We start from the raw sequence: 53,519 nt of genomic DNA on the forward strand, positions 1-53,519 counted from the left end.
ACACACACACACACACACACACACACACACACACACACACACACACATATACATAACTATGTGAGGGCTTGTGTCCTAAACTTCTACATTTTTCAGGGGTCAACTGTAGTATAGACATAGATGTGTATGTGTTATGTTAGTGTGTGTGTGTGTGTGTGTGTGTATGTGTGTGTGTGTAAGGAGGGATTGAGATGGAGGAAGAGAAGCAGAGAGAGCAAGGAATTAGCATATGTGATTGTAGAAGCTGGCTAGGCAAATGAAAAAATTTACATGGTCATACTAAATGACACAGAAAAATCATTTGACAAAATGTAGCATATATGTATGTTACAAATGCTTGGCAAATTGGGAATAGTAGAGAACTTCATCAACTTAAGAGATTTTCTACAAAGTCAACAGGTAACATACTTCATAAGTAAGGTTAGGAATAATGAAATGAGTCTGTTCTTACTGTCTTTTAAAAATATTTATTATTTTATGTGTATGTATGTATTATGTATATCTTAGTGTATGTATGGGTACCACATACATTAGGGAGCCTGCAGAGGTCAGAAGAGGGCATCAGATCCCTTAGAATTATGATTAAAAATCTTCTGCAAAAGTAGTAAGTTCTCTTAACTGCTCAGATACCTCTTCAGCCTCTATTCTTAAGACTCTTATAAACATATTACTAAAAGTTGTAGTCAATGTACGAGAGGCTTTAAGGCAAACTTTTAGGAAAAGAAAAAGTAATAATCTCTCCATTTCTAAATAGTATAATTCGTGATGTAGAAAATCCCAAGTCATCTACTGAAAATTGTTATAATTAATAAATAAGGCCAGTGGTATCACAGGATATAAGATAATCGTCAAAATAAAAAATCATGTTTCTATACACTAAAAATGAACACATGGAAACATTAAGTTAAAAGTACAATATCACAAGTGCCCAAGACAAAATAAAATACTTAAAATATAAACAGAGAACTGTGCAGTGCATAGAACTGAGGACTGGAGAGCTGGCTCAGAGGTTGCGAGCACTGGCTGCTCTTCCAAAGGTCCTAATTCAATTCCCAGCAACCACATGATGGCTCACAACCATCTATAACAAAATTGCAAACTGCTAAGAAAAAAATTAAAGACCTGAATACATGGTGAATTAAAATATTAAACATAGTGTACAAAGACAGAGTTCCCTTTATTAACAAATGCCTATCAAAACTCTACTTGTGTTTTGTGATTGTAAACAAGCTGATTCTAATATTTACAAAGAAAGTCCCATGGCCTCAAATAGCAAACTAGACAAAAACTGAAGAACAAAATCCTTATAAAGACATGTCATTGTCAAGCTGCATACAACGAAAAGTGAAAAGAACTGTTGAACAAAATAACAGACTTCTCATCTTAAACCCTGTGAGTAGAAGAGTGTAGAGCTATTTTTTCAAATGGTTTAGAGGAAAGTCTGCAAACCTGGAATCCTGTTTCTAAAAAGTATTGTCTTTCCAAAGTGAAGCAGGAATAAAGACTTTCCTATGGGGCTAAATAGGTTAAGAACACTGACTACTCTTCATAGAGGTCCCAGGTTCAATTCCCAGCTCCCATATGTGGTTCACAACTGTCTGTAATTCATGCATGTGGTGCACAGACATGCGCAGAAAAGCACCAATACACATAAAAAAACAAACAATAACAACAAAAACAGCCAGGCTGTGATGGCACATGTCTTTGATCCCAGCTCTGGGGAGGCAGAGACAGAATGATTTCTGAGTTTGATGCCAGCCTGCTCTACAGAGTGAGTCCAAGACAGCCAAGGCTACACAGAGAAATCCTGTCTCAAAAAAACAAAAAAACAAAACAAAAAAAAAAAAACACCAAACAAACAAAATATTTTCCTGCACACATAAAATCTAGGATAATCCATTGCTAGAAATTTTGTCTTGTAAGATCAGGAAAAAAAAAATATCAGACAGATCAGGAAAATTCAATTCAGGAAGGGCAGGAGGGCATTGGTGGATAAAGATAAAGTACATCACCATGAGAGAAAATAATATACAACCTTAGAGTAAGTCCAAGTAAAACCATATAAATCTTGGCTGGAGAGGTAGTTAAGAGTGCATACTACTTTTGCAGAGGACCTGAGTTCAGTTCCCAGCACCCATGTTGAGTGGCACACAACTTCCTATATTCCAGTTCCAAGAGATCTTCTGTCTTCATCAGGCACCTGTACTCATGTGCGCATGCCCACACACAGACATGCAGGCATACAAATAATTTTAAATATATATTTAAAACAATAAATAAAGGGAGGATGGGAGGAAAAGGTTAAATGCAATCAAATGGAAACAATGACAAAGGTTGTTTGTATTCAACTATATATTTTTGTATTCAACTATGTATATATATGAATACATGAATACATGTATTCATGTTTTTATTTTACAGGTTTTTTTTAGCCTCAAAGTATACGCAGATTTTGTTGTTGTTGTTGTTTTGCAGTTTTTATGTTTGTTTATTTGTTTGTTTGGATTTTTGACACAGGGATTCTCTGTGTAACGGCCTTGGCTGCCCTGAATGTGCTTTGTAGACCAGGCTGGCCTCAAACCCACAGAGATTCACCTGCTTCTGCCTCCCAAGTGCTGAGATTTAAGGTGTGTGCCACAGCACCTGGCTGCAATTTTTTTAAAAATTAAAATACAATCACATCATTTCCCTCCTCCCTCCAACTCCTCACATGTCTTCTTGTCTTATTCATGTCCTCTTTTTTATTGTTTTAGATATATAAGCACATAAACATATAATTTAATGAGTTTCAGACAGGCTATTTACATACATCCCTGACAGATTTCTCAAGTTCCTGTCAGGTTTTTTTGTTTGTTTGTTTGTTTGTTTTGGTTTTTTTTTGGTTCAGCCTCAAAAATGGTTGGAGGTGTCAGCGTTAGTTTCAGCTATCAACTTGAGACAAACTTAGAATCACCTGGAGAAAGGAACCTCAAAGGAAAAATTACCCATATCAGATTGGCCTGTAGCCATATCCTTGAGGCATTTTTTTTCTTTTACTATTATTACATTATGTGTGTGGGTATGCGCGTGCAAGTGTGTTTGTGTGAGTATGTCTGAGTGTGTGGATAGTGTGGTGTGGATGTATGTGTGTGTATACTGTGGTGTGCCTGTAGTGTGGGGTGTGTGTGTGTGTGTGTGTGTGTGTGTGTATAAGTGTGCATGGGTGTGTGTGAGTATATTTGAGTGTAAGTGTGAGTGTGTGTGTGTGTGTGTGTGTGTGTGTGTCTGCCTGTGGAGATCAGAGGGATTCAATTCTTTTTCCACCACTGTGGATCTCAGGCACCCAACAAAGACCCTTCCCCACTGAGCTACCCCACTAGCCCTGTGATGCATTTCCTTAATTGCTGATTGATGTAGGAGGACTCAGCCCATTGTGGGCAGTAGGGCCTGGGCTGTATCTAGAAAGGTAGCTGATCAAGGCAAGGGAGAATGGCCACCAAGCAACATTCTTCTATGATCTCTGTTTCAGTCACTCCCTGCAGGTTCCTGCCCTGGATTCTGTTGATGAAAGACTGTAGCTTGTAAGCCAAATTAAACCTTGGACTCTCCAAGTCAATTTTGGTCAGTGTGCTGGTTAGACTTGTGTCAACTTGACATGCAAACTAGAGGTTCCTGAAAGGAAGGAACCTCAATTGAGAAAATGCCTCCAGAAGATCCAGCTGTAACCCTCCTACGTTGCTGGTGGGAATGTAAACTGGTACAACCACTTTGGAAATCTATCTGGCGCTTTCTCAATTAGGAATAGTGCTTCCTCAAGACCCAGCTATACCACTCCTAGGCATATACCCAAAATTTGCTCAAGTACACAACAAGGACATTTGCTCAACCATGTTTGTAGCACCTTTATTCGTAATAGCCAGAACCTGGAAACAACCCAGATGTTCACCAACAGAAATTGTTGTACTTTTACACAATGGAATACTACTCAGCAATCAAAAATGAGGAAATCATGAAATTAGCAGGCAAATGGTGGGATCTAAAAAAGATCATTCTGAGTGAGGTATTCCAGAAGGAGAAAGACACACATGGTATATACTTACTTATATAGACCTATAAGATATGATAAACATAATATAATCTATACACCTAAAGAAGATAAACAAGAAAGAGGACCTGTGGTAAGATGATCAGTCCTCACTTAGAAAGACAAATGGGATGTGCATTGGACTAGGAGAAAACAAGTAACAGGACAGGAGCCTACCACAGAGGGCCTCTGAAAGACTCTACCTAGCAGTGTATCAAAGCAGATACTGAGACTCATAACCAAGCCTTCGGCAGAGTGCAGGAAACCATATGAAAGAAGGGGGAGTTAGTATGACATGGAAAGGATAGGAGCTCCACAAGGACCAAATATATCTGGGCACAGGGGTCTTTCATGAGACTGTTTCTCCAACCAACGACCATGTATAGATATAACCTAGAACCTCTGCTTGAATTCAGAGATCTGCCTGCCTCTGCCTCCTAAGTGCTGAGTGCATGCTCCACAACACCTTGACTAAATAGTAGTCTAAATCAACATAATAAAATTAACACTGATGGATCACAAAGTCCAAAAACAGCAAAATATGAGTGCATTAGAAAGCACAAAGAGAACATTGACTAAGATGTGTCCTAGGTGGGCTATAAAACAGATCTTCATAAAATCTGAGAAAACAACAAAAGTTATGTGAAATCTATGTTCATACTCCAACAATATAATCTAAATTATAAACAGAAAGTCGGTAATTTGGAAGCATTTAGAAACTTTACACTATAGTTTTAAATAACCTATGGGTCACAGTTAAAATGCTTTAACTAATTGAAACTAAAAGTACGGCACATCAGTTATGTGCGATAGCTAAATTTTGGAGCAATAATTATAGGATTAAATGTCTACAAAACAAAAGAAGATTTGAAGGGAACAAATTAAGGATTTACTAGAACAACCTGGAGTGGATAAGGAAATTAAACTTAAAGCCAGCAGCAGAAAGAAAACACTGAAAATTAAAATTTAAGAAATCACTGAAACTGAAACCGATACAAAACACACTGACAGAAGACTTTGATCCTTGTGCTTGCAGCCACCATCATCGAAGTCTTTGTCTCTACTGCCAGAAGCCACCCAGACCCAGTGTACTTGCTATGACTGTGATTAACCAGTCAGTCCCAAAACAGCTGCTGTGGTAGTGCTACCCCAAGGATACAATACATCTCAGAAACCTCAGGTGCTTGCTCAATCCCTGTTCCATCTCCCTCCCCAAATCCACCTGCGCTATTCCTGACATCATTTTGTTGCCACAGGATCGATCTTATCCCATTGGCCCCTTCTCTGGGCGCTTAATCTATTAACTCTCATCCCTACGGCAATCCTAGCTGCTACCTCCTCCATGGGTGCTCCGGTCCAGAGATCCAGGGCAACCCTGCACCTGTGCCTCCTCCTCGTGGTAAGAAGGCCCCAAGTCTGATGTTCCATGCAACCAAAGCTAACTTTGCAGGCAGATGACTGACACACACTACTACTGGCCCACACAGCTGCACAAAGGTGTATACCTCCAACTCAACCCCATAGCTGCCCACATCCATGTAGTAAACCAGCAGGACAGTGGTGGCACATGCCTTTAATCCCAGCACTACAAAGTGAGTTCCACGACAGCCAGGACTACGCAAAGGAACCCTATTTTGAAAAATAACACACACACACACACACACACACAAAAAAAAAAAAAAAAAACCTCAGAAAAGCGCAGACAAGATGGCTCAGTGGGCAAAGGTGCTTGCTGCTAAGCCTTATTATCTAAATTCAACCCCCAGGAAGGAGAGACCAACTCCTACAAATCATTCTCCGATATTCACAAGCACCCTGTGGCTGTTGTGCGTGAGTGCGTGTAACCAGCTGTGTGTAATCGGGGCTGCTTGCATTATACATACATAAATGTATATATATATATTTAAAAACAGGAAAGAGATCTTCTGCGTCATTATTCAACAGGGAAATGAAACTCAAAAGAAGGATGAAATGCCACAGCATCCATATAATAAGGATGAGATACAGGATGACTGTAACATGAAGAAGTAAGACAAACAGTAGCAACTGTTGATGATGAGATGGGAACACTGGAATCATGGACACAGCTGGTGGAAAGGTAAAATGATGCAGTCATTGTAGAAAAGATCGGTTGCTTCATAGAGAGGAAATCGTGGGTTTCCCACGAGACCTGGCAAATCTATTCCTCTGTGTAAATCCTAAAAAAAACTTGAGAATACATGTTCGTAAGTGCTTGTATGCAATACTAAAGGCAGCATTATTCCCAGTAGTTGTATTGTTCCTATTCTTATGCATAATAGACAAAAGTAAGTGTAACCTAATAGCTACCAATTGATGAAGGCAAACAAAATATGATTTATTCATGAGCGTAACTTTATTCAGGATTCAAAGAACAAAGTGCTAGCAAATTTTTGTGTCTCAAAAAAATTGTGTCACACAAAACAAACAAGCCCAGCATAAATACTGCATGCTGTTTCATTCTATTTCTATGAAATGTTCAAGATACACAAATTCACTGAAACACAGTGTAGGTTACTGTTTGCTAGTGGCTGGAAGGACGGGTGGACTGGGAATGGGCATTAATGGGGCCTTAATCATGTTCCGGTATTAAATAGTGTGATGGTTTCAAACATTTGTGACTATATCTAACTATTAAATTGATGCTTTAAAATAAAATACATATTATATATTTTTAAAAACCAGTCACTGATTTCTATTTCAGGGAATTAATATACAAACAAACAACATAATTTTTAGTCAGACATGGTTGTGCATGGCTCCAATCCCAGCATTCAGAATATAGAGGCAGGTGGATCTCTGAGTTCAAGAAGAAAGTGGTTTACATAGTGAGCTCCAGGCCAGCCAGGGCTACATAGTGAGATCATGTTACATTAATCATATTCACCATATTACTATCTGTATTGCCACTGAACCTCCCTTTTATGTCTTTGTGTGCATGTACGAGTGAGTGTGTGTGTGTGTGTGTGTGTGTGTGTGTGTGTGTGTGTGTGTGTGTAACCCACAGTGTTTAATTGGGGCTGCTTGCATGAATATGGGTGGGACTTATTTATTTAAGCAAGGAAAACTTGCCTCTCTTCCTCACTGGGATTTCTATTTGTTTGTTTGTTTGTTTGGTTTTGGTTTTTTGAGATAGGGTTTCTCTGTGTAGCCTTGGCTGTCCTGGACTCACTTTGTAGACCAGGCAGGCATCAAACTCACAAAGATCTGCCTGCCTCTGCCTCCCAGAGTGCTGGGATTAAAGGCATGAGCTGCCGTGCCGGGCTCCTCACTGGGATTTCTAATTGCTTCATCTATCCCACGATTGGAGATGAAGAAGCCAGAACCAGAGCAATACTAGTTGGGACAGACAGAAACTTACCCCCAGCTCAGTTCTCTCTAGCCAAAAAGACTAGAAAAGGAATAGCATAGCTAACTGGAAAACATTTAGATGGTTGATGACCTGTATAGTAAGTATTAACAGCACGGAAAAGAACTCCAGTTCCACCTTCATCTTCACAGCAAGGCCAAGTTTGTTGCTTTGACATCTATACTTTTGAAGTGACAAAACAACAACAAAAATCATGAAAAAGAAGGCCAAACAGGACAGCCAGGACTTCTCCACTCAGCAACTGCAAGGCATTTCTATCTTCAGGATTAGTGCAAATGACATAAGAAGCCCACGTTCTTACCTCATCCAGCAGGTCTTAGTACCCCTATTTGAGCGTCAATAAAGTCAAGGGGAAAAGTGGACTTTCACCTCTAACAGGGAGTCATGCAATGATGCGGCAGTTTTGCTTTGCCCAAGGGAGCAGAGCCAGCAGACATCAGTCAAAAGAGAAAGCTCAGAGTGTCCTGGCTCCCATGAGGTAATATGAGGACACTCAAATTTACTTGAAAACAACTGATTAAACTGGGTATAGTGCTACAGGACTTGAATCTCAACATTCAGGAGGCAGAGGCAGGTGGGTCTCTGTGAGTTCGAGACCAGCCTGGTCTGCAGAATGAGTTCCAGGACAACCACAGCTACACAAAGAAACCATGTCTCAAGAAAAGGGTAAGAGAAGGAGAAGGCTTAAATTAGAAAGACAAATAAATCCACACAAAACTACCTAATAATTAAATTTTCAAATATTAACAGCAAAGAAAAATCTTTAACGCATCCAGCAAATAAAATATCATTGACAACTCAAAAAAATAAGAGATTGTTCTTTAATTAAAACACCCGGGCATATGAAACAAGTGGCATAACCTTTTTCAAATGCTGAAACTATTGTCCAAAATTAAGCACCTACTAAAAAGACATTTCAGGAATGAAAGTAAGATCAATATTTGGTCAAATCAAGAAAAGTAAGGTAAGTTATTGCCAAGGAGCCTGATGAACAAGCACAGGAGTTGTGGAAGGAGTGGCGCAGTGTTTGAGCACTTATCTCAGTGTGTGCAAGGTCCTGGCTTCCATCCCCAGCATGGTTAAGGAAAAAAAAAACAAAAAACAAAAAAAAACAAAGACACAAAAGAGAACATAAAGCAAAAGCTAAATATGAAAGACAAAAAAAAAGTCAAATACCTTACAATATCATTAACAAAGAAGGAACAGTAAGCAAAAATATTAATAAATACCTGTCATATTTATAAATGGTGGTGGCAATTGAGTTGTTTTAAATAAATCATTTTAAAGTCAGAGAAGCTATGGTCAAAAAGGCACAGAATAACTCATCAGAATATCAACTGATAGAACCGCTCTGGAAAAATACTTCAACTGATTATTTATTTATTTATGTCTTTATTTATTTATTTTTGGATTCTTGAGACAGGGCTTCTGTGTGTAGCCTTGGCTATCCTGGAACTCACTTTGCAGATCAGGCTGGCCTCGAACTCACAGACACCCACTTGCCTCTGCTTCCCTGAGGGCTGGAATTAAAGGCATTTTCAACAGCTTTATTAAGTTCAATTAAAGGCTTTTCAACAGCTTTATTAAGTTCAACACAATCTTTAGTTAAAAGTATCTTTTTGTTTATCATTAACTGTGTGTGCACGTGTGCAGGCGTCTGCCGAGGCTAGAGGCATCTAATCTGCTGGAGTTGAAATTATAGGATATGCACTGCCCAAATAATCGGTGTTGGGAACCAAATTCAGATCTTACAAAAGAGCAATATGTGCTCTTAACCTGTGAGCCATCTCTCCAGTCCCAAAGTTCACCAGTCTTAAGTATATGGCCCAGAATTCCATTTATACATATCTATGCAAGAAAGAATTAAAACATGTTTTACAGAGACATGAATGTCCATAGTGGTATTTTCACAATATACAAAAGATGAAAGGAATCCAAATATCATCACCAGGTAAATGGATAATCAAAATGTAATATACTGCAACAATGAAATACTATCTGTCTATTAAAAGGAATGAAGTCTTTTTAAAAATAATTTATTTAATGTTTTATGTGCATAAGTGTGAAGGTGTCAGATCTCTTGGAATTGGGGTTACAGATAGTTGTGAGCTGCCATGTGGGTGCTGGGAATTAAACCTATGTCCTTTGGAAAAACAGACAGTGCTCTTAACCACTGAGCCATCTCTCCAGCCCTACAAATGAAGTCTTAATAAATGACACAATATGATAAACCTCATAGACACACTAAACAAAAGGTGTCAGCGCCAACATATTTTATAATAGAATTTACTTGAAAAGCTCTGCTAAAGAAGAACTAGCTCACAACACAGATTGATAGTTGCATAGGATTGGAGATGAGAACTGAGGGCAGAGAATATTAAAAACGAGGCAACAGAAATATTCTAGAATTAGTTTGTGGTGATGACTGCACAATTCTGTAAATTGACTAACCATTCAATTGCATACTTTAACAAATAAAGAAAGCTATCTTTTAAAACAGTGAAACCCTCTCAGACCATTAAACCTGAGATTCTGTGCCTCAGGCCTCCATCTATTAGCTGAGAGAATTAACCTCATGACCTCCTTTGCACATTAGGTAAACAAAACCTTCTACCACCTGCTTTCCTCTCTATCCACTCCTCAATTTGCTAGCCTGAAAGCTAACTTATCTTTTAAAAACCATTATGCTTCATGTGTTCACCGGCAGTCGATACACAAAATGTGTTTTTCTCTGCTTTCCCAATCTAAAATTCCTCCTGTTGTTCAGCAGAACTGATTACCTTTGTAAACACATATGTTTTTTAGCACAGAGTACATGCAGGAAAACAGATGAGCTGATCTGACTGTACTGGCACACTTGGTCAAGTGAGGCAGTCCTCTAAACTATTTGGTCCTTTTGACTTCTGACTAGATGTCAGTGGCCTCTTTCCAATTTGTTTAGTTTGTTTTGTTTTGTTTTGTTTTGTTTTGTTTTGTTTGAGATAGTGTCTCAGTGTCCCAGCATGAGCTCATATTTACAAGGATGACCTTGAATTTCTGATCCTCCTGCCTCCAGCTCCCTACTTCCAGGACTACAAATGTGTACCACCATTCCAAGTTTGTTCCGTGCTGGAAATTAGAACTTGGGTTTTCCTTCATGACATGCAAGCATTCTACCAACTCAACTACATCTCTGCACTCTTCGCTTTGCAACTCATGGTAGCATTTGCCCCACCCTTCTTTCCTTTCTTCTTTTCCATCTCCCCAACACACTATTGCCTACTTTTTCAATGGTTCCAATGTCTTATTGAATTCATCACAAAATCCAACTCTTGCTCCTTTCCGTTTCTGTCAAATATTCCTTCCTATACTAACTTTGAGTGATAAAAGGCAGAAGCTAACACTGGAGCAGCAATCAGCAAAATACTACTGTTCCCTCTAGATATTGACTTATTGGCCTCTTTCTTTATACATAAGATGTTTGGGAAATATTTAATCTCCTCTGTGATTTTGTTTTGCTTTTTAAGGAGAATGGGAGCAGAATATTGAATTTGATCTGAGGTCTAGGGTCATTCACTCTTATTGTTGATATAACACGTTTAATAATAGCACCAGGAAAAGCAATGATTACTATGAAATATATTAAGATTCTATCTTTTATCCTAATCTCTGGCTAAAGCAAAGCTCTTTATACAACAAAAGTTACATTTGTTCCTTATAGATAACGTTACAGTTTACTTTTCAATTCCAAAATACCCAAGCTATTGAATATACTAGAAAAATATTAAGAAGACCAATTTCTTGATATTTGAACAATCTGTCTACTAGAACAGATTTCTCACCTCCTCACAGATGTAAATATTTTGCTTATTACCAGTATGCTGCTAGTGCAAGGCTCATTGTAAATTCCAGGTTCTGTCTGTTTTTCCAATCACACTGTTTAATCAAAATGAAAGCTCTAGTGCAGCGGAAGGCAAAGGGAAACTGGTTCTGATATAGAGGATCACCATATTCATTCTATTCCAGAGCATCTGCACAACCTTATAGTCTTAATTGCACAAAGTCTGTGCTGCTGCCAGATATGAACCAGTTTGGTACCTTACCTAGAAACTCAAAATAGGTGATCTCTGTATTTTAGTGTTTTACAGATGAGGTAGAATGTTTGAAATAAGAAAAAAATGGAGAAAAAGTCATTACAGACCTGAATTTAAATTTTCTGACACTTAGCTTCTCATTTTAAAAATGATTTTCTTTTTTTTCCTTTATGTACATCGCTGTTATGCCTACATGTATAACTGTGTGATGGTGTCAGATCCCTGGAACTAAATCAAAAGACAGTTGTGGGTGCTGGAAACCAAACCAGAGCTCATTGGAAGATCAGCCAGTGCTCTTAACTGTTGAACCATCTCTTCAGCCCATCAGTTCTTCAGCTATAAAAGACATATAAAGATGCCTACCTCACAAGACTGAATTAACTGAGCTATGGTATTTGAAAGACTATAGCTTGGTGTGTCTAAATTGGCATGCTTTCTCTACATACTCTCCAGCTCTGCTCCTCAAAACCCCAACTTCTCTCTCTCTCTCTTCATATATCTCCATAAATATATATATATATATATTCCCAGTCCCCCCCAGATATGGCTTCTGTGTGGCCTTAGGTGTCCTAGAACTAGCTCTGTAGACTAGGCTAGCCTTCCTCAACGATTTTCCTGCCTCTGCCTCCCAAGTGCTGGAGTTAGAGGCATGTGCCACTATGTCCGGCTTCAAAACCTCAATACCAAACCTGCAGATTCTTATTCATAAGAACTAACCAAAATGAACCACTCCACCCAGCCTTTCCAAGCAACTTTAGGCACTGTAGCTGTTTGGCTAACAGTACAGGGCTTTGGGAGTCAGAAGAGACTCCGAATTTAAAAGCTCATATATCATTTACTAGCTCTATGACCTTGGACAACTTTGTATTCTAGATTCTCTTTGTATCTATATTCCCCTTGTGTGATAAGAGAATCCATATGGTACACCCCTCATAGGGTTGTGGAGATTTAATGATACATGTAACAGAGCACTTAGCACAGTCTGTGATACTTAGCAAGTCCCCAAAGTAACGTTCAGCATAAGAAATTGCGAGTTTCTTCTTTTGTAAAATGTTAATAAAAATGTTTACCCTTTTCTCAGGATTTAACAGCCTCTATACAGGGGATTGACATATGTGTACCTTTAGATATTTTGGACAAAGTCCTAAACTCGCTTTTATAGAATTTGCTATCCCTGCCTGCATAGAGGTAAATATATCCCGCATTAATTAACAGACACTAAAACGAGAATGTATGTCCCCTGTGTACAAGAGACTGTTGTCCAAAACGCAGTATGAAAATCAGCCCCCGCAGACCGGACCTCGGGAACTCCCTGAAGTTCACCTCCACCGGCCCGCTCCCCTTGGAGGCGCGCAAGCGTACACTGAATTTACTCCCTGGGCCCCCACGCCCCCACCTCCAACCCCCGCGCTGTCTGCCCAACACGCAGGCGCGTCTCCTCAAGTGCTTTCCCTAACCCCTCCTCTTTCTCTTCAGTCTGTTCCCCCTCCTCTCCCAGCAGCTCCACAGGTTCAAACTCTTCTCCCGGAGAGTGGCGGTGATCGCGAGGTCACGTGATGAGCATCCTGCTGCCCAACATGGCGGAGTTCGACACCATCTCGGAACTGGAGGAGGAGGAAGAAGAGGCAGCAACATCGTCGTCGTCGTCGTCCTCGTCGTCTTCGTCCGTATCTGGGCCCGATGAGGACGAGGAAGACGAGGAGGAGGAAGAAGAGGAGGAAGAGGAGGAGGAGGAAGAAGAAGAAGAAGAGGAGGAGGAGGAGGTGACGCCCCCGCCTCGGGTAGTGAGCGAGGAGCATCTGCGGAGATATGCCCCAGACCCTGTGTTGGTGCGCGGCGCTGGCCACATCACTGTGTAAGTGATTGGGACCGGGGGCTTGCAGGAGCTGAGATTTGGTGACAGACGAATGAGAAGGGCATTGAGGGGCCTGCGGAGTGGGGGAGGGTTGACTGAGACGTACTGTTAGCAAAGGACACCTGGTCTAAATGATGAAACCGCAGGTTGAATAGGTGTCGTATAAAACAAGTGGGGAGATTGCTGTATCGACCCCGAGGAAAGAGTGTAGGACATGTCGTTGCGGGGTGGAGAGCCAGAAACAGTGGAGTAGGGGTGATCCGCTTGTTCGCGTGCTGGCAGTGAATAGTCTAAACTGCAGGATGCACTAGGCTTCTCTGCTGCCAAGACTGATGGATGGTGGAAAACGGTGACTGCTGTGACGTGAAAAGATCTACGTTTGGATTCTTCAAAACAAAAATGTGATGCATTCTGTGAATAATATAAATATTCGTCCACCCACATATTTATCCATCCATTCCTCCTACCTAATGCTTATGAATGAATATCGTCATCCTTTCTCTGTTGAACACACTACTCTGACGTCCCTTTAGTATCAGATCCTGAGAGGTTCAGGTTGATAGGAATCTATGCAAAGTAGAAAGAGCAATGGATACTGAGTGAGAGGTCTTGGTTGCTATTCTCAGTTTCTCTTCCCACTGGCCTATGACCTTGGTCAGTTGATTCTTACTTCCAGGCCTTGGGTTTCCCATCTCCAAAATGAAGGGTTTGGACTGTGTGGTTTCTAAACCCCTTTGGCTCTGAAATAATTTAAGATGTCTACAGGGTATCTTCTGTGTCCAAACACTAAATATACAAACATTAAATATGTAGAGAAATTAACCCTTGATGAATTGAAGATGATTTCTTTAAAATTCATCCAGGATGGATTCTTTTAAATTGAAACCCTCTATCATCTTTGAAAAATAAAGTGTGCAAAGACTTCATTATCATCTTGGTTGTACAGCAAAAGAAGACAAAATTATCTCTGGGCTTTGAAGAGTGTTTCCTCATTTTGATTTGCTTAAATTGTAAATACTTGAAATTATGAATATGCTGTTGTGCTCATGTTCTCAACGAGGTGTCTTTCACTTTGTTTTCAAACCACATTTCTTCCTTCTCATCATGTCAGACTATCTTTAATTTTGATCTTGGCCCACATAGTTCCTTTGACTCAATTGAGTGCTTGCATGAAATCACACATTATGTACCAAATCCTCAATCATGTTATCTTTTAATTATTAGCATGTTAACTATTTTAACTGTAATACACTTTTTAGATCATCAAATTGATGTATTAACAAATATTTTTCAGTTGTGGAAACCTTGGGGAGAATTGTAGGCCTTGTTTTTTATTAGATAATTTTAAAATAGGTTTTCTCCATCTATGATTTTTTTCAGATAACCTGCAATGTTTAGGTGCACTGCACTGTTTTACCTCCATTCCTTTTGTCACTAGGTAGACCATTATTCAAACTAATTATGATTCTGGTGCCCAGAGTTCCTTTTATGCAGCTTATTTTACATGACCAAACAGAGAAAAAGATATGCTATATGCTGATCCATAATTTTATGTTCCAAATTCCCCATTATTTTTTCTGAAATTCAAACAATGAGTACATAGCAAGAAAGCATAATTTAAGTTCTCTAAAACTTCCTTGTGGCTCCATTCTGTTCTCCACACAACCAATTTCCTTTCTTCATTTAAAATGGAACACTGAGATTTGTTGTGTCTAGTCCCTTATAGGTGTAATTCCCTGGGCCACCCCTCAGCCTCAGTTAAAAACTTCTGGAGTTAAGTGTAAATAGATAGCACTGGTAGTGTCTTGGTATTTATTGTTTGAAGGAAAGTCTGAAAAGCATAAACCAATACTTAAATAACTAGAGATGAACATAGTTTGGAAAATTATTTCATTTTATTCTATACATATTCTCATTTAGGAAGAACATTTGATGCTAAATATCTAACAGTTTAAGTAAAAGATTAACTGCTTTGAAGGTGTGCTAAAAACCAGGCATGGTGGTTCATGCCTGTGATGCCATCATTTGAGAGACTAAGACAGGGAGAGTGCTATGAGTTCAAGGCCAACCTGGGTCACATAATGGTTTCCAGGCCAACTTGGATTACAGAGTGGGGCCCTGTTGTTAATAAAAATGTTTGGTTGGGATCTGAGACATGAACTATAATAACAGAACCTTCCATATGTCAAATGAATTAATTTTTTAAGAAATAATCTTAATTTGATACATCTAAAGTATCCAATTGTTTCTCTTTTTTCTGACATGTCTAGAAAAAAATTACATTTCATGGCATATCTTCACTGCTCTAAACTACATGTTGGATTGGTTTTCTTGGGTTTTGTGGTGATGAAACTCAAACTGTAGCATTGTGCCTTCAGGCGAGTGCTGTATCATTGAGCTACACCCCTGGCCTTATACCTACTTATGGGAGTGAACTATTTCTTGTTCTCTTATATGCTGACTGTTTTCTGTTCTCTGCGCAGTCTTCACCTATAGAAGATTTTACTTCTATTCAAAGTTTAAATTTTAGAGCTGTTACCATCAACTGGATTTTTTAAGAGGAAGAAGTATGTTGTAGCTTTTCACCGTGAGTAAGATATAAATATTTAAGGCAATAGATATGCTTAACCTGATTCTAACTCAGTATATCTTAAACTCAGCATTTTTCCTCTCTTGGGTTGTATTTCCAGTTGCCACATTTGTAGTAGTGACACCAAAATTCTACTCTCCCAGGGTAATATTTGAAATCTTTGAGTCGTTTTGACTCTTCTCCTTGAATTGCCCTATGTCCGATTTTCCCAGAATTATGTCATCATAGATTTGGAAATTTGCTTAGATATTTCATTTTCTCAATTTCTACTTGGCACTACTGTTGTTTGAGTTGCCATCATCTCCTTCTTGAATTATAGGCACAGTCTGCTGCCTCTCCCAATTTCATCGTGCATGCTTGTGCCAAACTAATTTTCTTAAAATTCCAGTTAATCGTGTCATTGTACTGCTGCAAACCTGCATTGGATTATAATTAGATCCAAGTTCTCCCAACCTCAGAATTCAAGGAGTCCCGCTCCTTATCTAAAACTCTTCTCTTCTGCCTTCCACACCCTTCTTTTCTAGCCTCCTCTCAAGGTTTTGTACCATAACCAATAGCGCCTCTCTTTGATTGCCTCTAGAATCTAGATTGTTCTGTAATTATATTCAATCCTTCTAAGACAAAAATCTTCTGATACCCACATCCCCATTAGCTGCTATCTAATCTCTCTTCCTTTTCCAAATTTCTTAAAAGTACATGCAGATGCCATATTTACTTCCTCTGATCTGGATTCTGCCACCTTAACTGTGAAGAATCTGGTCTCAGTGAGATTACCATGGTCAGAGACTGAGAGTATACATAGTTTTATAATAGTTTATTTGCCTGACATGTATTTTTCATTCAGCCTGTTGCTTGATTAAAACACCAGAAGCACAAATCTAATTGAACTGCTCTCCTTCTTAAGATTAGCCTGGTTTCTGCTTCATTATCAGGGTAGAGTCCAAGCTCTGGAACGTAGCATACAGAACTAGACTTAACCTATCTCCATTGTCTCCTTCCATGTCCTTTGCTGCTTGTATGCTACTCATCATAACATGTTATTTCTTGTCTTATATGTCTGTTCAAGCTAGTGCCTCCATTCTAAATGCCAATACACAGCTTCTTTCATCGTAACTATCCCAGTGTTACCATTTGCAATCACTTCTTTGCCCTTGCTAAATTGTAAGCTACAACAAGAACCATCTTTCATTCCCTTTGAATCTTCAGTGCCTACCATAACACCTGTTTAAGTAAGTTCAATGAATGTTGGTTCATTTTAGTGATAGTCTATGCCCATTGTTATGCAAACTATATTATAGGCCCTCAACAAATGCTAGGTTGTTGAATCATGCTGTAAAGAGAATTTACATAGCTGTGATATTATCATAATCCCAGTGCTGGATTATGATAATCTCCAGCTGATGGAATCAACATTCCTCTATGAAGCTCTGTTAAGTTAACCCCTGTGTACCAGGGTTCTCCATTCACTTTTATCATCTTAGTATTTTGGACTTCTGGTGATTTTAACAAAATATTAATGTTAATATGAAATGAATTGTAATAGCACAAGAAGCAGAGTGAAGCCAGGCGTGGTGGTGCACAGCTTTAATTCAGCACTGGGAGGCAAAGGCAAGTGTATCTCTGTGAGTTAGAAGCCAGCCTAGTCTACATATTGAAACCCTATTTAAAAAAAAAAAAATTCCTAAATTAACTCCCACAGATTTGAGACTATTAGAAACAACATAATGAATGTCACTTGCAAGTATGAAGTATTTCAGAAATACTGTATGTATGAGTTATACTTTTTTTTAGGATAAATATTGGGGCATGGTGTATTGAAATACAGAAAACAGCTGTGATGAGATTTTTTTTTCTTTGTGTTTATAAATATGACCATACTCTTATTACTTAAAATGTGGATATCGGCCCTTGCTAGAGTTCCTATATGGAAGTTAGTTGAGATAATTGCTGGATTACCAGTTTTCAGGGAGTCTCATTAGATATAGAATCAAAACAGTTAAATTTATAAACAGTACTTTTCTAAACAAATTTAGAGACACTTCACAGACAAAGAATGGCATACCATTCTCTTACCTGTCATTGAGAAATTACAGTGACTCATTGTTAATCTGACTTTATGGAAGGTGAATATTTGGGTTCAAAGAAAGGGTTTGCCTAGAAGGAGCAAGGCCCAGGTTCAATCCCCAACATTGAAAACAATCAGGTAACTATTTTGCAAAGCTTTAAGCCATTGTGTAATCTGGTAAGAAAGATTAAGGAGATCTAAGTAGAATCTTCAAAAAAAAAAAAAAAAAAAGCTTCTGTATTTTATGGCATCATTTTCCATTGCCTTAGTACAATAGAGTTGACTACCTGTACTTTAGCATCAGTATTATTAAGTACATAGCTTTGTAGCAAACGGAGAATTTGACTGAACCGATACTTAACCTGACCACATGAGCTTTCATTTATGCAAGGTCTTACATGGTTGAAAACAGTCATTTTTACAAGAATGAAAAGCAAGTGTATAGGGAGGAAGGGAAAAATAAAGAAACGGATCCATCCTTTTTTTGCCTCCATTTCCTATAATCCAAAGAATTGTTCCAAGAAAATAAAATGTAGGGGCATTGAAAACACTTAAAGAAAATGAAATCATTGACAACCACCAGCTTGGTCAACTTCAAACACATAATAGACACTATATTTAATAAAGTCAATAAAATGACTTTATGAGGAGTTCCCAAGTGCCTCTTTGTCTAATGCAAAAGAGTGCCACATCTTGGCTAATGCCTATCACTGATGAGTAATGAATAGATGCATTTGTGTAACCTTGGTAGAGACACTTCCTTAAGTTCATGGTTTGCTTATGAAACAGAGAAAATGTATTTATTAAGCCACAGTTATTTCAGTATTTTATTTGTAGCTACTCAGTGAAACCCCCAGAATTAAGGTAATTTGAATTAAGCACTGTTTTTATGTCCTCAGTGTTAAACAAAGAAAACAAAATTAAGAAAGAAATCCCTGTTAAGGGAGAACGGGATGGCTATTCCTTGTTAGCCAAAATTATGAGAGTAGTGGATCTGGTTTGCTTTTCCCTAGGCTTTGGTGTTTGGTTTTTGAGATGGATCCTCAATATATTGTCCAGGTTAACCTTGAACTCACTCTTGTAGCCCAGGTTGGTCTTGAACTCCCTGTCCTACGTCATCCTGGAACTATAGGTATATACCACTATGCCAGCTTCTGTATATTTTATGGTATAGATAAATAGTTTACCCTCCATACTCATAGGTTTTGTACAGATCCAACTATTTGCAGTTCAAAAATATCTTGAAAAAAATTTACCATCTACATTGAGCGTATATGGACATTTTCTTTTTGTTACTTTTTAAGCAATATAATATAACAATGATTTGCATAGCAATTGCATTAGCTATTACTAGAATGCTGTAAAGAATACGGAAGGAGGTACATGGGTTACATGCAAATACTATATGCCATTTTGATATAAGGAACTTGGGGCTGCAGAGATGGCTCAGCAGTTAAGAGCACTTGCTGTTCTTACAAACAACTTTGCCTTAGTACTGTAATGTAGAGTTCACTACATGTATTATTTCAGAATGTAGTGATTCAGAATGGAGTTCAGATTCCGCTCCCAGTACTCACATGGATGCTCATAACCACCAGTAACTCTAACTCCAGGAGATTCGACGCCCTTTTCTGACCTTCAAGGGTACCAGGCATGCACATGGTGCACAGGCACACATGTGGGCAAAATATATGCATAATAAAATCAAATAAATATTACAGTTTAATAAAAATTAGTGTAAGGGACTTAAGTCTCCAAGGATTTTATTTTATCCAATGTGGCACTCAGAACCAAGCTCCCACAGATACCAAGAGATAGCTATATGTTGCTCATAAAGGAGGGGTTTTTTTGTTGTTGTTGTTTTTTTATACAACATTCTGCCTGCACACCAGATCTTACTATAGATGGTTATGAGCCACCATGAAGTTGCTGGGAATTGAACTCAGGACCTTTGGAAGAACAGTGAGTGCTCTTAACCTCTGAACCATCTCTCCAGCCCCCATAAAGGAGGTTTTTAAGGAATAAAACTAAGGCCAGGCAGTGGTGGCACACGCCTTTACTCTCAGCACTTTTATCCATGTGTATATATGGAGATAGATAGATGGATAGATAGATAGACAGACAGACAGACAGACAGACAGACAGACAGACAGACAGACAGATAGATAGATAGATAGATAGATAGATAGATAGATAATGGATATATATGTATATATATCCACCTATAATATTTCCTTAAAAAATATCCTCTTCCCATTAATGAAGACTTTGGAACTCTACTTTGATAAGTTGTGACCAGTTACTCTTCAGACAATTAAAAGATCTTTTTAACTGGGTGTGGTGACCCACAGCTTTAATCCCAGCACTCAGGAGGCAGAATTGGGCTGATCTCTGTGAGTTTGAGGCCAGCCTGGTCTACAGAGTGAGTTCTAGGACAGCCAGGGCTACAGGAGAAACCCTGTCTCGAAATAACAATAACAAAGATCTTTTTAAATGCCTTTTATTTGCCCAACCAGTTTGAGAAAAGAGATGCCCCACCTCTAAGATTTTTTTCTTTCAGGATGTTCAGTATAATATGTAATAAAATCAAGAGGAATTTTATAGGCCTTTCTTCATCTACTTGTTGAATTGACTAGGGATGACTTAAGTCACTTTCTGAATGTCAGACAATCCCATATCAGAATAACTTAGAGTTTTATGTCAGTGGCTGTAGGCAAACAAAAAAGAAAGTAAGCTAACATTGAGGACTCCATGAAAGGAAGGCGATAGGCACAGACATCAAGGACTAGCTTCCCAGGCTACATGATATGTTAAGTGCGTTACTTCAAACTGTTGAAGGCCTCCAAGAAACGTACTGTCATCCCCATTTTTTTTTTTTTTTTTTGGACAAGGACACTGATATTCCTGCTGGCACATGCTTTTAATCCTAGCACCCAAAAACATTTTAAAATTCATGTAATCCTTTTGCCTAAAGTCGAATTCACATCTAGTTAAGAAGTAGTGAGAACTAAAAAGTAATAATAGTTACTATTCTTTAATATAAAGAAAAATGAATCCTCTTCTAAAATATAAAAACTATATTAAAAAAGGTAAAAGAAGTATATTTTTACTTCTTTCCCATTTTTTTGTTTGTTTTTATTTTTTTGAGACAGGAGTTTCTCTGTGTAGCCCTGGCTTATCCTGAAACTCACTTTGTAGATGAGGCTGGCCTCGAACTCATAGAGATGTGCCTGCCTCTGCTGGGAATAAAGACATGTGTCACCACTGCTCAGCTTTTTGTTTTGATTTTTTCAAGACAGAGTGTCTTTGTGTAGCCCTGACCATCCTAGAACTCATTCTGTAGACCAGACTGGCCTCGAACTCAGAGATCTGCCTGTAAAGTTTTATTCAGAACATAATCCGTTTGATTTAGTGTTATTTTTTTAGGATTTATGTATGGATTTTTTAAATCCATTAAGTTTGGTTTTAACTAGCACATACATCATAAAGTTGTGCATATTTGAGACACATTTTAAACCTGAAGATCAAAAGAAAACTGCGTGCTTTATAACTTACTGTGAGCAAGGGTTAAACATGCTAAATAGAATAGATTTTGTTCTGTCTTTGTTTTTAAGGTTTGGATTGAGCAACAAGTTTGATACAGAATTTCCGTCAGTTCTGACAGGGAAGGTAAGTGGGTTTGCTTCGAATTTGCCAGTTCTAATGCAGTGCGTTATGGTTTATTCAATGTTATGACAAATGCTTTGACTCACTGGTAATTCTCACGGGTAATGAAGCCAAATAACAGGAGGCCTCCCTGCATGGAAGCTGTGCTCATAGTGACTAAATGGTGTTTCCATGACTACCAGCCTCCGGCCAGCTAGTGTGTCTGTTCTCCCTTAATGTCAGCCACTGTTTGTTTACCTGTTCAGTTTGTCCAGTGTTGCCTTTTTTACCTAGCATTGGTAGCTGTAATTGTTATTTAGATCTATAATTTCCAATCTTTATTGCCAAAGTTATCTTTTTAACTGAGTCACTATTATTTTTTAAATGTTAATATGGTATGCATCATTTATTACAATCAAAAGCCATCATATTTTTGGTTAAATGTTATTCTTTTCCTTTCAGATTGAGTTTCTAAAATTATACTCACAGCAATAAGTAACTACTTTTCTATGTCCTGTTGCGTAGACAAGCATTCATGGTCACAATTCAGGCTTTGCAGGATTCAAATGTATAAGTCTAGATTAATGTACTGCATGATGATTATCAATAATACTGTGTTATGTACTGAAAATTTACCCAATGAACAGATTTCAGGTTCTCTAAAGAAAATGATAAATAACGATGTAAGGAGCAATGTTAACTTGCTTGACTGTTGTAATTATTTCACTATGTATATATATTTATTAAAAATATCTTGAACTGTTGTGATGGCCTAGGTCTGTAAACAGCACTGGCATTCAAGAGGATCATGAGTTCCAAGCTAGCATGGTTTACTTAGAACTTGTCTCAAAAACGGAAGGAGGGAAGGAAGGAAGGAAGGAAGGAAGGAAGGAAGGAAGGAAGGAAGGAAGGAAGGAAGGAAGGAAGGAAGAAACAGGAGTGTGTTGTACGTTACCTTTTTTTTTTTTCATTGTACACATTTATTGGTCACAGTGTGACATTTTGACACATACAGACATTATAATCAAATCTTCCACACCCACCACCTCAAATATGTATTATGCTTCTGAGGTACAAACAATTAAAATCTTTTCTTTGAGGAGTCTTGAAAGGTACACTGTTCTTGACTGCAGCCACCTTGCTCTTCAGCACAACAAAACATGCTCCTCGTCGTGCCTGTGACCCTGAGCTGTAAAGAGCACGATCAACGCCTCCACATCCATGGGGAATAAGAGGGCCAAAGTAGGGCTCCACCAATGTTCATTACTCATTCTACAGGATGGATTAGAATCTTTGCTCTTCAGAAAACTAGTTACCTTTTTTTAAAGTACTGTATTTGGAACAATTCTCCTACAGAAATGCTATCAGGTTGGAAAGATGGCTCAGTGGGCAAAAAGTGATTACTATACGAGCATGAGAACCTGAGTTCAGATCCCCAGCACCCAGTACTGGATAGTGAAGACAGACAGATCCTACGGGATACATTCTAGCCAATTAGTCTAGCAGAGATGATGAGTTTCAGGTTCATTGACAGGCCCCGTCTCAAAAAAAAAAAAAAATAGAGAGTGATAGAGCTTTGAAGATACCTGAAGTCAAACTCTGGCCTCCACACCTACACACAGGTGAGTACATACTCAAGCGCGTGCTCACACAGAGAGAGAGAGAGACAGTGACAGAGACATAGAGAGAAAGAGAGACAATATTTCTTTGGTGTAAATGTTTGGCTTCGGTTTCTAGTATGCTCTACCTTCCTCTCCTAATCTTTCAGAATTCTTCACAAAGGGCAGCAGTAGCTTAAACTTAGATGTATTGGACTGAAGAAATGGCTCAGCAGTTAAGAGCACTGGCTGTTCTTCCAGAGATCCTGAGTTCAATTCCCAGCACCTACAAGGCAGCTCACTACTGTCTATAGCTGTACTCCCATGAGATCCCATGCCTTCTTCTGGTGTGCAAATGGCAGGTTTACATGCAAACAAAACACCTATATACAGACACCAATAAATCTTTTTTAAAGGCTTACATATATTTTATAAAATTTTTCTTTAAGTGTATAAAATTAAACATGGAAATATCTCCTCAGTAATAACATATTAGTAAGATCATGGTAGCTTTAATATTAAAATTAAAAAACAATGTAAAACAAAACATCAAAGCTGGGGAGAGTGGGGGTGAGATGTCAGGAGGCCTGTAGAGAAAAGAGAAACTGAAGGTGGGGTTATCTCTGTGACAAGCTGGAGACCTAGGTCAGTGTAGGCTCCTGGGATGAGTGACTCTTAAGTAGCAGAAACCATAGAGACTGAAGAGAACATGCTCTAACTAGACTAGTCTCCTAGTAGAGGGTGGGGAACACCAACACACTCAAAAAAACTTTGACTCAAAATTTACCCTGCCTACAAGATGTGCAGGGATAAAGATAGAGAAGAGATTGAGGGAATGCCCAACAGATTTCTGGCCCAACCTGAGACCCACCCTATAGGAGAGAGCCAGCCCCGACACTATGAAGGATACTCTGCTAAGCTTGCAGACAGGAGCCTGACAGAGTCGTCCTCTGAGAGGCTCCATCCAGCAGTTCCTCAAAACAGATGCTGAGATGCAGAACCAAACATTGTGCGATGTGTAAGGTAGTATTGCAGAAAAGGGGGAGGAAGGATAGAAGGACCTGGAGGTGCCAGGAGCTCCACAAGAAGACCAACAGAGCCAATTAAGCAGGGCCCAGAGAGGCTTGCAGAGACTGAAGCATCAACCAAGGACCACGCAGGAACTGGACCTAGGCCCCCTACAAAGAGGTAGCAGATGGCAGCTTAGGCCTCATGTAGGTACTCTAGTAAGGAAATTGGGGACAATGTCGGACATGGACTCACTTGCCAGCTTTTTGATCAGTTGCCCCTGGCGGGACTGCCTTAACAGGCCACAGGTGAAGAGGATATGCTTAGTCCTGATGCAACTTGATGAGCTAGGGTGGATAAGAGAGGGAGCTCCCCTCTTCTGAGGAATAGGCCAGAGGGAGGGGGAAGGGACTGAAGGTAGGGCTGGAAGGGGTGGAGGGATGGGGCTACAACCAGGATGTAAAGTGAATAAAAAATAAATTAATTAAAAAAATAAAACAAAACATCTCCAATAGAAAATTTATTTATATTTCCCTTAATGCTACTGCATGTGTTGTCTGGGAAATTACATCCAGCTTTAATACTAGTTTATTTTTTTTTACATGTTTAAAATTATAATTCTAGAAAATGAATACCTTCAAAACTGTCAGTAAATAATAGCTCCCAAGCATAAGTATTATACATTTTTAAAAACTGGCCATTTTTGTGCTGAAGTAGTCTTTTAAATATCTTTTCAGACCTCTTCATTCCTTTCCAAATTTTCTGGAACTAAAAATTCCATTGACCCAGAAGATTCTAGGAGGTTTTTAAATCAGAGTTCTAAGAATGATAAGCTGCTTTTGGTATTCATTCATACAACCTAGATGATCTGGATGGGAGTTGTTCTTGAAAACATGTATTTTTTTTTTTAATCTGTTTGTCATTCTTTTTTAGTAACAAAGTTTTGTTATATATCCCAAGCTGGCCTGGAATTCATTACATAACCCAAGCTGGTCTCAAACTTGTGGCAATCCTCCTGCCTCAGCTCTCTCTAATTCTTATGACTACAAACATGAGTCACCATGCCTGGCTAAAACATCTATTCTTTTCAGGTGATTATTTTTATAGTATACATCATACATGATATACAGCTGTATGTTCAAATCTGTGTTATTTGTATTGTATGCATGTTCTCCTGTATTGGGGAATGCAGAAAGGATAGTACAATGTTTTCTTAATGTGTGTTTAACAATGAGAAAAGCACTAAAAATAATTCTGAAAGTCTGACGTATGTTTGCTTGTTTGTTTGTTTTTGTTTGTTTTGTTGCTGTGGACCAAGTCCAGTGCCTTGCTCACACTGAGCCTATGCTCCGCCACTGAGCTTCATCTCTAGTTCCGGATGGTCTGATTTGTAAAGTTACATGTTTACAATATAAACACAAGTTTTCTTTCCTTAATGAGTATCTTTGTGTCCAATCTTTGTATACCAATATTTCATTAATATAGATTATTGTGGCTTATTAAACCATTTATGTAATAAGGCTGGGTCTTCTATAAATATGAAAATCTAATTTAAAAGGTCCTCGTTCCCAAGTTAATACTCCTTCTGTAAATTGTCTTAAAATGGGTAAGTGTAATCCCTACCCGAAAAGAATTGCCCTTTGTAAATATCAGTCTTTCGGCATGAGTGAGATTATCTAAGTAGCTGGCTTGAAGGAAACAAGATTACAGCAAATTAGGAAAATCGAAAAGGCCATTTTGGAACCTCCAGAACTCAGTATTACCGTTTTGCTTCTTTTGTGTTAATTCTTGTAAGTGCAGAAGAGATTGATTGCCCTCTTTCCCTTAAGGTAAGTTCTCCCGTTGTGATAGGACAAGTTCGGTAGGTGTGCGTGTATAATACACAGATTCTGGTGACCGGCAAGTGAAAGAGCACATAGGTTTTAAAAAAGGAATGAAAGTGTCTGGCCCTGAGCTCGAAAGAAGGGAAGGGTGTTACGGGGAGAGGAGTGTGTAGTGTTGAGAATGGTAAGCCATAAAAATTGACCTCCTCTATTGTGATCCAATATGACAAGTGATTGATAGGCCTGTGTCCCTCACAATGAGGGAAGCAAATCAGTCCTGCTGGGCTTTGCTTCAAGTCTGTTTGCAGAGTGTCCTGCATCCTGTTATAAAATATTATGACCCTTTCCCCCACCTCAATGATGTTGTTTTCTTTTTTCTTTCCAAGAGAGTCAAAAGGAATGACATGTTTCTTTACAACCTACTGTCCAGCTAGCAAGTCAGAGGCTCCCAGCCGACATTCAACACTAGAAACAGTTGTATACAAGCAAATGAGTCCAGCAGGACTAACGGGGAATCTACAGTTAACCCAACATTTCTCTCCGTATTTAAAGTTGGCAGTTGATTCTCACTCTCTATCTCTCTTACACCTTTATACTCAAATGCAAGGTTCCCCCCCCCAAAAAAAAAAAAGCCAGTCCTGGCATCTTTTTAAAGTAGTGTGTTGTTTGAGAGTCTAGTGAAAGCTTTTCTTCTCAATATATTTGTCTTGTGAGCCAACATTTGATTTCTCATTTTTAGTATCTTGAACATTTGAGTTTTCATTTGTCCGTAGTAAGAGAGTATCTGTTAAAAGTAGAGTCCTGGAAGAGGCAAATTGCCCAACTTGAGGAGTGCTGGCTGGTGTTGTCATTTTCTGAAACATGTAATGAAAGACAGTTCCCTAATAAACTACGTATACCATGGCATATAATTGATTTCATTCACATGTTTCAGATTGGAAGCCTGCTTTCCCTTCCCTCAGTTTTCCAATACTGTTATTCTCTGCCAAAAAGAAACGTTTTCAGAATCCTTATACACTGTTTTGTTCTTTTGGACAGATTCATTTCTATCTCTGGTGTAACTGTTTACTTTAAATTTTCTCATCTATATTTGCATACTAGTTTTTTTTGCATACTAGTTTTTAAATAAAAGTTTAAATCAAGAGCCTACATAATGTGGGACACTGACATTTGTTTGTTTGTTTCTTTCTTTCTTTCTTTCTTCTGGTTTGGTTTGGTTTGGCTTGGTTTGGTTTTTGGTTTTTCAAGACAGAGCTTCTCTTTGTAGCTTTGGCTGTCCTAGACTGGCTTTATAGACTAGGCTGGCCTCAAACTCACAGATATCCACCTGCCTCTGCCTCCCAGAGTGCTGGGATTAAAGGCATGCACACCCGAAAATTACAAACTTTTAAAAAGGTAGTTTCAAAGCTGGCAAGGTGGCTCCGTGGGTAAAAGGTGCTTGCTTGCCAACAAGTCATACAACGGACAACCACAGTTAAATCCCAAGAGCCACATGGTAGACACAACCAACTCCTGCAGGTTGCCTTATATAGCCACATACACAAATAAATGTAACATTTTCTAACAACGCAGATCTTAAAAAGACAACACTGTAGAACATCCCTAGCTCTTACTGTTAGGGACCATTTTGCATACTACTAGAAGTCAGTTTTAGAAAATGGCGAGGACACCAGAAATGCAGTTATCCAGGCCACTTGGATGTGTTTCTATGCTACTAGCATGGTCCAGGCGATTCAGCCAGGTCAAGAAGGGTCTCTAGCTGGTGTGGAAGTGACCTTAAGGTGGCAAACTGAGTGAGCCTCACTGAATAACCATTCTGAAGCAAAATTACCTTCATCTGAGATAGAAAAGATGATATTTTTAATATGTTGTCATAGTATAAAAGTATTTTTTGTTTGTTTTTTGAGACAGGGTTTCTTTGTGTAGCCTTGGCAGTCCTGAACTCACTTTGTAGACCAGGCTGGTCTCAAAATCACAGAGACTTGTGTCGACCTCCCCAGTGCTAGGATTAAAAGTGTACACCATCACGCTCAGCTATAAAAGTAATTTTGTTCTTCACAACGACAAAAACAAAGCAAAATTACCTGCATCATAGAATAACTACAGTTATATCCAGTCAGATTTTCTTTTTTGAGAGAAGGAGGAATAAAAGATAAGATAGTAGAAAAAAGCTGTTCTCTAAACATTCCTAGGCAGTGAGATAAAGGCTCATATTTAAAAATATATATATATTTATATATGTATATATACATACACATTGCAAGGCCAATAGTATTTAAGTGCTTAAAGAGCACAAATTAAGACTTTTATTTTGCCTGTATTCTCCCCATTAAATATAGACAATAGCTACATTTGCTGAGGGCCCAGTGTACACTAGGAATTATGCTAAGTAGCTTTATAGTTGTTACCTCATTTACTCTCAATATTTTTCTCACAGAAGGAAAAAAAATCACAGCTTATATATAGGAGAAACCAGTGTTACATAGTTATGAGAGAGTAAGAGTTAGTGCCTAAGGGAAGAACTCTGGTCCCTCACAGAATTCTGTGTGTCCCTTAGCTCAAGTAGAAGGTGGCAATGAAAAATCCTCTGAGATGGAAAATATATTTTTTTTTAACTGTTACTGGGTTATTGGGTGATTACCTGTGATGAAAAAGAAATTAAATACTGCTGTTTGGGACAGATAAATCTTTTCATAGTAACTTGGCACTTTGTTTTTAAAAAGAACATCAAAGGAATGCAGGTAGATTGAGTGGTATACTATCTGCTTAGTGTGGGCTAACCTCTGAGTTCCATCCCTGGTTTTGAGAGGAAAGGAGAGGAAAGAAGCAGAGAAGAGGACTATGTCTGAAAAACTCAAGAACTACAGAGCATTGAAGTTTCCTTCAAAGCGTGGCAGATTATCCTTTTTATTTACAATCTATGTGTAACAAAACTGTGAGACTTTCTGTGCCCATCTGATCAATCCCTTTGCCTTTAAAGAAGTTGGGCAGCAGCTTTTCATTCTCCACATCTGAGACGTAATTTGTAGACTTTTTTTTTTTTTTAAGTATTCCAGCCAAGAAAATCTTTGTAAGTTGGAACTTCCATTTCCAGTGACTGAATTGGGGTTAGAGATCAGTGGTTAAGAATACTGGCTAACCAGACATAGTGGCACATGCTTGTAATTCTAGCACTTGGAAAGAAGAAGCAGAAAGATCTCTGTGAGTTTAAGACCAGCCTGGTCCACAAAGCAAGTCCAGGATAACCAAGGCTACACAGAGAAACCCTGTCTCAAAAAAAAGAACACTGGCTGCTCTTCCAGAGGTCCTGAATTCAATTCCCAGAAACCACATGGTAGCTCACAACCGTCTATAATGGGATTTGATGCCTTCTGGCCTGCAAGCACACATACATAAAATACATACATAAATAAAAAATTTTTAAAAAGCAAAGACTATACCATTTTACCTTATTATGAGAAACTGTAATTAAGAAAAATTAAATGAGCCAGGCAGTGGTGGCACATGCCTTTAATCCCAGCACTTGGGAGACAGAGGCAGGTGGATATCTGTGAGTTCAAGGCTAGCCTGGGCTATACAGAGAAACCCTGTCTGGAAAAACAAAATAAAATAATTTTTTTATTTAAAAAATTTTTAATATTTGTAAAAGATTAAATGATTTTACCTGCATTTTTTTTTTCGCAAACATGGCAAGAACTAGAAGTAAGTTTTGGCTCATTAACATTTTCTGATTTCAATTACAGAGGACTATTCTGTCAATTTATTTTCATATTTATCCCCAAAAATGTAAATTCATTGGAATTCTTGGTGCACAGTGCCTGCCGCATTGTCATATTGTTAACAGGGTAGATAGAGAATGAAATCCATTTTTTCTCATGTAAACTGAGCTTTAAAATCTACAGCTTCAAAACTGGTCATTGTTAACAAGAATAGCCAGCTCAGGGACTTATGGGTGACACAAACCATTCTAATAAAGCTTTTTTAATCGCTAAAGTGAATCTTTATTAATGTGTGTGTATTCTTGTTTTTTTTTTTGTTGTTTGTTTGTTTGTTTTGTTTTTCAAGACAGGGTTTCTCTGTGTAGCCCTGACTGTCCTGGACTCAGTTTGTAGACCAGGCTGGCCTTGAACTCACAGAGGTCCCCCTGACTCTGTCTTCCTGAGTACTGGGATTACAGGCATGAACCATGATGCTGATCGTAACATTGAATTTTTAATTGTTTAGACACAAGGTTTTACTTTGTTGTCCAGAAGGGCTGGTGGGCCACCGAGCTTCCTGAGTATCTGAAATGAGGGAATGTGTCTGGCTCAAGTGCTTTTTTTCTAGATTTTAATTTTTTTAATTTTTTTTTATTTACATTTGTTCCACATGTGTGAGGTTTCGCTTGCATTTGTGTCATGCACCATGAGTGTACCTGGTGCCTGAAGAGGTTGGAAGAAGGCATTGTATTCCCTGGAACTGGAGTTAGCTGTGGTTATGAACCACTGTATGGGTGCTGGGAATTGAACCCCAGGTCCTCGATAAGAACAAGTGATTTTTTTTTAATTTTATTTTATTTTGAGACAAGGTTTCTCTATAGCCTTGGCTCTCCTGGGCTCACCTCATAGACCGGGCTGGCCAAGAACTTAAAGAGATCCATCTGCCTCTGCCTCCCCACACGCTGGGATTACACATAGGAGCCACCATGGAGAGCCTAACTTTCATATTCTATTTGTAAAGAAACAAGATTTTACTTTGTTGTCCAGGTGGGCTGCTGGGCTCCTAGACTCAAGAAATTCTTTGGCGTCAGCTTCCCCAGTAGCTGGGACTAGGGAGGCATACTAGTGCCCTTTGTGTCTGGCTCAAGTACTTAATTCTCTGCAAACAACAGCAAGTTTAACTATTATATTGCAGATTTGCCAGAAAGGGTTTATCTCATAGTAATTCAGAACTATCAGCAGTGCCTCATTTTAATACCATTTCCTCTGATTAGTCATTTGGGTTTTTGTTCTTGTCTTATGCTTCATAGGTTTCCTTTACTGTGAGTCATGTTGCTTTCGGTTTATTGTTGGTCATTTCAAAACATTGTAAATATTATCTGCCGTTTCTTCAGGCATGAAATTCTATTGCTTTACTCGCTAATATCATCCAAGAGTGTATGATACAGACTTAGGAAGAGAATGTACTGAGACGTTGAAGTATTTGTAATAAGACATTCGCCTTAGGATTAGAGGTAGTGCGGAGCTGTCCACCAACTCTTAAATATAGTCCCCCTGTTTTAGGTGGCTCCAGAAGAATTTAAGACCAGCATTGGCCGTGTGAACTCGTGTTTGAAAAAGGCTCTCCCAGTCAATGTGAAATGGCTGCTGTGTGGATGTCTCTGCTGCTGCTGCACCCTGGGGTGCAGCCTGTGGCCTGTTATTTGTCTCAACAAAAGAGTGAGTATTATCAGCCTATTGTATAACAATAAAAAGAGCTGACATTTATTGGACACTTACTTTGTGTTCCAACTGTTTCCATGATTTATTTAATTCCCGGAACAATGCTGTCCTTATTTTAAAGCTAAAGAAACTCTGGGAAGAGAGAGTAAGGCACTGTTCAGCCTTTTTCAATACTTTATCACTTGATATGAGCTTCCACCATTTGAAATAAATGCAATGTAATTGATGTACTCAGGTAAATATATAAGGATTGCTTTAAAAAGAAAACCCAAAGGGATGACTTAAAGGAGTTCTGAGCCACAGGTGTACTAGGAGAGCATCTTTGGCTCTGAAGCCAAGCAGAAGGACCAGCAATCTTCAAAGGTGAAGAAAGCCCTTAGCTTTGATATGTCACAATAACATTCTTTTCTAGTTGTGTCATGAATTTAGTGTATTGCCTTAATTTTGTCTGCTTTAAATTTTTATCTTTATTTTAGGACTGTTTTCCTTCAGTGGGAAGACATCTTTGAAAAAGTCTGATTAGGGCTGGAGAGATGGCTCAGAGGTTAAGAGCACTAGCTGTTCTTCCAAAGATCTGGAGTTCAATCCCCAGCAACCACGTGGTGGCTCATAATCATTTATAATGAGATCTGGTGCCCTCTTCTGGCGTGCAGGTGTACATGCAGGCACACCACTGTATAAATAATAAATAAATCTTTTTTACAAAACAAAGATTGAAAAAAGAAGAAAAGTCTGATTAATGGTCTGGAAATATAGATCTGTGCTACAGTGTTTGCCCAGCCCATGTGAGGCAATAAAAAAAAAAGGGGGGTGGCTGGAGAGATGGCTCAGAGGTTGAGAGCACTGGCTGTTCTTCTAAAGGTCCTGAGTTCAATTCTCGGCAACCACATGGTGGCTCACAGCCATCTATAATGAGGTCTAGTGCCCTCCTGTGGTGTACAGATGTCTGTGCAGACAGCATTTGTATACATAATACATAAAAATATGTATATATTTAAAAAAAAAAAAAAGAAAAGCAAAAAAAAAAAATTGAGAGTAAAGGGCCTGGAAAGATCGGTTAACTGCACTTTCTGTGCAAGTGTGAGGATCTGAGCTTAAACCCCAGCACCTATATCAAAAGCCAGGCATGGGTGGAGACAGAGGGTCACACATGCTTGCTGGCCATCAGCAAGAGACTCTGTCTTAAGGAAATGGGTTGGAATCTGGGTGCAGTGTTACACGCCTCTAACCCCAGCACTCAAGAAGCAGAGGCAGGCAGATTGCTGTGAATTCAAAGCCAGCCTGGTCTACAAAGCAAGTCCGGGACAGCCAAGGCTACCCAGAGAAAGCCTGTCTCAAAAAAACAAATAACAACAACAACAAAAAAAAGGAAATGGGATGGAGCTAGAGTGGTACACAAGCACACACGTGAACATACGTGTGCATATACAGCACATACATGTAGACACACCATGTGCATGTGTGTGCACACACAAAAATTATGATTAAATACAGTGAGGATAAACACCCATTCTACCTGAAGTTCTTTCCATAGTACATACTAATGCTTTGTTTAAACTTGTTAACAATTGGTCCACTAGATCAGATACGGTATTATAAACTGAAAATATTCAGCCAGACAGGGATGGCACACGCCTTTAATCCCAACACTTGAGAAGCAGAAGCAGGTGGATCTCTGAGTGTGAGGCCAGCCTGGTCTACAGGATGAGTTTCAGGACAGCCAGAGTTAAAAACAGAGAAACCCTGTCTCGAAGAAAATGTTCTCAAGAAATAATCATTTTATCTTGCATTTTCTCTTAAGCTCTCTCATGGCTACTTCAAAAGGATAGATAATAAAGTGACTTTTTTTTTTTAAAGCTCGAGCATTGTATATGCTAGTCAGGTGCTCTACCACTGAGTTATAGCCCCAACCCTTGTTTGTATTTTGAGACAGGATCACATTAAATTACCCGGGCTGATTTGTATGTGTGTGTGTTATTTTTTCTTTCTTTTTCTCTTCTTTTTTCTTTTTCTTTTTTTTTTTCAAAACAGGGTTTCTCTGTGTACTCCTAGCTATCCCAGACTCTTCTCCGACTTGGAGATCCACCTGCCTCTGCCTCCCCAGTGCTGGAATTAAAGGCATGTGCCACCACTGCCAAGCAGCAGATTTTTTTTTTTTCTCAGACAAGGTCTTATTATGTAGTCCTGTCTAGCCTGGAACTCATTATGTGGTCTCGAGCTCACAGAGATTTGTATGCATCTGCCTCTGCCTCCTCGGTGTTGAGGTTAAAAGCTAGCACTACGACACACCTGGCCCAGCTGATTCCTCTGTAGCGCCAGGTAGGCCTTGAGCTTGTGGTCTTTCTCCCTCAGTCTCCTAAGCAATCGAGATCATAGGGGTGCATTCACCAGGCCCAGCTCCCCTATGACATTTTTGAAGAAAAAGTTAAACACTACTGATTCCTTTAATAACCACCAGTAGGTCAGAGCTTTGTTTGAAATACAGTTGAATTTGTCAATGCAAGCATAGTATTTTCAACTGACTTTCTATACCTTTAAAAAAAACTGACAGCATAAATTTTATAGTTGTATTTTTTTTAGAAGTTAGAATCAATAACTTTCACCATATTATTTTAAAGCCTCAGTGTGAATTAATCATGATTTGGATTTCCTAGTCTTAATTACTTAGAAACAAGGTTTTGGGTTTTGATGTTACAAAGGATATTGTTCTTCTGTGACTCATTTATGCTTTGTCCTTCTCAGTAACTACACCCGAGGGCCTGAAACAGGAACATTTTTTTTTCCAATCATGTGTTGGTGCTAGGAGTATTTCTAACAGAATATCCAATGAAAACTGAAATGATGCTGATTCTGTGATATCCTTCTTTCTGTCGTTGCTTTAGTTAAGTAAGAGTTCATACTAGAGCCAGCAGGATGGCTCAGCTAGCAAAGGTGCCGAGCCTGAGAAATCTGAGTTCCGTCTCCAGACCCACATGGAGTCTTCTGACCCCCGTGTGCATGCACATAACTCGTGCACCAGAACATACGTGTGGGTCCTCGAACGTGTGTACATAGCCATACGTGCATCTTACTAATCTTACAATTGAAAAATAATCATTTGTGGGGCTTGACAGGGGCTTCCAGGTTTAAAAGAATTTCCTACTCTTCTAGATGACGCAAGTTCAAATGTCAGACAGACTTCAGGTGACTTGGAGCCACCTGTAATTCCAGCTCCAAGAGCTCTGAAGTTTCATTGTGGCCTCCGTCAGCACCATCAGACACGTGCTACACAAACATACACACATACACATTTTGTTCGGTTGGTTTTAAGCCAGGGTTTCTCTGCGTAGCCCTGGCTGTCCTAGACTCACTTTGTAGGCCAGATTGGCCTCAAACTCACAGAGATCCGCCTGCCTCTGGAGTGCTGGGATTACAGGCGTGGGCGTCACCGCACCTCACTAAACATGCACATTTTTTTTTTTAACAACAGCAACAGAAAGAAACACTTCAGAATGATAATTCAGACTAGGAATAAGAATCGACTGGTAGAATGCTTACTCTGCATGCACAAAACCCTAACTGCAGTCTCCAGCACCAGGTAGAGCACACATGATAGCACAAGTCTGTAATCCCAGCACTGGAGGCAAAAGCAGTGGAAGCAAGAGTTCAAGGCTGCCGATGACTACCTAGTGGGTTTCTGGCCAGCCTGGGCTATAATAAGATTCTGTCTAAAATGATCCTTCAGTGTAGATTTGTAAACCATTAATTACCCCAAGAGCCAAACCGTTTCTCTGCATTCTTGAATGTTTAAAAGAACTATCTGATCCCAGCACTTGGAAGGCAGAGGCAGGCGCATCATTGTGAGTTCCAGGCCAACCATGTCTACAAAGCTATTTCAGCACAACCAAGGATACATAGAGAAACCCTGCTTTGAAAAAAACTACAACAAATTTTTTTTTAAATATTTTAATTTTTTTAAAGGATTTATTTATTATGTATACAGTGCCTGCAACCCAGAAAAGGGCATCAGATCTCATTATAGACGGTTGTGAGCCACCATGTGGTTGCTGGGAATTGAACTCAGGACCTCAGAAAGCGCAGACAGTGCTCCTAACCTCTGAGCCATCTCTCCAGCCCCCCCCCCCAAAAAAAAAAAATTAAATACAGTAACTATCTGCATTTTAAAAATTAGAATACTGAAACCACAGATCAGTGAGACAGCATTTGCCTAGTGTCTGTGAAGTCCTAGATTCTGCCCCTGGGACTTCATTAATGAATGAAATCATGTTTAAAAGAAGATTTGTACTATCTAGCCAGCTTCTCATAAAAGCTAAAGATCTGAGAAGGCTGGGCTTTAATGAGAGTTTACTGTAGCTACCGTTAGGTAGGTTTTGACTTACTGCTCTTACATGTGCCATGGAAGTGGTTTCATATTCAGCTCTGAAGCTTGGTCATGCCACCACCCTTGCAATGAAGCTACTTTAACCCTTTCTCTTGTATTACTTTGAGCCTTTATAAATTGAGAGAACTAGTAGAGAAGGGAGGGTCACCATCATGCTTGATTCCTTTTTTTTTTTAAGTATTTAAAATTGTTATTATTTTATTTTTAATTTATTTATTTTTATTTTATGTGCATTACTGTTTGGCCTGCATATATGCCTGTGTGAGGGTGTCAAATCTCCTGGAACTGGAGTAACAAGCAATTGTGAGCTGCCGTGTGGGTGCTGGGAATTGAACCTGGGTCCTCCGGAAGAGAAGACAATGCTCTTAACCGCTGAGCCATCTCTCTTGCCCCTAATTAAAGTTTTTTTTTTTTTAAGACAGTAAAAATGAAAGCACTAATGATAATGTCATATCATATAGAGAAATAATCAGGCTTTGTGGTGAAAGACAAATAGTTTTCTCTGCAAGGTATATTCAAAAATTTCTGTGTTTTTCACAGAATATGTTGTGTGCTCTTATGCAAAGAAGACATGAAGCTATTCCATATAGTATTATAACTTAGTTGTAGCCTGCCTTTGAACCTTTTGGAAGGGTCTGTCTGTCTGTTTTTGAGGCCATGTCTCATATCCCAGGCTAGCCTTGAACTCACTATGTAAGTGAGGATGGCCTTGAACTTCTGGTCCTGCATCCACTTCCTGAATGCTGGGATGATTTGCTACTATAGTACCACTATGCCTAGTTTGTACAGTGGTTGGAGTGGAACCCGTGCCTTTATGTTTTGCTGAACTTGAGTCATTTGCCCATAGCCATATATAAGAAAATGTTTCTGTTTATAATGTATAAATAATATACTGGCTAATGAGTGTGTTCACCCATTTACTTTTTGGTCAGCTCTATTAGATAACAGCCTTTCTCCATAAGTTTTTTTTGCAATTTTTGTTTGTTTGTTTTGTTTAGATGGAGTGTTACTATATAGCCCTGGCTGTCCTGCATCTCACTGTGTAGACCAGGTTGGCCTTAAATTCACAGAGATCTACTTGCCTCTGCTTCTTGAGTACTGGTCTTAAAGGTGTATACAACCATGCTCAGCTGCATGTAAGATTTCCATCTGCTTTCCTTAGTAGTTGATACTGAGCTAACTGTTGTAGCCCAAGAATAGCCACACAAACCACCCAGAGTCAGTCTCAGTCATATATGGATGCTTTATTGAACACACATCCCAAGACTTATTGCAGTTAGGGCCATAGTGGACTCTGGAGCCAAACTGTGACATCCACCTGTTCTTAGGGCAGTTTTTTTTTTTTTTAAATAGGAAAACCAAGTACAGAAGACAAGGGGAGGGCAATAATGCATTGTAATACATTTTGGCCAACTAGACAAAGTATTATCAGTTAACCTTTAAGCTGATTGGTCCCAAGTGAGGTAGTGAGGCGGTGGTTAGGGTCTCCCAGAATGCAACCAGAGTGTATCCAAGTGCAGAGATAATGTGGAGTGCAACCAACGTATAGTCAAGTGTGGAGATAACAGAGTATGAATTACGGAACCAATGAGTCAAAGTAAAATGTAAGGTTAACTTGACCCTCTGCAAGGACTTGTTAGTGTCCGCAATGGCTAACTAATTCTAGAAAACTGAATTAAAAATTTTTAACTGAAGCTGGGTGCAGTGGCACATGCCTGTAATCAGCATTTTTGGGAGGCAGAGGCAGGTAGATCGTTGTGAGCCTGGCAAAAGGAGTCCAGAACAGCCAAGGCTACACAGAGATACCCTGTCTCGAAAAAAAAAAAAAAAAGGTTAATTTAATTTCACCTTATAAACAGATGGAGATGGAATACAAAATGGCTTCAGCTTTGTTACAAAGAGCAGGCCTTGACACCAACTTGATACATAGTCAATTGGACAGTGACCAGGCTGGCCTCGAACTCACAGAGATCCTCCAGCCTCTGCCTCCCACATGCTGGGATTAAAGGTGTGCGCCGCCGCCGCCGCCACCACCACCACCACCACCAGGTTTATTTTTTTCCAAGTACTTTTTAAAGAAAGAATTTACATACTATAAAACTTACTTATATTGTCCAGGCTGTAGATTGACGAATTAAAAAAAAAATGGTTTTAATAGGGCTTAAATATTTAATAGTGAACCACCGTGGAGGGCTGCACTCACCCTTAATGAATCAAGTTGCCAAACATGCCACCTCCCTGCCTTACCAGGCGCCTGCTTTATACACCAGTATTTCTCAACCTTCCTAATGCTGCTACCCTTTGATACAGTTCCTAATGTTATGGTGACCCCCAAGGCATAAAATTATTTTTGTTGCTACTTCGTAACAGTAATTTTGCTGCTGATACGAACAGTAAGGTAATAGTAATCTAATACACCAGATAGCTGGTATTGGATTTGTGACCCACGTGTTGAGTCACTGAGACTATAGTGGAAACCTAGGCTTAGAGTGCCACCTGGTGTCAGAATAACCGACATCACTACAAGTGAAACAAAAAAACCAAACTCTGGGAAAAGTTCGATTTGTTGTTGTTGTTGAGTTTTTGTTTCTTTGTTGTTTTTTTTCCCCATTTAAGGTTTTTCTGTGTATCTCTGAATGTCCTGTAATTTTTTATGTAGACCAGGCTGCCCTCAAACTCCTGCCTCTGCCTTCAAGTGGTGGGGTTAAAGGCTTCGGCCACCACTGCCTGGTGGAAAATTAGATACTTATGCACATTTCTTTATTACTTTTTTTTGTTTTGTTTTTTGAGACAGGGTTTCTCTGTATAGCCTTGGCTGTCCTGGCCTTGTAGACCAGGCTGGTCTCGAACACACAGTGATTATAGACATGTTCCTGGCTTTTTTTTTTTTTTTTTTTTTTGTCTAGGTCTTTCTATGTATGCTTGGCTATCCTAGAATTTGCTATGTAGACCAAGCTGACCTCAAATCATGCAAATCCTCCTGCCTCTGCCTCCCTTCAGAGTGCTCAGATGGAAGGGATATGCCACCAAACCCTAATAAAATGCCTGTTTCACCGCTTCCCCTCCCCTGCCCCTCGTCTGGGGTTCTGCTGGTCTCCACAAACGCTATCTAATCAAGACTTTGAAAGATGGCTTCAAAGTGTCCTACAGATTCATATGTCATTACACTGAGTACCAGGAATTAGACAGACTCCCGAATTGGCAGACAGAGGGACCTTGATGAGGCAATAATGTGGTGAGCTTCCAAAATGGCTGGCTTTGTCCTCATTCTCCTGACCTGAAACAAAAACCTGGCTTAAGACCATAAGCTTAAGACAAAAGCCTGGGGAGCTTTTTTCTCTTCTTTTCTACCGGTAGGACTGGTTCCTTGTTGATTGGTTGTTGCCTTCTGTTCAGTTGTAGGTGTTCCTTATGTGCTTTGAAGATGAATCCCACATCAGACTTGCAGATGTGGTCGCACATTTATGTGGGTTGCTTTTTTGTTTCTTTTTTACTTTCCCCTTCTCTGGGTTTTATGTTTGGGATAGGGGCTGGGAGCGTCTAGGGTTTTCTGTTCTTTTTGTTTCATTTGGGGTTTTATTTGCTTGTTTGTTGCGGGGGGTGGTCATATTAAAAAAATTGCCAAGAGCAACACAAAAAGCTTATTATTTATAACCTTTTTAAAGGGAGTTTTTACAGCTTCTAGGCTGATATTTAAGCCTTTAATTCATTCTGAGTTAATTTTTGTATTATGTAAGCTAGGGCCAACTCCACTCTTACCTTCATATATCCAGTTTCCCAACCACATTCAAGAAGCCATCCTCTCCCCATTGTGTCCTTTTGCTATTTTTGTTGAAAATTAATTGATCACGTGTGGGTGGACTTATTTTTCAGCTCCCTGTTCTTTTCTACTGGTCTGTATATTTGGGGGGGGGGTTGTTTTGGTTTGGGTTTCTTTTGCATATATGTATGCTGGCACCCATGGGGTACAGAAAAGGGTGTCAGGCTCCTGGAGTAGGAATTACAAATGGTTGTAAGCTTCCCCATATGGATACCAAACACTGACTCCCAGTCCTCTTAACTTTGGAGCCCTCTCTCCAGGCTCATATGTCTCTTTCATCCTAGTGTCATACTGCTTTGGGTAACCTTCCGATTCTGATTTCATATTAGGACATGTGATATCTCTAGTTCATTCTTTCTCAGGATTCTTCTGGATCTCGGGGTCTTTTGTGATTCCATACAAATTTGGGGGATTTTTCTTTCTCTATTTCTATATTGCATTGAAGTAGTGTGGCTAGTTCAATATAATGCTTCATCTCATGATCAAAATACAGATTTTTTTTCACCTTTCTACTCATTTTTTCTTTTTAATTTTTGCACAAGTGGGTCCTTCCTTCCTTTCTTTTACCCTTTTTATTTACTTATTTGAGGCAGGGTCTCACTGTGTAGTGCTGACTCATGATTGGCCCAAAACTCACAGGAATTCACCTCCCAAATGCTTGGATTAGAGAGGCGTACCACATCCGGATTTTCTTTTATTTTAATCAGAAACGTTTTAAAATTTACAGTAAGAATCAAAAATTTCTGATAATCTTAACAGTGTTTTTTAAAGCTTCAGAAACTTTTCTGGCTTCCTGCAAAGTACATGCAATTTTTGAACGGATTTGACTGGAAAGACTCAGCCTGTATCCTATTCCCCGCCTTACTGCTTCTCTCATTTCAAACTTCACTTTCTGCTAGGAAAACTTTCTGTGCTGAGCCACCTTCGTTTGGAAGGTAAAATGTTCACTGAAAAAGTAGTCCCCGAGAAAGGTACATGAACAGCCTGTAATGGCTGCTGTTCTGCTAGCACTGTAGCTCTCATAAGCAGTCCAGTGTGTGGCCGTGTACCACACAACAATTCATATGTATACTTCATTTGGAAAAACATAAATTCAATTTTGATGGCTGGCTGGATGGATAGATAGATCTCCTTTTATAGCTATACGGTAACCATAGAGTGTGTTACTTTGCTTTTGGTGGTTTCTGTCACATACATTGCCTTTTTTCTGGTTTCTGATAAGAGAAACCAGAGAAGAAATTAATAGAACTGTACAAGAAAACAGAAAAAACACAGACACATATAGCTTGTATAGCTTATAATGTTCTTAGCGAATAGTGTTCTTCAGCTCTTCTCACAGAATCTTGATTCTTTTTCTTAGACCAGAAGATCGATTCAGAAGTTACTAGAATGGGAAAATAACAGATTATACCACAAGGTAAGACATTTTAGGCAAATAAATGCCCCATTCATGTGTTTGCATTATCAGATTGAAAAGGTAAGTACTACATGGATTATTCAGTACACAGAGGAAGGGATTAATAGAATACTCCTCAGTTATTAGCATGCATTCTTGATAAGGGTTTTGAAATGCTCTTTTATGCCATGCAGCCTAGACTGAACCTTTAGTGACTTATTCAAATGTAATTAACCAAAGATGATAGAAAACTTCTTAACCAACATCTACCTTTTTAGCTTGCTTTGCACTGGAAGTTGACTAAAAGAAAATGTGAAACTAGCAATATGATGGAGTATGTAAGTATGAAGTTGTTTTCATCACATTTGTTGGATTTCACCGCCAGTGTAATGTTTTCCTATGTTCACCATCTGTTGTCTGTGCCTTTTAACTCCTCAGCCCAAATTTCTGTCTGTTGAGGCGCAGAGGCCACTCTTTATCTTCTTTAGACTTGTGGCCAACCTAAAGTATCTCGGAAGCTTAGAAGGCAGGTCTCAGCTCCTCTGCTCAGCTGAAAATGTTGTATACCCTTCATTTCTGTTACCACAGACACAAACTATAACATATGGCAGTGAAAACAGCTGCTGCCTAGCAAAATACACCAAGGTGCAAGCTTGTCAAAAAACTTACGTAAGCAATTGACTTTCAGTTTGGGGCTTACATTGCTAGCTTTTTTTTTTTTTTTTTTTTTTAACTTGGCTGGCATTTAACTTTGAGTGACTAAACTATTAAATGAATAAAATCTATTAAATTGAATTTGAATATAAGCTAAGAATTTTTACCAAAAATCCGTAATCTTGCTGGGTGTGGTAACACAAACCTTTTACCCCAGCAGGGGGCAAGTGGATCTCGGTAAGTTTCAGGCCAGCCAGGACTGCATAATGAGACTCTATCTCAAAAAAAAAAAAAAAAAAAAAAAGAAAGAAAGAAAATACGAAGTCTTATTCATAAGGCATAAGACCACATATGAACAATATGATCTATTCACCATCTTGAACCTACCAGTGTTTATCATTAAACATTCCACAGCTGAGAATATAATGCAGCCTGAAAAAGCGCTTGTCCAGCATCTAGAGCCCTGTTTGGTCCCTAGCACCAACTTTAAGCAGGTTGCCTGTAAACAGGAAGTTCAAGGTCTTCCTTAGCTTTATAGTAAGGTCAAAGCCTGCCTGAGATATTAAGACTGCCTTCACCATGATAAAAGAAAAGCATAATAATAGAAGTGGCTCGTGCCTTTAATTCCAGCTCTTGGAAGCAGAGGCCGGAGGATGGGTATCTCTTCGTTTTGGGGCCAGCTTGATCTACATAGAGAGTTCCAGGCCAGCCAGGGCCACATATTGAGACCCTGTCTCACAAAAACAGAAGTCTTGGAAGCCTTTCTGCAGTTCAGATGTGTTATAGTCAATCTGTTTGAGCAACTCATATTTCATAAACGACTCACAAAAATAATAATCCTAAATTAATATTAGTTGCTTTAATTAAAAAAATAAAAACAGGTTATTTTTTTTTCCTAATCTGTATAAAGCAGTTTTAATCTCTTTTTGGCTGAAAGAATCAGGATTATAAAAATGTAATAGAGTTTGGCTCTCAGCAAATAGCTATTCTAAATCAGTCAATAATAGCTGTTAGTTCCAGTGATTAGGTTTGTCTGCCAGTTCAATTTTGAAATGAATGGTCTGTTTTGTCGCAACTTGTGCTTAATTTTTTTTTTTTGAAGAACCATTTCGTGTATTTCACTCACTTCCTATAACACAGAATGAAAATACAGTTCTGTGGAAGTCAACTAGATTTTGTGGGTTATATACATTAAATGAAAAAAAATATATTATGTCAATATGTTCTTTTCTGTCTTTATTTTACAGGTAATACTAATAGAGTTCTTACCAAAATACCCCATATTCCGACCCGACTGAGGAGTTTTGTTCTGTCACTTCTGTGTTATCTGTCATTTCCTACCCTTAGTGCCTTGTAGATGATCTTGGAATGGAGACAGTCTCCTTTGCTGTGTTCAATTTATTCTTTACAACAGTAGAATATTCTCACTATTTTATTTGTGTTGATTTAAGAAGACAATTTGCACATCTTTTTGTTATTAAATGAGGCTTGTGTTTTGCACTCTCAATTTTTAAATACACACAAACATATACACGTGTATATATAGTTGACACTAAAAACATCAGTGCTGGTGTTTAAAGAAACAACAACAACAACAAAAAACCCTTTGTTCTGAGCATGCCACCTTATGATTTTCATACTCACTGTTTCTAAATATGCATCATTTTTCTAGGCTATTTAATGCTCTGTAACACCTTACTGGACACACCTAAATAAGCTTTTGGTAGCTTTTAGAAATGGTTTTACTCTGCTTTCAAAGAACATGCAATTAATAGCACTGGTTTCCTCCTGCACTTTGCTAAATTGTCACTTATGTTAGTGGATAAAATATTTAAACTCCTAAAGACTTGTAAATATTGTCTCTTTGCATAATGTAAAATGTGGTATGCCATGGTTTACAGAATGTATTATTCTCAGTGTATTGCCAACAATTCCACATAGATTTTAATGTGAATGAACTTTGCAAGCATCCTTTTGAATGTAGAGACCTTTAACGTGCTGTTTCTTGGCAAAGCCAAAATGAGTATGTTAAATTTCAGGTGTGGGGCCGGATTGCCCTTCTTAACAAGTGGATTAAAACTGAAATCATTATTCAGATCTTGTACATTACACCTGAGACCAAGAACCTTATTTTTTTCATTTGGTTCATTGTGATTCATTTATCCTCCACTTCACCCTCCCCCACCCCCATGTTTGATATCAAATACATCTTAGGGCCTCACTGGCTCTCATTTCCTTTCCCTTATGTATCCTTTCCCTCCTTTGAAAATACACAGATTTTAAGTGTCTTGAGAGCCTGGCTCACGCCTGTAATCCTAGCACTATGGAAGCAGAGACTGGTGGGTCTCAATGAGCTTGAGACCAGCCTGATCTACAGAGTGAGTTCCAGGACAGCCAGAGCTACACAGAGAAACCCTGTCTTGAAAAACAATAAACAAACAAACAAAAAGATGTCTTGAGATTTTGGCTCCTGTGAGGTATCAAGGCCCCCATGAAAGCCTTGGTTTATCCTCTTCTGAAGTTCCTGTGTTCTGCATTGAAAAAGAGTGCTGACAATCTCTACCTGTGTAGCCTGTCAGAGTTGATAAAATAGGCTCAGCTTTCTGCTTGAGGATATTTTTTAAACATTTGGAAATTATTAAGGAAAAAGTAAAATTTAGATAAAATTGTTTTTGTTTTTAAATTGACCACGTGTTTTGATTGGTACATGCATCTTTTTCTGACTTCACAATTAAATTGAGTAAGATTACCACTCTGGTTCTACTACCATTTGAAATTATAACAAAGGTTTTATATCATATTAATTCAACTGCAAGTGAAGGCCTGTATGTGGGTGTGGTTTATAATTTACATTGGCTGACATACATTCTCTTTGTTCTTCAATTCTTAACTACTTTTAAGTAAGTTCATCCCAGTGAACCGAACAATCACACAAGGTCAAGTGTTTTTAAAAGTTATGCCTCATCTGAAATCCTTAGTCCTTGACTGAAGGAGGAAAGACACTCTGATATATGGTTCTTATGCTTTGCACAAACACTTTTGGAGTTCCGTTCCCCTGTGCCACTCAGCCACCCCGAATCTCTAAGTTCTAATATATTGTGTATGCCTGCAAATATATCTGCCTACTGCAAAGTTGAAGGTGTATTTTTATAGACAAGAAGGAAGCCTCTGAAAATGCATACCTAATGTCTTGTTTTATAGCTAAGGTCAGGGAAAAACATATCTATGTTTTAGGTTCCAGCTAATGTCATCAAATTTATGTTTTATACTGTGATATTTTAATACCAAAATTGATGTCCATCATAATACAGAATTTTTAATTCTTACTGGTAAAGTAATTTTGTGAGTGTCATCCCTCAGCAATCTTACATTTTGTCTGTAGCCTTAGAATTTGGCGAAATAGGGATCATAGTAACTGTTTCTGCCATGTACAAATCACACTTCATTTTGTTTTTTTTTTTTTTAAAAAAAAAAGAAAAAACAAGAAGTGTAATGAATTGTTTCCATGAAACAAATATTAAGATAGGAATAGATATTATCTGGTGGTGACCAAGTATAATTCAAGTTACAATAGTATTTGGCATCAGAAAACATTTGTCAAAATATGTCAACTCAATTTGAGCTACTCACTCATAAATGGGTTATTTGAATGTTCCGTATGCTAATAGACTGACAGTTTCTTGAGCTACCCAGAAAACCATCTATTTTCTCTTTTCCTTTCTTTCTTGTGTGAGTGCTTTTTTTCCACACTGTTTTTCCTTAAAGGAAGGTGATTAGAAATCAGGTCGTTTAGGTGGGAAAGAGGTTGTTTTCATTGAAATTAGCCACAGCAAATGCTAACCTGACAGACTGTACCCTGGCTGCTAATTCCTCCCCCACCACACTTTTTTTTTTTTTCAATTATCCTCAAATAGAGTGTAACATGTATTTTTCTATTGGGTTATCCAAGAATTTTGTGAAAGTTATTTTTGACTGAAAAAAATTAATTTTGTTGATACGTAATATTCCTTTATTAAAACTGCATGGTAGTTTCTAAAGGATAAGGTTTTAAAATACCATGTTTTTGCCAAAGCATTTAAATCTCATTAGCTTTGAGATTGCAAATTAAAAGAATTTTTTTTTTTGTCACATTCTGAAAAGCCTGGCATGGTGGTTTACTCCTTTAACCCCAGCACTCAGGAGGATAAGGCAAGAGAATTGCTGTGAATTTGAAGGCAGCCTGGGCTACATGAGTTCAAAGCCAGCCTGGGCTACAGAATGAAACCTTGTCTCAAAGAGCAGACAGGAAGACAGACAGAGAGAAAGAAAGAAAAAGAAAAAGAAACAAGTTTTCTGTTACTTCTCATTTGATCCAATGGTCATATTAAAGCTTATCTAGAAGGCCAATAGCATCTATATTATTAATAAAAATAAGGGCAAATCTCATTTGTGGATTAACCCCATCTCAGATGTCTTCTTCTCACTTCCCCTCTTAACCCGTGTTTATTTATGAAAGAGATTATTTTTAACTTTAGAAGTAGATGGGAAAGTGCCTTGTCTTTCTCAAAGATAACATGGAATGTGGAAGGAAGCAGAAGGAATGAATTCATAATTAGTAGAAATGATTCTTTTCAACTAATCATGATAACACTAGGTTATTATATTTCTCTTACTTAAGCAAGCCCATTTACTTATTTTTCCAATGGTGATATATTAATGATAAAATAATCATGGAATAAAAGTACCAGTCACGTAAATAATTAGGGTGAATTTTAATGCTAGTAAGCATAGAATTGACTATAGTTCTGGATGGACAATGGTCTTTGATTGAAGACTGTACCAAAACTGACATAAGAATTGATGTCCATATTTCTTATATTAGCATGACCTGTCATAAACACTAATATCTCAGAAATTAAACTGTGTTGATGCCTAGCATTGCCCTTTTTAATGAGAGTTATTGTTGCCTTTGATAATTTTAGAAAACCTCAATAACATTTGTAAGCCTAACAACAGTTAGGGATTTTCAAATGGCTGAGACCTTTACAAATCATTAGCACTTTTATTTTTGCTTACAGGTAAGCTGCCACTTAGAATTTAAACCGCTACTTGAACATGAAGTTCCCAAACAATATTTCGCTTGAAATTACTATATGTCCTAGGCAAATACAGAAATTATACTCATCTGAGTAATTGGGACAGTTTTACATAGCAGAAATACTTTTCACTAAATTGACAGGAATTGTTCATTTCATTCAAGTTAAGTCCGATTATGCCTATAAAAGTCTGCTTCTTATGAAAAGGTTTATTTTACAACTATCAAATCATTCAGGTTCCCTTAAGTGGTGAACTGTTGGGAAATTTTTCCTAGTAAAGAATAAGTTTATTAATACTTTAATAAACTTAATAAGTTTATCATATACTTTGTGAGCTAAAAATAATTGAAGGATATTCGTAAGTATATCTTTCCGTGTGTGTGAGTGTGTGTGTGTGTGTGTGTGTATAATCCTTATCTTGCTCAAACTTTTCCTTACCTGATTCTGAGCCAGCCTTTTTATTTTGATGATAGCAACCTGAGAATATGTTCCATTTTCTGTGAATTTTGTCAAAGTCAGACTTACTGAAGAAACAGTTTATCTAATATTGTGAGCCCCAGGCAAGTGACCTAAATTACATGTCAGTGTTTTCATTTGTAAAAGTAGTGGGTTGAACCTGAGCTAGACAGAGAATGAGAGGTGAGCTAACATTCTGTGGTTCTGAGAAGGCCTTGAAAATCTTTGCTGTGCAGAGTGTGAGAATAGTTATTGTCAGATCTACACTTGGGAAACTCATACTGTCTTGCACACAGTTTGAGTTGAGGTTGCTGGCTGGCTGCTAGTTGATGTGTGTCAGTAAATACACACTCAAAGAACCTGATGCCTGGTAGACCTTATTCCCTCTGTCCTGATAAAAGTGAATGTAGTTTCCCTAGGAAGTGAGGGCTGGGATCTCTGTTTGCCATGTGGTGTGTCACTGTGCCGTCCGTATCTAGGCAAGAAGTGCAGGTGTGACAAGAGCAGACATGTAAAAGGATCTGCTTAGAGCATGTGAAGAGTTGCATATTCAATTTCACATCTGCTTCAGTGTCTCACCAGGTTCCCTACTCACAAAAAGATCCGTTGGAATGGATTTAGAAATGTAGGTGGAAAGGAAAATGGCGTACAGTTCCAACCCAAGTCAGTTCTGGTTTAGTTCTTTGCCCTGCTGCTTAATTCCTCTGTACCTCATGTCCTCATTGCTGAAGTGGGGACAAGAATCTGGACCTACCTCACAGGGGAATTGAGGGTCTTTTTTCATGTGTTCGTGTAGTTAGAAGCTGACTAGAAGAAATAATGGATAACAGTTATATAATTCTAAGTAGATGTGACTTTTGATCTGTTATGTTCTTTTTCTCAGTAATACCCTACAGAGTGTTACATTGATTTTTTTTTTTCAGTAGTCATTTTTGTTGCTAGTGCCCTATTAAACATGAGTGATTGTACTATGTCAATACTTGATTTAGGGAGGAAAGCAGGTGGGTGTGAACCAGTGGCTCTCAGTTTGGGGCAGATAAAGAAAGATAGCAGTGGAGTGTATCCTTGAGCCTCTCTCAAAAATTTATGAAAAAAAAAAAAAACACACTAAAGGCCACACACTGACCTATCACATTCTTACTACACCAGCCAAACAAGACATGGAATCACCATGCATTTTGCTCATGTGCTTTCCTGTTCTGTCTGTTAACATTGCTTACCCACACTGATTGAAAGCTGGGAATGGAAGTGTGCTTGTAACTAATGGAAATGAGAAAGATGTCCTTAAGTGTACTTTAATATATACTTGAAAATGGGGAAGGAATTAAGAGATCTATATTATGAAAATGTTGGGAGCCACTTTTATAAAAGAACTATTTGATCCTCTCAACACGTTGCTTCCTAGTCCCTGAATGAGAGAGAGAGAGATTGAGAGAGAGAGAGAGAGATTGGCTAGGTTGAGGTATAAATTCAGTCTTCAGTTTTGCTTTGTTTCAGGATTCTGGAACTGAACTGATTCGATGAGCTATGTCCATGTACACACACAGGATTGCAAATGTGCAGTGTTCTAGTGTCATGTTCTAGTAACAATTTCTAAGTCTAAGTAACAATTTCTCTGCCTCTTAAAGTAATTGTGTGTGTAAAGTTTGTATGGTAATCAAGGCAATAAGTTCTCAAATGTTCCTTTTACTCCTGCTTATTTAATTTGCTTTTATCTTGGCATAATCTTCCTGCTTTTCTGTTTTTCGTGTAAGCAAATAGTTAAAAATTGTTTTAATGCCTGGACTTTGAAACAAGTTACAAATGTTTGAAATTATATAATCTACAAGCTAGTTTGTCATCCTTGGACTAACCACATACAAGTATGAATCTGTACTGCAACAACAGGACATCCAGATAGCTACAGAGCTGGCGTTGTTCAAAAAAATCTGGTTGAAAATGAAACAACTTCTACATTTTGGCAGAGGATTCCTGTTGGGACAGCTTTACCAGAAGAGAATAATAGTGGATATGTCCATCAAACCAAGAACTTTCATGCATCTTGTAGTGTTATGTAGCCTGTGGAATGAATTCTTCTTCCCCCTTGAGTCCAGGGCTGATTCCCCTGGAAGAACTCAACCTATATACAGCTGTGCCAAAATGAAGGCTACTTGCCTCTGAAACTTTCACTGCTGCTTCTGTCATTGTTCACTTGTCAGATAAAATTTTATTCTCAGGATGCAAATTCCAATAAAGTGCAAATCTGTGTTAATGAGTTGAACCGTGTGACTTCGGGGTGCACCTTCTCAATTTCTTTCCTTATGTTTTCATCATCATAATAAGATTACTTGGGGGTGCATACCATCACTCAGCTGGTAAAGATCTTATTTGATCCCCAAGACCCACATGTTAGAAGGAGAGAACTAACTCTCACAAGTTGTTCTCTGACCTCTTCACATCTCTCTCTCTCTCACACACACACACACACACACACACAAACAAATAAACAGATAAATAAGTGTAATTTAAAAAAAAATTTTTTTTTCAAGACAGGGTTTCTCTGTGTAGCTCTGGCTGTCCTGGACTCACTGTGTAGATCAGGCTGGCCTCGAACTCACAAAGGTCCACCAGCCTCTGCTTCCTGAGTGCTAGGAATATAGGTGTGTGCCACCACTGTTCCCACTAAATTGAATAATTAATTAAGCAACCTTTCATACTTTTTTTTTAGAAAATTTGTCATGTTGTATAATAAAGTTAATTTATATTACTTTTTTAACATTTATTCACTTTACATCCCAGTTGGAGCCCCCACCCTCCTCTCCTCCCAGTCCCACCTTCCCTCTCTGTTTCCCCTACCCCTCCTCCCTTACTCTTCGGAGAATGGGAGCCCCCCTCACCACTCACCACAGCATAATTTATATTAATTTTAAACAAGTTTAGACCGTATGAAACAATCACCATAGTTAAGATCAAACATATTCTCATCTCTTCAGAAAGACCCTCCCAACTCCCTTCGGTATCAATCTAACACCATGACTCAACAAACCAGGCATGGTGGCACAGACCTCTAATCCCACCCTGCACATGGGAGCCTGAAGTAGGAAGATTATGGTAAACTCCAGCCCAGCATGGCCTATATACCAAGTTCCAGACCAGCTGGGGCTAATAATGAGCCTGAAAATAATGATAAAATAATTAATAATAATAATAAATAATTTTGTAGAGATCATTATTACTTGAGACTTCTGTTTAATGGCACTATTTTGCATATTGCTTTTCTTCCCATTGGTTAGTATTGTGTCTGGTTCTATAAGTAATTTATGCTATTTATTGGCTTTGGGACCCTTCATTATACCCAGTGTTTGACATGTGGCTAAGTAGCCAAACACAAATGTTTAAGCAAGGAGTGTGGAAATAAAAAGCTACCTAGCAAGTTTTGACTCTCATCGGCAAGTGACTAGCATCTTCTACTTGAGTTGTACTCAGCTGGTTAACATCCATTCATACGAGATTTAAGGGAAAAAGAAATGCCTTGTGCAAAACTGATCAAAAATAGCAAAGTAAGGGTCAGAGAGAGAGAGGGCTCAGCAGTTGAGAGAACTCACTGCTCTTGCAGGTGATGTATGGTTCCGAGCACCCACATGGTGAGTCCCAACTGTCTATGCCTCCAGTTCCAATTAATCTGACACATCTTCTGATCCCCATGGGCTTCTTCATGCACACACTGTGCATACATATACTCAGGTATACAGGCACATATAACATATTTTTTTAAAATAACAAGGGGAGCTAGAGAGATGCCTCAGAAATTCAGATCTCTGCTGTTCTTGGAGAGGATCTGGGTTCAGTTCCCACTACCCAAATGGCAGCTCACAATATCTGTAACTCTAGTTCTGGGGAATCCTGTAAAAGTAAAACTTGTATTCACCTGATGTAATAGTGTTCTTGGAGACTTGCTGCCTTTGTCTGCTAACCTAGGCCTATTCCTGGAAACATCTAGCCTCTGTGCAACCTAATCTAGGCCTAAAATGTTTTCAGCCTCTGAGACTTACAGCTGAATAAACTCACCTTTTCCAGTTCTTTCTGAACAATGGCTGTATGGTTCAACTCAGCTGTACAGGCTCAAACTTCTCTCCAAACTGACTGATTCAATCTAACTTCTCTCTCAGCTTCTCACTGAATTGATCTGCTTGGACTCAAACTCTAGCAATCTATTGTAATCTTCTGGCTCTTTCTCGGTCTCTGGCTAGTTCTGTCTTCACCTATGTTGAGATTGTTCTATCTTCAACCTCTCTTTGTACAATTTTCCCAGTAAAAACTCCCCCTAAATTCCACAAACTGAACTGCCACAAACTCAACTCTACTGCACGGCCTCTGAACAACCTGATTCAAATGAACTGCCTGAACAGAACTCAGAGATCTGCATGTCTCTGTCCCCCTACATGCAGGGATTAAAAGCACGTACCAAGAAGCCTCTACCAAAGCTTTTCTTTACCTGAAACTTGCTCTATACCAGGCTGGCCTTGAACTCAGAGATCTGCTTGCCTCTGTCTCCTGGAATTAAAGGCATATCCATATTTCAGCCAGAAAAGCCCTGTTGCTGGATTAAAATTCTTTTACAGGATCCAATTTTCTGGCCTCCATAGGCTCCAACACACATGAACACTGAAAAGCACATACACACCACATAATAAATATGTCTAGCTCTGTCAATGGCAGTCGTTGACAATGAAAGCTGTCATATGAAAATAACAAATTGAAAAACTGGACAGTGGTGGTGTACATCTTTAATCACAGCACTTGGGAAGCAGAGGCAGGCATAGCTCTTGAGTATGAGGCCAGCTTGGTGTACAGAGCAAGTCCCAGGGCAGCCAAGGCTTCACAGAGAAACCGTATCTTGGAAAACCAAAAGAAGAAAGAAAGAAAAAGAAAGAAAGAAAGAAAGAAAGAAAGAAAGAAAGAAAGAAAGAAAGAAAGAAAGAAAGGAAGGAAGGAAGGAAGGAAGGAAGAAGGGAAAGAAACGAAAGAAAGAAAAGAAAAGAAAGGGGGAAGGAAGGAAGGAAGGAAGGAAGGAAGGAAGGAAGGAAGGAAGGAAGGAAAAGAGAGAGAAGGAAAGAAAGAGAAAGGAAAGAAAGAAAGAAAAAATACCGTAACAGAAACAAAAGCATTGAAAAAGCCTGGAAGAATTCCGTAAAAGCCTGGAAGAATTCCGTAACAGAAACAAAAGCACTGGAAAAGCCTGGAAGAATTTGCCCTGTATGACTCCCAGGGGCTTACATTCATCCCACAATAAGACAAGAACCCTGAAATAATGTAGGCCAAGCAATTAAAACCTGCCCAGGCACCCCGGGAAAAGGTCAAGGACATAGGAGAAAAGAGAAAACCTGCCTTGCAAGAAGAGATTCCCACAGTCCTAACAGCTTACCTCCCGGTCAGGTTAACATATGCATACCTGCTGCATTCTGTATCACCTTTTCCATCAAAATTTAGAGCTGCTGTGAGGTAAATAAGCAGGGATTAGAGTCTTGAGGCTATTGAGGATGAGCCTTCATGGGAATGGTCAGCTTTTCACCTGAGCTCCAGTTCCCTGCCCCCTTACAACTACCTTCCCTACAATTTAAATTTCCTCTCCAGAGGTGATTTCAGGCCTCTGTAGAGGTCTTTAAATGAAAACTAAACTTCCTCCAGACGGAAAGAATGGAATCTAAGCTCTGACTCAGACTCTAGGTGGAAACTGACATTCTGATCGCTCCAAAGATTAGAAAATGACATACTCTTGTCTCCACCCTTAAAGTTAACCCAGGACTTAAAGGGATAGTTCAGTGATTGAGGCCTTATTGCTCTTACAAAAGACCCACATTCAGTTCCCAGTCCCCAGGTCAAGCGGCTCACACTCTAGCTCCATGAGATCCAATACTCTGGTCTCCATGGGTACCACAGGAATGTGGTGTTCATAAATTTGCACAGGCACTCACACGTACACAAGAAATCAATAAATCTTTTTTTAAAGATTTATTTAGTTATTATGCATGCAATGTTCTGTCTGCATTTACACCTGCACGCCAGAAGAGGGCATCAGATCTCATTATAGACGGTTGTGAGCCACCACATGGTTGTTGGGAATTAGAATCAGGACCTTTGGAAAAGCATCTCTGAGCCATCTCTCCAACCCCAATAAATCTTTTATTATTATTATTATTATTATTATTATTATTATTATTATTATTATT

General features: G+C 38.8%; 1 protein-coding gene across 1 annotated transcript; it reads left to right on the forward strand.

The window, feature by feature from the left end:
• The first annotated feature begins 12,968 nt into the window (after window positions 1-12,968).
• On the forward strand, window positions 12,969-49,557 carry Chic1 (cysteine rich hydrophobic domain 1). Its single transcript, XM_055592379.1, has 6 exons — window positions 12,969-13,379; window positions 21,649-21,703; window positions 31,370-31,525; window positions 41,090-41,146; window positions 41,404-41,463; window positions 43,027-49,557. The coding sequence occupies exons 1-6, from the start codon at window positions 13,081-13,083 to the stop codon at window positions 43,075-43,077; spliced, it is 678 nt and encodes a 225-aa protein (XP_055448354.1). The 5' UTR covers window positions 12,969-13,080; the 3' UTR covers window positions 43,078-49,557.
• Window positions 49,558-53,519: the final 3,962 nt, after the last annotated feature.

This window comes from Psammomys obesus, unplaced genomic scaffold (assembly GCF_907164565.1).
Source record: "Psammomys obesus unplaced genomic scaffold, mPsaObe1.curated_primary_1811, whole genome shotgun sequence".
NCBI lineage: Eukaryota > Metazoa > Chordata > Mammalia > Rodentia > Muridae > Psammomys > Psammomys obesus.

Excerpts from the sequence above, each read along its gene's own strand:
- Chic1 (XM_055592379.1), top strand. The coding sequence starts at position 13,081 with ATGAGCATCCTGCTGCCCAACATGGCGGAGTTCGACACCATCTCGGAA. Across the intron at positions 13,380-21,648 it reads GGCGCTGGCCACATCACTGT|GTTTGGATTGAGCAACAAGT; the intron begins GTAAGTGATTGG and ends TTTGTTTTTAAG. Across the intron at positions 21,704-31,369 it reads CGTCAGTTCTGACAGGGAAG|GTGGCTCCAGAAGAATTTAA; the intron begins GTAAGTGGGTTT and ends CCCCTGTTTTAG.